The sequence below is a fragment of the Phyllostomus hastatus genome, unplaced genomic scaffold (genome assembly GCF_019186645.2).
Source record: "Phyllostomus hastatus isolate PE091 unplaced genomic scaffold, TTU_PhHast_1.1 phas_contig_86, whole genome shotgun sequence".
Taxonomy (NCBI): Eukaryota; Metazoa; Chordata; class Mammalia; order Chiroptera; family Phyllostomidae; genus Phyllostomus; species Phyllostomus hastatus.
The window spans coordinates 90183129-90244076 of NW_025333977.1; the positions used below are offsets into that span (position 1 = coordinate 90183129).

The window sequence follows — 60948 nt, forward strand, 5'->3', positions numbered from 1 at the left end:
AACAGATCTCAATGGCCTTGCTCCATTTGTCCCTTCCCCCAACCCACACCCTGGGTGGGGGGGATGGAGACATCTTAAAATCTCTTGGACACCTTGAGTTCTGGACCCCGTTTTAAATGCCCATTTGGGGTCCCCCTTCTTGGCTGCACCCTGTAACAGTAAGACTGTTGCATGGATGACTAGCTGGCTCATTTTTTCTGAGTCCATAGGCTTGATTTATTTCTTCAAAGAATCCTTTCCCAATCTCCTGTGCAGAGCAGGAGGGGGAGAAACCTGGGTGCCAGAGTCTTGGAGTTAGCTGGAAAAGGCAACTGCTGAATCCCCTTGATAATCACACAGTCGCCAGCTCTCCAAACAGGCTGCACCACACACCCACCTCGGTGCCTGGTATCTCCATGTCCAGGGTGTCTCTGGTTCAGTGTCTCAGGGGAACATATATATTGCCCCTGTGGAGACAGAGGAATGGTGACCTGACTGTAAAAGTTCAAAATAAAGACGGGTTGAGGGTCTAGCTGAGGTCAACACATGAGATTTTTAACCAGCCCCTCTCTTTCATGCTCCCATCTTAACCTCACCTTTCCCAATGCCTGATTCCTCCGATTGCTGATTCGTTCTGATGTTGCTCTCATGCTTAGGTTTGACCTACATCCACTCCACTGGACAACTGTAGTTCCTCCACCTGCTTTCTGTCTTCATGTGTTATGATTTGGGATTACAGAGACATTCTAGTTTTATTGAAAATAGTGACAGAGCTATTGTTTTCTTTGCTTTTGGAGTGTTGTTGAGAGAAAGGGGAAGAAATGTCTTTACCCCACCATTTAAATCCCTAAGTCTCTGTCTTGGTTTTTAATATAACTGATTATATGTTTTCGTTCCCTGTATCCTCTAAATTTTCTGTAATGAACATGTATTATTTTAATAGTAAGAAAGCACACACACAGTTACTGAGGCCTGGGACACCCAACCATGCATCTTCCTCCATCTCTTGCTAAGCTGCCTGGGCCCATAAAGCCCCCTTACCTCTCATATCTCCGCTTCCAGACACCATACAGCCACCTGTGTGGCCTCAAGCACCTGCCAGAAAGTACCACACCCTCCTTGTCAAGAAACACATCCCTAGCTTCCTCATCTCTGAGCCAGGGCTGGCTGTGGAACAGCCTTTGCCAACCGTGCAAGCTGCTTTGCATGGTATGGATCCCTTCGTGTGATCTGAATGGGCATGTCTCCAAAAACACAAGTTTTTATAAAAAGAGTTTTGCCATGGCACCATGGATTTCTTCCCCCTGATGCCATTCCAGTCAATTGGAGGTGGGCATTACTTGGGCCTTTTCTATGACTGCTTCCTACAGACATATCTAGTCCCCCTACTTGGACGTACATGAGTGGCCTTTGGGAAGCAGGCACACTGGGCCCTCAAACACTCGAACTCTACTGGCTCTACCAGGTCCAAGGGAATACAAGACCCCAAGATCTAACACACACCCTCAGGCCCCCACAAGGTCTGCAGCCATGGAACTAACAGGAACCCAGTGAGAAATCCCAAAGCTTCAGAAATACTCCTTGTCCCCTGAGCTTTCTGCCTGCACTCTTCCCGGCCTGAGGGCACTGCTCTTTCAGTTGTCCCAGTAAGCATGGGATTCCAGGACCTGGGGTCCAACAAAATACCCTTTTATTCCTCCTCTACCACGAGGATCACAGCCTGACCAACAAGTAGATTTTGCTTAGAATCCTGTGACCCAACCTATTAAGTCAGGAAATTGCTCTCTAAATTTAACATGTCCATCATTCTCATCCAAAACAGTAGTGCTGATTTGGTGGGCTGAGACTTTGAGGTGATCTTTATTTAATCTAGCAAAAACTGCATGGGGCTTCCTCCACCTCACAGGCTTACTCATTTCTTGTCAATTTTGGTGTTATTAAACTCAGCATTGTAAAAACCCCATAAAAAAACCCTCACCAATATTCCCCTGCTGGACTCATGCATTTCCTCTCTGGAACTGTTGCTTGGAAGAGCTGCTAAGAGAACAGACAGAAACCTTTCCTGCTGTGGGCACACCTTGCCCACAAGCAACAAACTGTGTTGCCGCTTGTGGATTTGTTTGCCCCTGATCTCTCTTCCAAACACAGTTGAGGGCAATGTGTGTGTTTGTATTCACAAATGGAAAGATATCCTCTACTGAAGTCAAACTCTGCTTGGGTCATTTCCTTCCCCCTGAGAAGACCATCTGCCACCCCAGTGCCTTACTCCGAATAGACCGCGCCAAGAGGAGCCCACGCGCATATGCACGAAGACAAAGTTCCATTTGGAGACTGGATATCATCTTTAATTAACAATGCCACAGCCCAACACCTTTTTGTTGCTGTAGCAGGCTGTGATTGTGTGTGTGTGTTCCTGAACAGGTGAGGGGCCAGCAGAGGCTCCCTAGCAGGTCTCAACCAACAGCTCTTTTGAGCAGCAGCTGGAAGACAGTCTCCATAGGGGCATGGAGGCTGGGCTCCTGCCTCCTTTTCTCCTGGGCCATCTTTAGTGCATTCTGAGGGCAAGGCTGAGGCGTATACCAGCCCAGACCGAAAGGCTTCTCGGCAATGATGAGTCTTTAGTCCTCAGTTCTCACTGCCTCTTGCCAGAGGTATGTCCCTGGGCAACGTACATACTGCTAGGCACAGGTAGACAACCTGGGCCGGCCTTGGTCCCTCTGTCACATTGGGGCAGCACCACAATGGCTCAGCCCTGCGCAAAGAGGCCAGAGCTTCTGGGGCCATTTGATTAATTTCTTTCAGAAAGAAACAGGATGTAGCTCAAGGCCTTCCCAGGGCCAGCCAGAGAGGGGCAGGCTCAGCCCATGATGGCCACACAACTGTCATTTCCAACCCCAACCTAAGACCCTGCCCTCCTGCCACCTCCACTCTCCAGCTGCTCACATGCCCAGGAGGTCCACAACCAGACACAGCAGGAGAGGTCAGCATGTGGTGAGTCGAAAGGAGGCCATAAGACACCTGGGCTGAGCTGGAACTGCAGCCATGTGCCGGCCTGAAGCCAGCCCTCTCTCCCATGGTCACTGCCAGCCAGAGCTCTCTGAAGCCAGATGGAACCCGGGCAAGGCAAGGCAAGGCAAGAGAGCAAGTTCTTGGCCTAGTGCAGGAGGAGAAAACCAAACTGGCTCCAAGGTCCCATTTCCAGCTACTCTGTGTCTGTGCCTCAGGAAGGCAAGGAGCCCAAGCCCCCAGGACGGCGGTATCAGCTGTTGGGGAGGCAGCGCTGTCCAGGTGCGGCCTCGGGCCGGAGGCCGTGTCTGCTCCGCGGGCTGGGGTAGTAGGCGGTGTACACGTTGGTCTGCTGTAGTGTGCAGAAGCCGGCTTTGCCGTCGGGGCTCAGGTTGTTCTTGTTCAGGGTCTGTGGGAGGAGGACGGGACAAAAGAAGGGGTGAAGGGACAGGTGAGGAAAGGGGGTGGCCAGGTCAAGGAGATCAGGAGCCAGTGAACAAAAGGACACTGTAACTGCTGACACAGGAATCTGTTCACAACACCTCTGCTCCCTCCCAAGTGCCCAGCCCAGTATGCCCGCCTTAGAGCCAGAACCACTGTACCCATCACCCTGTCCTCCGCTTCTACAGGTGGGTTCTCACCTTGAACTCCATGGGTATGTACTTCTCATTCTTCGGGGTGCCCCCGCCCTTGTAGTGCAGGTGGTTGGGGGTGGCAGGGTGGACGAGTGTGGACTCCTGGGACTGGCGCTGGCAGTGCTGGCAGGACAGGTACACTGCCAAGGTCAGCAGTCCAGAGCCCAGGAAGCAGGAGACACCCGTGGCTACCAGGTGGATGAGACTGAACCCTGGGGGGTGGAGGGGACAGAGAGGTAAGTGATAAGGGAAGGGCCACTGAGCAGAGGAGAGTCTTCCGACTGCCTCCCAGCAGGAGGCTCAGAGGTATAAAGAGCTTTGAGGCCAGAGCCAATGGAAACAGCAGGCTGGGCAGCCCTCACCAGGGACCTCTGTCACAGGACCACCTATGGCTTGTGTCAGGCAAGCAGAGGATGTGGACTGGGTGACTCTTCTTGAATACTCTCCTTGATGACTGCCTCCTAGTTGGGGGGCATGGATGAAATGGCCCAGAACCCCTTCACATGGTCTAAAGCAGCAGGAACCTCCACAAGGTTTGTCTGTCTGGAGCGGGAGGTGGAGGAGTTCCAGATTTCAAAGCAAGGTGGGCCTCCTCCTTAAAGAGGAGGGGTAGAAGGAGAGTGTCATAAGTGGGGAGGGCAGGTTCCTTTTACCTCCACAGCCGGTGGCCTCCTCCACGCTGGAGGCAGGCAGGATCACTGCAGGAAGAGAAGCAGAGCGGGTGTTGGGGCAGGGAGCAGATGACAGGGGTCCCTCGGGCTCAGTGTATCTCTGGGAGGAGAACCCCTGGGTCAGCACTGAGCTGTGGGATAGACCTGCGGGCCATGTGCCTCCCACCCTGCTGTGCCTTCCTGCACCCTACCCCACGATATATGCTTCAGAAGGGGAAGGAAATTGGGGACTCAGTGGGAAGCACTGGGCTGAAGCCTGCGGTTGGAAGGCCTACCAGGAATCTCGTTGTAAGGGCAGGGGCGGCTCTGGCTGCTGTTTCCGGCACAGGTGCTGGGCCCTGGGACCAGCTCCTCACAGTGCCGGCTGCGGGTCTGGACTCCATCCTTGGTGCATGCACTCCACTCAGACCACGGTGACCAGCCTTCTGTGGGTTGTGGGTTGGGACGAGGTTAACGGCCCAGCACCCCCGGTGAGGACTGGCGGGCTCCGTGGTGCTCCCCAGCCCACGCCAGACGTACTCAGTACCTGGGCAGGCCTGTGTGGCACACAGTGCCTCCTCTGTGTGCAGCCCCAGACAGATGTCCTCGCCTGAGGAGGGCGCGGGGCTGGTGCAGGAACGTGTGCGTTGATAGTGGCCGCCACCGCAGGAGGCTGAGCATGGGGACCAGGAGGTCCAGCAGGACCAGGCGCCTCGAGCTACAAGGGGATGGGGGCGTGTGAAGGGGGCTACAGGTGCTAGAAGGACCCTAGACAGTCTCCTGCCCCATCCCAGGCAAGGCCATGCCTGCCCTGGGCCACACAGGCCTCAACATCCACCCCATCCCACTCACAGAGCTCACAAAGCTCAGGGTTAGGAAGAGGCCCCTCCCTGTGGGGGTGGCAGGGAGAAATGGAGGCTGCAGAGGAGGCATCAAAAACTAACTCAAAACAAGCTCCTTATCAGGCTAGCCCACTTGAGGAGAGAAAAAAGTGATAGGAAGATGAGGAAAAGCTCTGCTCTTTGGGAGCAGCTGCTGAGTCCACGTTCAGGGCAACAAATTGTTCTGGGGCCCCGGCTTGTATCGATCCGGCTGGAAGAAGAGGTCACCTGAGCATGAGGTGTGGCCTGGGTAGGGCTGGGAGTCTCCCAGATGGGGGTTCCCTGCGGGGAGGTTTCCCTAGGCGGGGGTTTATCTGAACCAAGATTAATTAGCACAGCGTTACCTGGACAAGCCTGCGGATTGCAGTCCTGATACTCAGTGGCATCGCCCACACAGGGCAGGCCCCCGTTGCGGGGCTCCGGGTTCGTGCAGGTCCTCTTGCGGACGTGGAAGCCCAGCTCACAGTTCCGGGAGCAGGACGACCAAGGGCCCCAGGAGGCCCAGCCCCCGCTCACCATGTGCTGGGCGGTGCCCCCGCTGCGCAGGAGATCCTCCACCAGGGCTGCGGGTGGAAGGACGGGCCTCAGCAACAAGAGCTTCTCCAAACCGTGCGTTCTGCCCCCCCATCCGGAGCTCCTGCTCCCAGCCGCGCCGCGCCGCCCCGCCCCGCCCCCACTGCTCTGGACCTGGGAAGAAGGGTGGCCTGTGTGGTGCGCGCGGGGCTGTACCGTCTGTGTCACAGGTTCCCGAGCTGTCCGCTGGGCAGGTTCGGGTCTCGGTCCTTCTCCTCCCAAACTGCAGGCCGTGGGGGTCGGGCAGGGGCGCGCGGCATGTGAAGCGAAATCGCTGCTCCTGCCGTGCCCCGCCCTGAGTCACGTTCACCGGCAGCCACGGCGTCCATGGCGTGTTGCGCCGCACTTCAGGGCAGCCCTCGGGGTTGCACGTCTTGAATTCCTTGGGGATAGGAGCCGGGGTTGTTTCATAGCCTGCAGCTCCCAGGCCTGCCCTGAGGTCCATCTGGCCTGCCCTCCAGCTGGCTACAGGTCTCGAGTCCCAGTCCCCCCTGGACCCGCCCTGACCCTCACCACTCCGCAGCCTGGGCAGGAGTTGCCATTCTCGCAGGTTCGACGCCGTGATTGCACGCCGCCCCCACAGTTGCTGCTGCACTTACTCCAGGAGCCCCAGGATGCCCAGAAGATGGGTACCGGGCAAGGCGTGTTTTCGTTACAGAACCTGAGGAGTATGAAGGGAGAGGGTCACTCTAGGGAGCAGGCACCCCCTTCCCTAATAAGAGAGTAAGAGGTTGCTGGAAGTGCAAACTGGGAAGGGCTGGAGTCCCCTGGATCTCCTGCAGAGCTCCCCCTGCCCACACCCCTCCCTCCAAACTCTGGGACTTCAGGACCAACTTCTAGGTCTCAGAGGGCCCCAGCCACAGCCCAGCTCACCGCTCCTCCCGGCTCTTGCCCACGCAGATGCGGCCTCCGTGGCGGGGAGCAGGGTTGCTGCAACTTCGCTGGCGGACCTGGAACCCTATCCCACAGGTTGTGCTGCACAGGGCCCAGGAGGACCACGCGGTCCACGCCCCATTCCTGGCAGGGTCGGAGGGGACGGAGACAGATGACCTCTGAGCCCTACTTCTCTGATCTAGTCTACACTGAGCAGATGGATTTTGTTGTCAGCAAGTGCCAGATGGTGACAGAAAATATCAGCTCCTAACCAGGCCACCTCAGGCAAACTCATTCATTCATGTGTTCATTTGTCCATTCATTCATCAAACATGTCTTGAGAGCTTTCCTGCATATATTCAGCTGTGCTCAGGGATAAGGCTACAGACAGGACATAGACTCTACTCACAGGGGCAAAAGGATACATTCTCTAGAGAAGGCCCCAATTCGCTCTTCCAATCTGCAACCTGTGTTTCAGCCTTCTTGGCTGGCTGACCCTTGCACTCAAACGCATGCGCCCTCTCCTGTTCTACTCCTGCGCCTGCTTTGCTCCACCCTCGTACACCACTTACTCCTGTCTACTTAGACTCTAGTTTTCAAATTTTGACTCCACCACTGACTGGTTGTATAAGCCTGGGCAAGTCACTAAAACCTTCTGTGTGCTTCACCACACTCTCATCTCCAAAGTAAGAGTAATGATGATATTCCTGCCACCATGAGGTGGTTGTGACAGTTCAGTTAATGAATGCATACAGAGTTAAGTTATTTTAAGAGTGTCCAGAACTGTGGGTTAGTTGTTATAACCCTTTATGGAGCCCCCAGGTACGAGGCGGCGTGCAAGCCTTTCAGTATCTCCTGTAACCCTCCCAGTGACTCCTGGGGTGGGGAGTGTAGCCCTCACTTAGGGAAGCTCCAGGGGTTAGGTGGCTTGGTCAAGGCCACACCTCCAGACAGTGGCAACTCAGGGTTGGCACTAGGTCTGCCTGCCTTACCAGGCCATGCTGTCCCTTGTGTTTGGGACAATAAGGCTTATTAAGGCTAGATCTGTCCGGGAGGTGACTGCCATGTCTGTCCAGCCCTCTTTTTCACACAATATCAAGAGCCCCCACAAGGCAGAACTTCCCCCCCACCAGAGTGGAAACTCCCCCAGGGCTCATGTGTCCTGCCTCAGACTTTAGCTACCTGTCCTGTCCCTTGCACAGCCCTGAAGTGGTTTCTGTGCACTAGTGCAAACATCTGGCTGGGGATGCCCTGCTCCGGTTTAAGAAAGCAGCCAAGCAAGCCCTGTATCCCCGCATACCTGGAGCAGTTGGCGATGTGGATGGCTGGCCCCACGCAGTCTCGGCCCCCACAGCGAGGCTGCGGGGTGTCACAGGCTCGGGCCTGACACAAGCAAGAGCCTGAGTTGTCTCCATCTAAGTGCTCACATGGCTGCCATGTTGACCACGGGCCGAAGCCCCCATCCCGCGTCATGTTCCGCACCTGCAGGCACACATCGGAGGCCGGGTCCAGTCACGCAAGGCACAGGTCCTAGGACATGTGGGGATTCTGACAGGGAGTCACAATCTGAGTTGGGGGGAAAGGTCCTGGGGGTGTCTCAGAGGGGTTCTCACAGGACATGCTGTGATGTTCTGGGTCCAGAGGCTCATGTTGGAGCTGTCCTCGAGTGTGCTGCAACGTTGCTGCTTCCTGTCCCAGCCGCAGTACGGGTCCCGTGCCCCCAGGCATGCCCTGGCAGACAGAGGTCCTGAGACTCAGCCCACTGGTCTCCCAGCCTCACCTGCATCCCAGTAACACACCCGGCCACTCCCCTCTGGGCATCCCTTTCCATCCAGTTGCTCTCCACAGTAGTAAGTTCACTGAACACTTTGCTGTGTGCCAGGCATCACTGTAAGCACTTTAAATGCATGAAAGAACTTACACAACAAATAAGGAAGACATTGTTATCATCCCTGTGGAGTCTGCAGAGGAACTTTCCACTGGCCAAAGGAGCCAGGGAGGTCAAGGGCTAAAGGGATACTCAAAGTGGTTGGCCCTTTGGCTGTCTCCAGAATAGAATCCTCTTTTTCCCTTGAGGCTTCAGGGAGAGTCACCTGTCAGGTGAGTTCTTTATTTTTAGTGAATTCAATGAACCATGTAACCAGATGAGGGAAAAGAGGTTTTATGAGAGACCTTATGGAGAAGAGGGTGGGGCTCCCTCTTGTCATCAGTGGAGGTCAAAGAAGACAATGCTGTCCCTTGTTCCAGTGACCCATGACCTTGTATAAGGGAGGCCATGCTTGGGGGATCAGTAGGTGAGGGCCTTGCTGGACCCCAGGAAGCATACTCTGGCCTACCCAAGAATCCAGAATATTCTTGTGTTGCTCAAGAATCTGTCTCCACTTTATTCACTCGAGCGCAACCTGTGCACGTTGTACAGTGTAAGTGTGTTCAGGTTCTCATCTCGGACCAGTGATTTGATTCAGGGCTACTTCCTCAGTGGATGCATCAAACTGGGCGTCGTGGGACTAAATGCAATGCATGTGTAAACACAGTCCCGGCTCTCTGTGGTCTTGAGATTCTGCTCTCTTGCTGACGCTTGGACCAAACTGGCTGCCAGCAAAATCCAACCAGTCAGAACTCAGTGTAGCCCACTCCCGAGTGTGTCTTCCGCAGCTCTCAGGAACGGGCACCAAACTCCAGAGGCAGCTGATACTGCACTTTATAAGCAGCATGCATTACATTTTTAAAATGAGGAGGGGAGAACTAGCCATGACCAGTGATTATTAATAATAATAAATAAAATGTTACATATCAAAAACAAATGACGGCCAGTAGAGAAAATAAGTAAGAGTGGAAAATTTGAGTTAGCTTACACAGATAAAAGCAGAAGACTCGGGAGGAATGCAATTTGCCTCATGCCATTTCCCTCATCCCGGGCCCAGCCACTTCTAGAACAGAGGTTCCCAGTCTTGATTGCAAAGTAGAATCTCCTGGGGGTCTTTTAAAAAGCTTAAGCAAACAAAACAAAAACCCCAACTTTCTCTGGGCCTTTGGACCAGACTAGGCCAGGCACTGGAGTCTTCCAAGTGCTCCCCAGGTGATCCTAGTGAACAGCATGGCTGAGAACTGCTGTTTCAGGGCCACTTTAATCAACATTCCGAAGCCAAGACATAAAGTGCCTTGTATCTCAACCCCTGACAGAATAAGAGTGAGCAACCTAGAGTAGATGCTTGCCCCAGCCCTGCTCTCCCCCTGCCCCTTAATCAGCCTCAACCTCTCAGCCTCTCCTGAGAGGACCCCCTGGATCCCAGGACCCCCAGGACCCCCCTGCCCTGTCCTGCCCCTGGCCCTGGCTGCCTGAGGGCGCCTGCAGGGCTGCCCTGGGGCTAGTGTCTGAGCTCACTTGTCTGCATTTGCTGCAATTGCCAAATGCCACTCCAAAGCCACTCCAAGGCTCACAGAGCAGGGAACATTCTTAAGAAAATTAAAGCTCCAAGCAGGGAAGAGTTAAAGTGTGTCTCTGGCCATAGGATTGGGTGGCAGTTTAGAGTTTCTGTCATAAAAGCAGCTGTCAGACCAATAATGTATCACCATGTCTTTTTTACTGCAATGTCTCAAGCAGCCATTATAGAAGGGAACAGGTTCATTCCATGGGCTCACAGGCAGGACAGAGATGGATGGCCACAGCTGCAAGCAGGCAGTTTCCAGCAGCAGGCCGCAAGTCTCTAAATGGGAGCTGTCCAGCATAGCAACAGTGTCCCAGGAACTTGGGAGCAAGTGGCTGTTCTTTAAGATGGCAGCAGAGGTGGTCCAAGGCCCCCTGGCAGGGAGGGAGGTGAGGAGGAGACACTGGGAGCCTCCCTCCTGGGGGAGCTGGGGTGGAGGCCGACCCCCTCCAGTGCAGCCCGAACGACATGCTGGACGGAGGAAGGGGGTGGCTCATGCACAAACACCTGCTTGGTAGAGCCGAGTCAGCGTTCATTCCCTCTGCTCCTCCTCCTCTGAGCCCTGGCCTCTCTCTGGCCAGACTAGGGTTCTGGGCAGAGGAGGGGACCTAAAGGGACTCTGCTTACCCACCCCCATCCTCCTGCCAGCTTTGGAAGGCATAAGGGAAAAAGCATGAAATGTCTGCCCTGGGAAACACCCTGTGTCGACCCAGCCCGTAACACGCCAGCTCTGACAGACACATTGTGCGCTGTGTGAGAGACAGTGTGGTGGCTGCGTGGGTTTACTCTGGCCCTTTTGTTAACTGTGCAATAATGAAGCTTCACATTTTACATTTGTACATCCACCTATAGCTTTATGACAAGGTTTTTACTGTACACATAAATGGCTCTTATCCCAAACTCAGGAGCCCAGTAGGATAAAAGTTTTAGACTCCCGACTGACCTCTTTCTAACTGCTGTCCCACCAGGCCACGCTATGCAGCCGCCTCTCCCCACTCTGCAGCGCCACCCGGGTGGGGACGCATCCCGGCAGCACCTGTCTTCCTCTTGCTCCGCTGCAGACCCCATGGCTTCTTATCTGGCTAGAGCCACATCAGCTCGCGCTGGCCGACCATCTGCCCCACGACAGCGCTGCCTGCCACTGTCTGCCTGATTTTTGTAAAACACCCATTCACACTGTCTGTCACTCACCCCCCTGCTCAAAGACCATTTCAGTGCCCACAGCCACAGCATTCAAATCAAAATCCTCCCTTGGCATTCTCCGCTGGCCTCAGCCCACTTTCCAGTCTCATTCCTCACTCCTCTCCTGCACCAACCTCCTTCCAGGCCAAACCAAGAAGAATCGATCCTGCGTGGAAGGCCTCTTTATGCCTTGGGCTGGGTGTGGCCTCCTGGTGGAATATAAAAAATACTGGGACACTGAGTTTACCTTTAAGGACGTATCACCTCTTAAAGAGCAAGGCTTGTGTGAAGAGTTTGCTAACAGCAGGAGAGTTAGAGAACACAAGCTGTGGGGGGAATGCCGTCGGCAGGTAGCCTGTGATCACTGCCAGGCAGTGCTGTCTGCAGTGAAGGTCGTGGACTATAGACTCCTGAGGGCCCAAGGGGCCCCTAGATGAGTTTCTGGAGATAATAAAGGAATAAGGACACTAGCTACCGCTTATGATTCACTGGATAGGTGTTTCTATAGGTGTAAGAATTGGGAATATCATTCCCAATTCTTACAAGAACGTGGCCAAAATTTAGTATCGTTTGCTCCATTGCTCTCCCCCTGCCCTTGTTTTCCTGATGAAAAAGCTGAAGCTCAAATGGTTAAGTATGGAGCGGAGATGGAGCCCAGGTGTGCCCAGATCCAGCTTGCGAGTCCCTCCCACCACCTCCCCACCCCTTCCCACGTGTCGGACACAAGCCAAGGTTTCTGCCCCCACCACACATTCAGACCTCTGGGGAAAGTGAAGGTTTTCTAGGCTTATTTCATCTTGCCCAGCTCCTCTCTCAGTGACAGCCCTGCCGAGTGCTCTGCACACACTAGGGCTAAGCAAATGTTTGGTGGTTTGTTGATGGAGCCATGTGTTGGGGCTGAGGGGGGCTTGTGTGTCTGCCCACTGCCCTCTCCGCCCCCGCAGTGGGACTATCCAGACTCTTCCCCTGCCCTCCCAGCCTCTACCCGGCTCCCAGCGCGCACCACTGGGGTTGGAGGCAAATCCCTGGCAGCAGAAACTTTGTTTGTCTCCCAAATCTCACGGACAGATGGGCACAGCCAGAAGGTCTCTGTGTTGCAAAGGCCACAGGTGCCCGTGTGGGCTGTGGCTATGCCAGCTAAAGGCAGCTTTTGATTAGCTTAAAAATGAGAGGGTGCAGCTTGGGGAGGCTCACAGGGTCACACTCTGAGCTATATCTCCATTCGGCTGTGGGATAAGCTTTTGTTTCCCCCTTAAATGTCAGTGTCACTGTTGCCAAATTTGTGAATCCACTCAAAGCCAAGGTGTAGAGGACTGATCATGGAAGCAGTTGGGAAGGGTATGCAAGGGTCCACACGGTGCCTGACCTCCACTCCACCCAAGCAAGGCTGCTGTGCCTCTTCTAAGGAAGCAAGAGGAGCAAAAATGGGGGTGGGGTGGTGACTCAAAGTGGGGCCTGCAGTCTGCGCCCACCTCTCTGAAACAAATGCTGTGGTTTCAGAGATAAAGACCGCACTCTGAACAGAAGGGGCTGAGAAGAAATCGAGTGGGCTCTAACTACCGGCTGACCACAGGGATAGCAACCACCGTCACACCTGCAGGCAGCGGCAAATGGTTTATACCGATTATCCGAGATGTTATGAGAAGGAAACCAAGGTCCAGAGAGGTTAAGTCACTGACTGTCCAAAGGCATGTCGCTGGAGACTGTGCCAGGATGCTACCCCAGGTCCAACAGACTCCAAAGCGCCTCTCCCGAAGCACGATTGGCAGGGACAGGGGAGGCCCGCCCCTGGCACAGCTTACCCCTGGCTGCGGTAGGAGGCGCACCTCTCCAGCGGGATGCGCAGCACCCTGTCACTCAGCCCCACGAAGAGTGCGCGGGCGCTGTGCAGGATTCGCATGCTGAGCAGTGGCTCATGGTGTCCGGGGGGCAACACGTGCAGCTCTTCCAGGTAGCAGCCGCGGAGGCTGCGGCTTGTCGTGGACAATGCCTTCAGGATGGTGCCGGACTCTGGGAGGGTCAAACGAGGGTGGCCTTAAAGGCCCAGAAGAAACCTCTGGGCCCCAGCCCCTGGCTCCTCAACCTCCTCCCACTCCGAGCCCAGATCCGGGGTCGGGCTCACCCGTTCCGATGTAGAGCACATGGTAGAGCGTGTCTTGGGCCTGCACAAGGTCCACCACGAGGTGTGAGAAGCGCACACTGTCCTGGGTGACACAAGGCTCGGGAGTCACCGGCTGCACGGCCTCGCTCATCAGGAACAGGCGCTGTGCGTCCTGCAGGCTGCGCTCCGTCAGGTTCTCGTTGGGGCCCACCTCAGACAGGGTGCCGCACTGCGCGGGGAGGCGGGTCACAGGTGCCCAGCCGCTGGGGCTGCCCAAATCCCCTATGTCCCTCCTTCCTTATTGTAACCCAGGTGGTTACTGGCAGACTCTGATTCTTCGGTCCACACCCACCCACCCCCGCCCCGCCCCCAGTATTCCCACTGAGTCCCATGCACCCTGTTCCAGTAACAGATGCCTCTTTTTTGGGAAATAAGGGAAACTGGAGCTGGGAAGATGGGGCAGGCAAGAGCAGCCAGGGCTGGGGAAGAAGAGGGGGAGATACAAAGGGGACTGGATTATCTAAAAATGGATCATTTGAATGTGGATAATGAGTGTCCTGTGATCAGATGCTGCTGCTGTAGGTCACCCCCTTCACGTTGTGCCAAGCCCTGCCTTCCCTCTCCTGTGACTCTACCTGCTGAAGTTGCTATGCCTTTCAAACCAAAACTGGAAGGCAACTACCATTCATTGAGCACCTACTACATTCCAACCACCACACCAGGTATGCATTGACCCTCACACATATCTGTTATTGAAATTATCCCTACATGCCAAATAAAGAAAAGGTGACTCAAGGAGGCTGAGTGACATGCCCAAGGTCACACACAGAGAGAGGGCTAGATCCAGATTAGTGTTGTTGGACTGCAAAGTCTGAAGTTCTTTCCCTGGTCCATTCTGGCCCTGGGCAGGAAGTCTCATGGATGTGAAAGTAGCTTATGCCCCATGGCTCTTCCCCCTTCTCCATCACAGCCCTGAGGGTGGTGCTCCTACTACCCAGGGCACCCAGTGCCCTCACCGCTCCTAGCATTCAGAGGCCCTCTGAGCATTGGCACACACCCTGTAGACTACAAGCAGATTCCAGCTAAAATCCCCAAATTCTAGCCACACAGCTCATTCATGCTGTCCTGGTCCCCTACACGGAGTACAGCTGAGGTCTCACTTCCCCACTTCCCTGGAGGTAGGGCTACATTTACAGATGGCTCAGGGCATGTTCCCTTGCTGGGTGTCCCACCCCCTCGACCTTTCTCATTCCACAGTCTTAGAGGTCACCGCCCTTTTAGGGGACCACTGTAGACCGACCCCTCAGATGGGTGCAGACCAGCAGGGACAGATTCGGGAACCAGCTTGTGGCTAGTAGTCCAGTGAAAGGCAGTGTGTGCAGAGAGGGAAGAGAGGAGAAGTTGTACCTGGAAATTGGGGATGGGGTTGGCAATGGGGAGCCAGGCAGCCCTGGGGTTCTCCTGGTAGCGAAACGGGCCATTGAAAGCCTGGGAGATGGCACTGAGGTTGAAGGCGCAGACGGCAGAAGCGGCGATGCTGTTTCTGAAAGGCGAGAGAGGGTAGGATGCCGCGCTGCCCCCCACCCCTGCCGCAGGTCTGAGTGCCCTCCTTGAACCCCACAGCCTGCTCTCAGGGCACCTCCCAGCACTGCTCCAAGGCTGATTAAACACCTGTGAGGGAGGAAGCCCCGTGGGAATGAAAGACCCACTGATGAGAGGCACTGGGGGGTTCCTCTGTGCTACTTTCTCACCCCCTCCCTTCTCCTGTGGGAAGGTCAAACAAAGTCGGTGTCTTCGAACATTTCATCCATAGCCACTGTAGGAAACACATTTTAGACCACAACTCAGTATGGCATGCACACTTATCTGCAATGAATTTTTATGAAACAAGAATAACCCTTGTTAAATACATGATACTCTGATATTTCTATTCTAGTCTATTCTGTTTTATTTATTTCATTTTACTTTTTAAAAAACGTGGGTTACCAAACTGCTGATACACTGCAGACCACAATGCCCTGAGCCAGACGGCCTCCAAGACCCCTTTCAGTCACAGTCCGAGTCTCTGAGTCTGATGTGAACAGTTCAGAGATGATACCGCTATACCACATTTCCAGTTCTGTTCTGTGCATTTAGCCCCTCTCCCCAGTGTGCGCATTCCTGCCTGCTCTTGGCCCCATCGTCTCCTCTGGGTGTTGCACTGTCCTCCTGGCTGGCCTCCCTGCAGCCTGCCTCATCTCCTCTAATCGGTTCTCCACACAGCAGCCAGAGGTGTGTTTCAAAATGTACAAAATGTACCTCCAAGCTAGTCTCTGGCTTGCTTCAAGCCCTTCTCTAACTGACTGCTCTTAGGATAAAGATCAAAACCTGTAAAGCAGTCTACAAGGCCTGCAGGGCATAATCCTCCCCATCCCAGCCCTTCCACCCCTTCTCCTGTCTTTCTCCTCCTCACCCTCCAGGCTCCTGCTACACTGCTCTGGCTCCATTCCTCAAACGTTTCTTCCTACCCAAAAGCTTTGCAAGTGTTGCTCCCTTGGGCTAGACTGCTCCTCTCCCGGAGTTAATTCTTATTTATCCTTGTGGATGTCACTTCCTACAGGAAGTCTTCCCAGATCACCACCCCTCCATACCTTTAGAGGTTTCCCTGTGCACCACCCTTTCCCTTTGTAGCATTTATCACAATTAAAATTATGTAATAACCACCCTCTCTAGAATGTAAGCTCCTTAAGGGAAGAGACTGGCCTGCTCTTGCTACCTGGTATCCCCCCTCCACCCCCAACCCACCCAATAAGCACTTGGCATGGAGAAGGCACACAAAGCAAACTATTTGCAATCTACACTAATGCCATCGTTTCTTCTTGATGCTGCTCCAGTGGCTCCTGTCCTTTGTTCCCCTTCTGGTGCTGATTGCCAGGCTGGTCACTAAGGCCTGGCTGTCAGCTCCTGACCTGTGTGGGCTGTGCTGCATTCTGTCCCTCTGGCCATTCCTGCTTCCCAGGTTTACTCTCAGCCCTGGGCAGCCCCTCAGACTGTCCTCCCCATAGCTACCCTGGCCCTCATCCAATGCCTGCTAGGTGGGGCCCAAGGTACACAAGCACCTCTATGGCTCATGTGTTTCTGATGTTCTTACAAAGAACCCTGTGCAGCATCCTGTACAACAAATGCTTTCCTTGGTCTCTGCCACCCATTCAGTATTCTCTGTGTGAAAATCACCTAACTGGGTCAGCCTCGACATAGCGGGGGTGGGGGGGTGGGGGGTAGGAGGAGGGCTCAGGATCTTTGTGGGGGCTGCCCTTTCTTACACCTGGGAAACTAGGGGCTCTGACTCCCAGCCTGTGCTTGCCGGTGCAGTCAGGACTGCCAGAAGACTCTGCTGGTTAGGTTAGCAGGGCCATGGAATCCTGAGGTTGGAAGGGACTGGAAAGAACCCCTCTGAACCTCCCCAAGAGGCTGCTGCCAGACCCTTCCGGAGATGCCATCCCCTATTCGAGGCAACTATGTCACTTTCCTCACCAGCAAATTCTTCTTCAGGAAGCTGCAATCCAGCTCCTTTCATTCTTCGTATCTGGCCTAGGCCTGCCCTTCACAGCAATACAGAATAAATGCTGACGGCTGCAGAGGCCGCATGCCACAAAATCCCAGATGTCCCGGTGCAGAAGACACAACAATCCCCCTTGTACAGGAAAAGAAACGAGACTCAGAGAGGGTCCTCCCTGAGCCCACCAGCCTGCACGACCAGATCAGAGCGTCTCCCCAGCATCACCGGCAAAGGGCAGCAGAGGGCGGGGACTCACACGTTGGTGGTGAAGACCCCGTAGATGAGGTCCTGCTCCGGCAGGTGGAAGGCACTCTGCAGCTCGTTGTAGTAGAAGGGGACCTCGCCCGGGCGGGAGCAGTTGAGCCGGGCCTTCATGAACGTGGTCCAGGTGTCCTCCAGCAGGAAGCGGCCCCCCACGTCGTTCTTGCACACCCGGGCCACCCGGGAGTACACGGCGCGCCCGCAGTCGTGCTCCACCGCGTTCTCCCGCAGGAAGAAGTATGCGAACAGCCCGATATCATAGGCCGCCACGAAGTTTGGCTCTGGGGGCAGAAGAGGAGCAAGGGGCGGGCCAGGCCAGCAGGGAGGAAGGGGTCAGAGTGGGGAGGACTCGACTACTTCCGTTTCCCCAGACAAGCATCCTGACAGCCCTCCACCAGCTTGGTGACCCAGGGGCTCTAACCGACCCAGTTCCCACCTCCAATGCACAGCGCAGTTATAATAATAGTTAACATGAATTACTATAAGCACTCCCTGCACGCCAGGCACTACAAGAGTATTTACATGGATCAGCCATTTGACCTTCTGAACAACCTGTGAGGTCAGCACTGCGGTTAGCCCCGCATTAAGATGAGAGCACTGTGGCACAGAAAGGTCCGTACTTGCTCAAGGCCTCCTGTCCAGTTGGTGGAGAAGCAGGATTCAACTCCAACAGGCAGGAACCTCATACTGTCCCCTCCCCATCTCTTCTTCCCCATAACCATTCCCCCAAATTAGTTGCTAAATCTCTTTTTCCCCTCATAGTTTGTCCTCCGTCTGTCCTGGGTACTCAGGACATCTGTGATTTCAGCCACAGTCCATCTTCTTGGCCAACACACCCCCCACTCTGGGTCTCTTGATGAAGCAAGTATGAGCCCTTTGAGAGCTTGGGCAGGAAGGAGGATTGGTGGGGGTCAGGCTGGGCTGGAGCGTCAGAACTAGGGGAACCCCGCCACTGGGGCTGTGCCTCCTCACCATTGAGCCACTTGGAGTTATACTGGGCAGTGCGAAGGGGCGGCCCACTGCCCAGGCTTCGGTAGATGGCAGGGTCCCGACCTGAGAAGTCGATGACTGTGGCCGCGTAGAGCTCTCCCTGGGAGGAGATGACGGCTGTGGAGTTGTGGCGAGGGTCGTAGGGGCACCGGGCCACACCATTGATCTTCTCCATCGTCCGGCTGAGGTTCCCCACCTGGGAATGACAGGGAGATGGGGTGCTTTTCCATGAGATCCAGGTGTTTTTCCATCTTGGAGTTTTATTTTCTTCTGGGCCCCTGGTTTTTGTGGGCCTCTCCCTCCCGGGCTTCTCCTCGGTGCCCGCCCACAGTCCCCGTGAGGGGGCAGCCCTCATGGAAGGGGAGGCTGGGCCAGGAGCTCCACCTGCCCCTGGCCCATGTGTGGTAAGGTAGACTGATCAAATTCGGGAGGCCTAGTCAAATTTGAATTGCGATGCACAGTAAATAATTTTTTTAGTGTGTTAGGTTGGCCAAAAAGTCTGTTTAGTTTTTGCTGTAAAATAAAAGACACATTTTTCATTCTCGCCAACAACATTATTGATTTGGATGTTTTGAGTATGTCAGCTACCTCCTGCTATTGGCTTCTAGTGGGTAGAGGCCAGAAGTGCTGCTAAGCATCTTCCAGTGCACAAGACAGCCCCACAGCAAAGAACTATTGGACCAAAATGTCAATAGTACCAAGGAGCTTTACAAACTACTTTTGACATATTTCATCAGTCACAGCACCTTCTCCACACACTGCACAAATCGTTTTTTGTGTTTCTACTTTTCTTAAAATAAATAAATCATAATATGCTGAGAATGTTGCATATTTTCTTCCATCTTTAATATTAAAATGGCTGCACAAAAATTCATCAATTTTGATAAGTTTTTAAAAAATGCATGCTGATATGACCGCTATCACAATAAACTCTAATATAATTGTGTCAAATGAAGTTAAAGACAAATAAGCGCTAATAGAGCCATCTTACAGAAAAAACTAAAAGAACTTTTTGGCCAACCTAATATGTCCCAAATCTTGCATGGAATGTACTTATGTTAAAATGTCATTTGTTGTTTATTGGAAACTAAATCTAACTGGGCATCCTTTCTTGTTTTGGGGTTTGTTTTGTGATCCTTGTTTGCTGAATTTGGCAGCCCCCCTGCAAGGCTGTGTGTGTGGGCAGCAGAACCTCCTGGTGCCCCTTTCCGCCTGCTGCGCCCCAAGCGGCCGCACCTGTCTGCTGGAGCACACTGGGGAGAAGGCATTGGTCCCACACACGAGCACTTTCCGGCCAGTGACGGTCAGGACTCGCACGTAGTTCTGACACTCCTCCTGAAGCGAGAAGGGGAGTGGTAAAGGGGCTGGCTCTCCAGACACAGCACTGGTGTCTTTCCTTCACACGGCTTCATCACAGACATTTCAAAGCTCTCCCCTGTGTTCCACCTGCACCCTGCTCCGAAGTTCGGGTGGCAGCCGTGGACATCCCCTGACCCCACAGCTCCCTCCCAGGCCATCTTGCTGCTCACTGCCCACAAAGAGGCTCAGGGCTGAGCCTGACCTGCACAGTAGCCCCAGCTCATCCAAGCTGGGCCTCCAAGCCGGCGGCTCTGTGCCCACAACATGCCCGTCCATCCCAGAAACCACAAGCCTCCTGCTGGCTCACAGCCAGGACCCCAGACCACCAAGGCCACATACCTCAGTCTTCCCTTTGCTTTGGCAGGAGCGGCGCGTGTCCTCATTGGAGGCCCACTCGGTAGCCTGTGGGAGGAGCACACAGACATCACACAGCTGTGCTACTCACCGCCCGGGCAGGCAGCTGTCGGGGTCTGGAGGGGACAGGAAGCTGGGAAAGGGTCAGGGACAGCCTGCAGGGTCAGAGTGCCTCTCACTACACCCATGTGGACCTGGAGGACTGCCAAATCTCCTTACCCAGAGATCTTTAAGGAGTGGATGTCCCCTCAGCCCCACGCCATCCCCACCTGCCTGGGTCAGGGGAGGCTGGGGGAACAGCTCTCTCATGCTGCATCCCCACGCGGCTCTGTCCTGGGCCCTCCCGGTCCTTCCTCCTCGGGTCAGCCAGGGACCACTCAGTCCCGAGTAGAAATCAGGAAATGTGCCTCCGTGATGCACCAGATGTCCCTCCAATGCATGGGAGGCAAGAAAGGCTAGATTTTGCAAAACTTGGAGGCCAAGATCTACTTAATTCTCCCACTACAACCCTGCTAAGTGTTTGCTGTTGTTGTTAGGTGAAGAAACTCAGGCTCTGTGTGACTTGCTGCTGGTATGCGGTAGGGCGGGGATTGGAACCCACATTTCTGATTCAAGGGCTCTGTGTGTGTTTTTCTTTATTCCACCCTCTCAAGGACCCGGGGCATCCCCTTTCCTAATGGCTCCCCCTCGCCACCCTCTCCAGCTCCTCATTGTCGCTTCCTGTCCTGTTTCCCCTGTAGCTTCACGCACACTCTGTTGTGGAGTGATGTGCTCGGGGACACAACTTTTGCTCAGAGACCCAGAGGACACTGTTATGTTCCCAAGTGTTCATGGCACTAGGAGAGGGCTGTTCCTGTTCCCCTCCGTCTGTTCTGCCTCTGCTCTCTGACAGTCCCTCCCAGCCTCTGAAAGAGTAGCTGGAGGAAGCTGTGACACCCTTGAGGTCCAGGCAATGGCAACAGCCCTGGTGTGAGGCTCATTAGATATTTCTGGGTCACATGTATAAACATGAACTGCCTACCTGCCCTGGGAGAGGGAGCCCTGAGCAAGCAGCTCTCCCATCCAACACAGGAAAAACAAAATACCTGCTTTCAAGTTCTAACAAAGCTCCTTGTAGCTGTGAAGCCACTGCCAGCAGAGCCCTGCCCGGGGTGTGAGAGGGGAAGAAGGGTGCGGGGCTGGAGGGCAGGGCTGCTCTTTGCCTTCCAGACTGTGGCCGCCCACAGCCCCACCACGGTTGCTGTGTGGGACGGGGTGGGGGGCTGACTTCTGCAGACCCTGGATCAGGAGCAGGGTGGCGAGTTTATCATGCCTCCATCAGACCCGTGGGCAGGCTGGGCTCATTGCGCCATGCCAGGCCTGGGGCTCAGGCCTCTGCTCCCAGACCCTGGGGAATGGCAAATGGCTCCTGGCCTCCAGCCACATTGCTGTGGTATTCATTTGGACAGAGACAATGGGGCCACTGTCATACTCAGGGCCCTCTCAGCTTTGGACAGAAGATGGCTGCAGGTGAACAGGGTGGGCAAAGGGCCTTGCTGGGGCCTGGGGTCCCTGAGCATAGGGGCGAGTTCAAGGGGTCAGCTGTGTTCTTAAGAGGGCGGGAAGCCCACTGGGTGGGGGGAGCAGGTGTGTACAATCAAATGGAGTTAAAGTCGCGCCGAGCTGAGCCTGGAACAAGCACCGCACCAGGGACCTGACGCAGCCTCTCTCTTCGATCCTCCCCACAGCCAGGGGCACATGCAGCCTTCTGCCCATTTTACAGGCGAGCAAAGCCAACGGCAGAGAAGCTGGACAATATGCTCGAGGCCACAAAGCTAGTAAGCGACACACCCGAGACGCAAATGCAGACAACCGACACCAGAGCTCGTCCTGCAGTCTCTCACAGCAACCAGGTTTCTCAAACTAAAAGCTGGAACATATGGCCTGAAAAGAATATGTGTACATCTGTCGTGAAAACAGCACAGAATGGGCTTGAGTCTTTTTTTAAATTTTATTTAAAAATTTATTTTTGTTAAGGTAATGATGCAGAGTTGAAAAATTATTTAAAAAAACCCAAGTAACCTACTCCTCCCCCATGCCAACTCCATTTCCCAATAACAACTACTACTCCAACTGTTTCTCTGTGCCCATGTTTTTAAATTAGATTTCTCAGAAACACACGTCCATCCCAGACTTCGCCTCCTGACTTCCCCTCATGGAGGTGAGGATTCTTCCCGCTCACCTGCCCCCATTCTCTCCCACCTCAAAGCACACACTCATTCCCTTTCCCCATCTTCCCGCTATAATTATGTAATATTAGTCATTTAATCTTGTAATAGTTAATATTTTAAATTAACAATCAACGTGAAGTATTTACATTATTATGAATATGTAGAATTGTTCACTACTACCAATAATGCCTTAGATTACACCCTCAATTGTACTATGAACCACTGAGAAAGAATATATGCTGCCAAACTCTTTTATTACTTGAATTTTTTAATGTAAACTTATTGACAGTGCTCTTGTTTAGACATTTTTAATCATCTATCAGTTTTGTGCATACAAAAAAGAAAAACTGAAGCAAAATTAAATATCTTGAAACTGCCTTTGAATTCATAGTTAATCTTCTGAATCACTCCTCTATTCAGCTGCCAGTGCTCATTCCTGCTGCTGTTGTTTGTGTGCTTGTTTTAGCACGTGGTTCTCTGGACCACCCAGGGTTCAGGGACAGCACTTTTGACAGAGTGTTCCACTCTGTTCTCCAGCACCTCCTTCCAAGCTGCTGCAAGTCTGGATGCTGGCACTTTCTTGATCTTATCGGAAGGTGTCCACAGAAGGTCTTCTGACAAACCAGGACTCCTATCCCTTCCTCATATAATCCTAAAATGGTTTGTAGACTCAAGTGTCAGTTGAGTGGTGTTGTGGAATCAGAACACGAGAATAATGACCAAGTTCAAGCGCAGGCAGTGACAGCTCCATAGGACTGCAGTCTGGCCAACAGTGACCGTGCAATGCCTTCAACCGGAAGATGTGGTCTGATTTCAGACTCTTTAAAAATGTAAAAACACGTGCATCTGAGAATCAAGGAAATTGGCTATTCTGATGAGGTTTCCTTTCCTTTTTTTTTAATTGAGTTTATTGGGGTGACATTGGTCAATAAGATTATATAGGCTTCAGGTATACCATTCCATAATACCTCATCTGTATATTGCACTGTGTGTTCACCACCCCGAGTCAAATGCCCTTCCTTCACCTTTTACCCCTCCTTTACCCTCTTCTCCCTCCCTCCACCCCTCTATCCCTCTGGTAGTCACCATACTGTTGTCTGTGCCTATGACTTTTTTTTTTTGCTTAATCCCTCCACCTTTTCCACTCACCCTCTGATCTCCCTCCCCTCTGACAGCTGTTCTCTGTATCTGTGTGTCTTTTTCTATTGTTTGTTAGTTTATTCTGTTCATTAGATTCCATATACAGGTGAAATCATGTGGTACTTATCTTTCTCTGACTGGCTTATTTCACTTAACATAATGTTCTCCAAGTTCATGCTGTTGCAAAAGGTTGGATTTCCTCCTTTTTTATAAGGCCAAGTAACTATTTCATCCACTCATCTACTGATGGACACTTGGCTGCTTCCCTATCTTGGTGATTGTAAATAACGCTGCAGTGAATATAGTGGCACTTACGTTCTGTCATGGTGTTTCGGGTTTCTTCAGATATATTCCCATAAGTGGAATCGCTGAGTCAAAAGGTAGTTCCATTTTTAATTTTTTGAAGGAGGTTCCCTTTCTTGACCAACTTTTCATTTTTCCTGAATTGAATAATTGTCTTGATTTTTGCTTGTTTTGTAATTCAAATTATTAATTTTCCCCAAATGCCCAACAGGCATTACAAATCCTTCTTGATATTGTTTGCTAATTGCACCAGCAAATGGTTCAGATTATCTATGAGCTCCCACCCTCTTCTTCCTGACCCAGGATGGGCTGACAGCTTCCTCTTGCCTGTGAACCTGGACTTACCTTCCCTCCTTTTCTGTCCGCTGAATCCCATGTTTCCCTCTTTCCTGATTTACATGCTTATTTTGCTAGAACTCATTGCTGGTATCTTCCTAAGCAAAGGAATATAGTACATTGATTGTTAAAAATTCTTGCATGTCTAATTCAGTCTATCTTCATAGATTGATAGTTTTGTTATAGAATTTTAGGCTGAAAATAATTTTTCACTCAGAATTTTAAAGGCATTTATTCCTCCACTGGCTTCTGGATTCCAGGGCTCTATCAGAGGTCTGCTGTAACCCTCACTCCCAGTCTTCGGTAGAGACCATTTCCTTTAGGCTCTAGGAGCTTTCGGCATCTTCTCTGTAATAGCCAAGCCTGAATTTCACACTGAGTTGCCTCAGTGCATGTCTCTTTTGGGGACTCAGAGAGCTCTTCCAGTGTGAAGACCCATCCTCCATTTTGAAAATTTTCTTGTTATTTTGTATGTAATTTCTTCCTCATTTTTTTCTCCATTCTCTCTTTTTGAATCTTGTTAATCCAGCCCACTGTCGGCCCTTGTGCACTGACCATCTAGTTTTCTGTTATTTCTCACCTGTTTTTCATTTCTTTTGTTGTTGTTGTTCTAATTTCTGGGAGATTTTCTTCAACTTTACTGCCTCAATTCAAATTTTATTTCTACAATCACATTATGAATTTCCATATTTTTAATTTATTGTTTTATAAACAAAATATATTTTTATATCTTGGCAGAGTCACTCTTTTTCTACTTAATTTTTAAATGTTTTATTTCTTGCATTGGTCCTACTTTTTACAGCTTTCTTCGTCTGTTTGCTTGTTTGTTTTGATCTTTCTGTTTCACTTTATAGGCTTTCCTCAAATGTCTGGTGGTTTTTGGCTATTTGTTTATATTTAAAAGTCAATCAGTTCCGGCCAACATGGAGGCATAGGTAGATACACTTTGCCTCCTTGCACAACCAAAAGAAGGACAACAGCAAATTTAAAAACAAAAAATGACCAGAACCGCCAGAAAATTGAACTGTATGGAAGTCTGACAGCCAAGGAATTAAAGAAGAAACATTCACCCAGAGTGGTAAGAGGGATGGAGATGAGCAGCCAGAGCAGAGAGGACTGGAAGGTGGTGGCTGGAGGACTGGGCGAGGCAGCGGCTGGTGAACTGGGCAGTTCCACATTTACATGAAGATAAACAGGGAGGAACAACTAGGGAGCGAGACAGACAGTGCCACCCAGGGTTCCAGTGCAGAGAAATAAAGCCTTGAAACCTCTGGCTGAAAAAACCTGGGGGGTTGTGGCAGTGGGAGAAACTCTTAGACTTACAAGAGCATTCGCTGGAGAGACCCACAGGTTTCTAGAATGTACACAAACCAACCCACCCAGGAATCAGCACCAGAAGGGCCCAATTTGCTTGTGGGTAGTGGAGGACGTGACTGAAAGCTGGCTGAGAGCTGAGTAAGCAGCATTGTTCCTTCTTAGACCTCTCACCTATGTACAGGTCCACAATGCTGTGATGTTGGTTGCCTGGCCCTGGCAAATACCTAAGGCTCTGCCCTTTACAATGTAACAGGTGTGCCAAGACAAAGAAATATGGCCCAAATGAAAGAACAGATCAAAACTCCAAAAATAAAACTAAGCAATGAAAAGATAGCCAACCTATCAGATGCAGAGTTCAAAGCACTGGTAATCAGGATGCTCACAGAAATGACTCAGTATGGTCTCAAAATACAAGAAGTGAAGGCTATGAAAAGTGAAATAAAGAAAAATATACATGGAGCCAACAGTGAAGGGAAGAAAACTGGAACTCAAATCAATGATTTGGAGCAGAAGGAAGAAATAAACATTCAACCAGAACAGAATGAAGAAACAAGAATTCAAAAAAATAAGGAGAGGCTTAGGAGCCTCATGGGATAACTTTAAACATTCCAACATCCAAATCATAGGGGTGCAGAAGGAAAAGAGGAAGAGCCAGAAATTGAAAACTTCCTTGAAAAAATAATGAAGGAGAACTTCCCCAATCTTGCAAAGGAAATAAACTCCCAGGAAGTCCAGGAAGCTCTGAGAGTCCCAAAGAAGTTGGACCCAAGGAAGCACACACCAAGGCACATCACAATCACATTACCCAAGATTAAAGATAAGAAGAGAGCTCTAGCTGGTGTGGTTCAGTGGATTGAATACTGGCCTGCAAACCAAAAGGTCACAGGTTCGATGCCTAGTCAGGGCACATGCCTGGGTTGTGGGCCAGTTCCCCAGTAGAGGGCATGTGAGAGGCAACCACACACTGATGTTTCTCTCCCTGTCTCTCTCCCTCCCTTCCCCTCTGCCTAAAAATAAATTCTTAGAATAAAAGATAAGGAGAGAAATCTTAAAACCAGCAAGAGAAAAGGAGACAGTTGCCTACAAAGGAGTGCCCATAAGACTATCAGCTGATTTCTCAAAAGAAACCTTATAGGCAAGAAGGGGCTGGAAAGAAGTCTTCCAAGTCATGAAAGGCAAGGACTTACATCCAAGATTACTCTATCCAGCAAAGCTATCATTTAGAATGGAAGGACAGACAAAGTGCAGATAAGGTCAAGTTTAAGGAGTTCATCATCACCAAGCCCTTATTATATGAAATGTTAAAGGGACTTATCTAAGAAAAAGGAGATCATCAAAAATAAGAACAGTAAAATGATAACAAACTCACAACTATCAACAACTAAACCTAAAAACAACAAAAACAAAAACTAAGTAAACAACTAGAACAGGAACAGAATCACAGAAATGGAGATCACATGGAGGGTTATCAGTGAGGTGGGGGACAGGGAGAACGGGGGAAGAGGTACAGGGAATAAGAAGCATAAATGGTAGGTACAAAATAGACAGGGGGAGGTTAAGAATAGTATAGGAAATGGAGAAACTGAAGAACTTTTATGTACAACCCGTGAACATGAATTAAGGTGGTGAATGCTGGTTGGAGGGGTGGTGCAGAGCAGAGGGGAATAAAGAGGAGAAAAAAATGGGACAACTGTAATAGCATAATCAATCCAATATACAAAGAAATAAATCACTATTTGCCACTGAAAGGAACCAAGTCTTCTTAGAGAAAAGACTGATTCCAGGTCTGCGTTTAGGAAATGTACAAGGTGCGCCTGAAACATTTCCTTACACATAGCGAGGATGCAATCAAAGCCATTGTTCACGCCAAAGGACCCAACCTGAAGCAGTCCCCTACTGGCAGAAGATGGGGTAGCCATGAAAGATAACTGCAATGGGTAGATCACAATATTTAAAGGCATGAACTGTAATAACAAAAAAAGAATAAAATTAATTGATATCCACTGACAAATACTAACAAACCAGCTGATTATTTGAAAATGGATAAATAAAGACAAAGTATCAACCATGTGCTTTTCCTATATGACTGTATCATTGAGGAACCTTTTAGTAGAGGAAGAGAAGGTTCTCTTTGCAGAAGTGGTCCAGCAGTACATTATAACACCTTAAGAATTCATGGATCCAGGAAGCAATCATCAATAGCTGCTAACATAAGAAAAAAAAGAGAAAATCAGATACCATTCTAAAAAAAAGTATTCAACAGCATCTATAAAGTAATATTTCTGGAATCTACATGGAGTAAAGTCTTTAGATCTAACAATCAATTTACAGATGACACAGAGAATTGGGGAAGGTGTTAAGCTATACCACTTGGACTGCAATCAGCAAATCCAGACTGTGGGAGCTATCTGTAGCACACAACCAGGCTTACCCAATGAATGAACTGGGCAGAGAGAAAGAAGAGAAACAGTGTTCTAGCCTCAAACCCCACTATGTCCTCCTCACCTTCCCTGGAGGGTCTAAATTTAGAGTCTCGCTCATTGGGTCTCTAGAGAAAGAGTCTTCATCTCTCTTTGTCAGGGGAGGGGTAAAATGGAGGAAGGGGTAGTTGTGCGGGATGGGACAGGAGATCTGGGTTCCAACCTTTCAATTTAGAGCATTTCAGCCATTTTCCCCTTTTAGGCTTGCACCTCAGCCTCACTCCACAATATCTGACACCCATTTCTGAGCCTCCCGGGCATGGGTGTGTTCCTCTGCCATAGCCCGCCTGAAACTGTCCTGCTCTGTCAAATCAGTTGTGATTTCTCCATCTGCTCTTCAGCTCCCCAGAATGTGTTTAATCTGTTGTCCACTGACATCATTTTTGTTCTGTCCTTGTGCATCTGTGCCTTTTAAATTTTTTCACTGCCCTTTGGTGGAATTTTTGAAGAAGTCAAGATAGACACGTATGACCAACCTGCCACACACAATGCTTTATTCTAGGACAGTGACTGCATGGTTTTCAGCTCTGGGAGAAGGCAGGTGAGACACTAGAAAATGAGTCATCTCCTTGTAGACTCAGCAACTCCCCTGGACACCAGCAGCAATGGTCGAACATTAAAACATCTTCTGAGCATTAAGTCCACCACAGTTCAGCAGAGTTTAGACTTCAAACAACTCTAGAGCTGCCGGACTAGCTCGGAGAATGTAGGGATAACCAGCAGAGAGCTCAGATCAGCTGCACCGCCTGCCCAGGCCCAGACAAAGCCTCAGATGCTTTCTCTTCCGCATGTGCATGTCAGTCCCCATTTCTGCCCTCGCAGGGCATCGGGCAGCTCAGGATCAGAAACCCATTGCAACTAGACCTCCAGCCACGTCATCCGCCAGTTGCTCATCAGCTGCCAATGGTCAAATCCAGCTTAGCTCATCATAAGGCAGCACCCTGCCCCCTGACACTGTTGACCATTTGCCACCTTTTCTTCCCCAAAGCCAGTTTATTAAGTTACACTGATAAATAACCATCACAGGTGAGCTGACTTGATTTTGAGTCCCCTCCACATGTGTACACTCTCTGCCCCTCCCCCCATCTCCCCTCCAGTCAGTCAGTGCTTGGAGAACCAGGAGACTGAGTATTTCGATTTCCCTTAAGGAACAGTAGTTTACGTAAACTGTTTAATAAGGGTTAGGTACTCAGAAGTCCTTTTAATGGACACTGGGTTGCACGAAGTATTTGCATATAGATTTTTCTTTAAGGGATATTAATTATTTAAACCATCGATGAAGCACTGAGTTTTAAGTTTGGTTAAATCGTACCCCGGGGCCACAGGGGAGGATGGGGCTGTAATGGAGTTACTTTACAGCCATCCTACCCTCAGGCTGGGTGGAGAGGAAAGCCAGTGGGGTTGGGGGTGGGGCTCTGCCTCCTCCTGACAGGGGAGCGGCAGAGCGGTAGGCTCATTTTTAGCACTGTTTTCTGTGAGCCACTTGTGATAGCAGATGTCGAGGACTGACAGTTTATAAGCAGGGACCGGAAGCCTCAGATATGGCAATGGAAGAATGCACACCGAAGTCAGGCTTTTATGATCAGAAGTCCTTTTATGAGGACCAGAGGCTGAGGTCTACTGCAAGCCCATTGGAGGGAATCCTGGACAGCCCCCTCCCACTTCCCTCTCACTCTCTCTGCTCAGCCCGCTAGGGCAGGCACAGGGACATGCAGTGTGTGTTTTTTTTTTTCTCTCCTTTGTTTCAACGCAAAGAGATAGTCTGAACTCCAGAGACCAGGCCCCAAAGAGACAACATGAAAACGTGGTAAAACAAATTCCTGGTGTGCTGGTGGCTGATTTGCAGTCCTTCAGAGAACTCCGTGACGCTGAGCCCCTGGCCCAAGCTCGAGCTGGGCGGCTCCTCTAAGATATCTTCCCATGGCTGAGATCTGCACGGAGTTGGAGGAACCAAACGCCAGGCCTTGTTGTCAAGCGGGAGAGTCCTAACATCTGGTAAGGCGGAGACCCAGAAACGAGGGCCAGCTGTCAAGGACACCTGGGCACGCCAAACCAGTTGGGAAGCATCCACAGAAAAGGCCTTCTTGACATCCTAGAGCAGTGGCTCCTAAATTCGGCTGCACAGGGAATCACCAGAGAGTTTTTAAAAATCCCAGGGCCTGGCTAGACCCCAGACCGATTAAGTCTGAATAGCTGAGGCTGGGACTCGGGTATCAGTGTTTTTATAGCTCCTTGGCGATCCCAGTGGGCAGCCTGGGAGAAGCACTCTGCCCAGAGTCAGGCCAGCTCTGTTCCCGCCCTGACCCGTGCAGGCCAGAGGCCTGGATGGCACCACTGTGGGCCAAGTCTTCCTAAGCCCTTCAGGGCTGCCAGCTTCCCTGACCCCAGGGGTCACCTTCCTGCCAAAGATAGTGGGCCTGTGCTCCCTAGTGCTGTCTGGTGCTGGACCTTATGTGATTGCCACCTAAAGACCTCTTCCTCTCCCTTCACTCCCTCCCCACTCTGCTGCCTGAGTGCGGCTCTCCCCAGGGCTCGCCTGGACCATTGCAGCTGTCTCCTAAGTGGCTCCTCCACTAATGCATTTTCTGCAGCTGGGCCAGGCCATCAAAATACCAAATCTCTTCATGCTACTTCTCTGCTTAACACACTTCAAAGAGCCCCCAATGCCTTCAAAGTAAAATATGAACCTCTCTGCTCAGCAATGAAGACCCTCTGCAATGCGGCCTCTCCCTCCCCGGGCCTCAGCTCCCACCCTAACCCATCCATACTCTGTGACCCCACCACACCGGGCCCTCAGTGCTTGCCACTATTTCCCATGTCCGTGTCTCCTCTGCAGCTGCCTGGCACACCCCCACCCTTCAAGCTCCAGCTCAAGGGCAGCTCTCTGGGAAGGCTTTGCAGACCCCATTGGGCTCCTCGTGCCTCTGGCCCACCACCACCCCTGACACAGAGCCCTCCCTGCGGCCTTCCCAAAGCATTCATTTTGCACACCTATCTCTCTTCCCCCTTTAGCTGCATTACCCCTCCCAGGAGAACTTCCTTTGCAGATCATGGGAACCAAACAAAAAGCTGCCACCTGAGCTCAGGGAAGCGCCCCACTGGACCCACTTCCTCCCAGCCGCTGTGAATTGCCTCCACACCAGCTTCCCCCAGACCCTGACCTCCTGGGTCTGACATCTTCACGTCATGTTCTGTGGACACCACGAGAAAACTGGGCTCTGGCTGGGCTGCTTGCGACTGAGCTGGCAGGCCGTGGGATGCTGCCTCTGGGGCCTCCTCTGCCTTGCTCCAGCCCAGGCTCCGGGATCCCACCCAGGAAAGGGGATCATTTATGGTCTCCCACATGCTTGTTCCTTGAGGCAAGGGATGGAGCCTGACTCACCTTTGGATCTTAAGTGCCTGGTTTCCTGCCTAGGACTGGACCTGGGCTTTAGCAGGTATTCAGTCATGTTTATGGGGGGTGGTTAGACAGGTGGGTAGGCGAGTTGGCGGGTCAGGGTATGGACAGAAGGGTAGACAGATCAATAAGTGGGTGGATGGCATCTCCTTTCAAATTGTTCGAGTTTCTCCTCATGGGCACACCTTTCCTGCCCACTTAAACCTCCCCTCTGGAAGCCAGCTGCAATGGCCCTGGGGTGCAGACCCAGGAGAAGCTAGAAGAAGGTAGACCAGAATGTCACACCAGTTCACCAAGGACAACTCACCTTCCCCAACAGGCCTTGCGGTGAAACTGCGCACCCAACAGCCCAGTGTCTGACTAGCACTCGTACCGCTCTCTAGTTTGTTATGTGTATCCCTCGTCATCTTTGCCGGTGAGACCTACAGGCTGGAGACTCTGCTCGTCTCACTGCCCCTCTGCCCTTGGCTCAGTTCGGATACACAATGGGTGCTCAATGAACACTTGGTGGCTGGGGGAGCAGCGAGCCTCCCAGACACAAGGACGGGGGCTCCCCCCTCACTGAAGAAGAGATGGCCTTCCTCTCTCTAGAATGTTCAGCCTCTGCAGAGATGGTGCGGCAACTGTTTCTCAATCTGAGATAAACATTCTGGATCAAGAAGTCCCATTAAAGTACCGCCCAGAGCACTTAGGGAATTGTGCTTGGGGAGTCCTTCTTGGCAGCAGATAATAAATAAATTACAGCTTAGTGGAAATGCTGAGTGAGAAGGGGATCACTCACTCAGGCCAGCCTAAGAAAGGAACCAGGGACACCCTGTCCCTTGAGACCCAAACTCAGAGACCCTCCTGTGGATTTAGGCGCTGGACTTAGAATGCCCAGCCACTCCAATTTTCCCAGTACTGTCCTGGTTTTAGCACTGAAGTCCTGCGTCCTGAGGCTGTGCAGTCCCAGGCAAGCAGGTCGTTGGTCACCCTAGCTCTGGTGCTCTTTTCCTCCCCTCCTGGGCAGCTCCTTCGCACAATGAGGAAGAGCATCCTGTGTGTGTGTCCATGTTTATGTGACCTCACCCTCACACCCAAATGTCTTCCCAGCAGTGACCTCCATAGAAGTGAGAGTCCGTGGCCAGTGAAAGGAGCCTGGGGCTCCTCTTTCCAACCTCGGGGATTCAACTTTCAAGCTGCGCTCCTTGCGCTGCCCCAACCGAGCTCCCCAATACCAGGGAAATTATGGGGAAGAGAAGGGAAGCAAAGGTACCTGAAGGAGGGAGACATTGGCAAGGCTGAGTCTGAAGAGGTAGTTCCTGTGAAAACAGAAATGGAAATCGTAAGTTCAGCTGGTTTTGCAGGCAGGTCCCTAGCAAGCAGCTGGCTCCTGCCCCCCGGGGCGCCAGGACTGGGTGCCAATTGCAGAGGGTTTTCGGTAAGCTGACCCCCAAGGAGAGCTTTGCCTCACTTAGCTCATTAAATCTCCACTGCAGCCCTAGGAGCAGAGTGAAAAAATTCCATTTCACAGATGAAGAAACAGGCTGGAAAATGGCCCATGGAGGAGTTAAAACTCAGAGTTGTCTATGCCTAAAGCCCAGGCTTCTGGCCATCCTGGCAGGTCCAGGGAGGAACCGTCACCACTTTCCCAACCGTGGGCCTGTTTCTGTTAAACTTGAAGCCTCCTGGAGCTCTTAAAGGGACCCAGACAGGCCATCTTCCTTCTTCTCTCACCCACCTCCCTGACTCACTCCCCTCCTCAGGCAGGCTGGCCATCTTTCCTGGCCCCACACCACAGGCCCCAGGAATTCTGTCTGCTCCCTCAGGCCCTGCAGTCCTTTCTGCCGTCAGTGACTCTGGAGCTGACTTTTCCACAGCTACCTCCCTGGACCACCCTGTCCCTTCTTGCCCAAATCGTCCCCTCTGCTCCTTCGTGATTCCTCTACCCCATAGTCTAGCCAGCACAAGGATATGAGACTCAAATTCCTTAAACACCATTTTCATTATATTAGCCTGCTGTTCAAGCCCTGGCCAGGTAGCTCAGCTGGTTTGACATCATCCTGACATGCCAAGGTTTGTGGGTTCAATCCTGGTCAGGGTGTGTACAAGAATCAACCAATGAATGCAGAAATAAGTGGAACAACAAATCAATATTTCTCTCTCTCTCAAATCACTATTTTAACAAAACTTAAGGAAACTTATGTCCACACAAAAACCCACAGTTTATTCATAATTGCCAAAACTTAGAAGCAGCCAAGATGTCTTTTAGTAGGTGACTAGATAAATAATCTGCGGTCCATCCAGACAGAGGAATATTATTGAGTGCTAAAAGGAAATGAGCTATGCAGCCATAAAAAGGCGTAGAAGGACCTCAAGTGCATATTGCCAAGTGAAAGAAGTCCATCTGAAGAGACTACGTACTGTATGATTCCAATTATATGACATTCTGGAACACCCACAACCATGAGACAGCGAAAGGATCCATGGTCGCTCAGGGGTGGAGGCGGGCAGGGAGTGGACGAACAGGCAGAGCACAGAGGGTTTTCAGGGCAGTAACCCTGCTCTGTGTGGCACCGTAATAATGGGTATATGTCATTACACATCAATCCAAATACATAGGGCGTATACCACCAACAGCGAACCATAACATGCTCTGTAGACTTGGGGAGATAATGATGTATTGATGTAGGTTCATCCGTTGTAACAAATGTGCCGCTCCAGGGGGGGAGATTTCACATGTTGGGCAGGGGCTATATGGGAATTTTCTCTGCCTTCCTATTAATTTAGCTGGGAACCAAAACTGCTCTAAAAAGTTAGTCTTAATTTAAAGCAAACCTTTAAATAGTAACAATGATGACATGCTACCACTACTATTAGCTCCCCATCAAACACTCATAGTGTCGGGTGCTGCAGAAATTGCACTTGCGCATGGGTGCGAGGGGAGCAGGACCCCTGGTCAGAGTGCCTTGTGACGGTCATTGGGGTTCACAGAGTGGAGCCTGCAGCAGAGACAGGGAGAACTCCAGTTGCTAGAGGCCATCTGAGCACCTCAGTGTCTGCCTCTGTACAGTGGGTATGCCTGTCTTTCCCCTTTCACAGTGCGGTGGAGAGAGGGGAATGGTGCACGTTAAAATGCTTTATTAATATCAAGCAGATGTAAAATTTTGGTTTTCCCTAAGAGTTTTCTTTCCTTCTTACATCTTCCTTTGGTTATTCCTCTTTTCATTCCTGAGGCTTTTAGAAATAATTGCTTTAGAAAGTTCTGGCCTACCTCAGCTAAGCTGAGAAGAGAAATGAGGGGAAAGGTTGTGGTGTGAGCCAGAATGAGGAGGGCCCCTGCCAGATGAGGCCCGGGCCCTGAAGGAGATACCTCCAGCTGGGGACTCCTCTTCTCCAGTTCTGGCTCCTGGCCCAGGCCCCACTCAGCTGCTACACTGTCCTGGCAGGCCTCACCAGGTGACCTTGGCTCCAGGCTCCTGCTGTCCCTCCTTAGTCCCCTGCCCGGAAGAGCTTCCCCACCCCCACCCTACTGGCCGGGGGACTGACGGCTCTGCCCCAGCTGTCTGCTCAGGTAACACAGGCATCTGGTCACAGCTTTAAAGAATTAGGGGAAACATTGCATCACTTTTTTTTCCCCATTTTTATCCCATCAGAAATCATTCATCACAACATCACAGTCTGCTCTTCTGGGAGGTGAGAACAGAGAGAAAACTCTGTAGCCTGGCCCACCCTGAGTCCCTTAGGAAACAAGGCAGGGGTGTAAATGAACAAAAAATGTCCATCGCCTGAAATCCGGAGGCCCAGGGGACCAGAAAGAAGGAGGAAACCTGACAGGCAGAGGAGGAGGAAGAAACATGACCTAGAGAAAGGGGGAGAAGGAAGAAGCTGAGGACCCACTCTGTTTGCTGCGAGAGGTACCAGGGGCCAAGTCCGGGGATATTCTCCATGTTCCGCAAGAGCAGAGCCGGGCTCAAGGACCCAGGCAAAGGATTGTGTCCACCGTGTGGGGGAAGCCCTGGATCGGGTCAGGAAGAGCCAGTGTGACCACAGGCAGGGGACCTGGCCTTCTGAGCATCGGTTTCCTGGTCCACACAACGGGGCTACTCACAGAACCCAGCTCCTGGGATTATGGGGAAGGTTGGATAATTTATCGCGTGTCTGGATGATGACACGCTCTATATGCCTCACCGCATACAGGGCGTGCAGAAGGGTGCTGAGCACAAGGCAGGCGCAGTGGGAAGGGAAGCTTTTAAAACGTTTCCACCAGGTTCAGAGCCAGACATCAGGGTTTTTAAAGTGTGCAGGCAAAATGGCTGGAGTCTGAATACGGTGAGAGGGTCTTACTAATGGCAGCCTTGTGACTGTGATGTCGCACTATCGTTGCACAAGATGTTACTGTTAAGGGAGACTGAGTGGAAGGTATATGGGTCTCTGTGTTATTTCTTACAAATGCGTGTAAGTCACATTAATCTTAAAATAAAAAATAAGAATTATTCTCTTAGCAGGGAAATTACGTTCACACCCTGGCAGACTAGTATAGGCACAGATCACCCCTGGGAGGACACACGAGCTCACCGCGGGCGCGGCTCTGAGGAGGGGCCCTGCTTCTCACTGTATACTATCGCACTTTGTACGCTCTGAATGTTACACCAGAACACATGTCGTGATGCAATGTAATTAGTTAACTTAAAAGTAAAAAGTAAAAGTAAAATGCTTTCAGCCCAGTGTCGCCACAGCCCTGAGAGGTTGGCCGCACAGAGACTGTAACCCAGACCTGAGGCTCGAAAGTGAAGATCACCCAGGCCGAGAATGCAGCTCATCTGCTCCTGGTCCAGAGCTCTGTCCTTGACTAGCCTCCTGGTCATCATGTGATAATAAGGGGGTGGGGACACTCGGGAAAGCCCAGAGGCCAAGGATGGTCAGCTACCTAGTGTGCCCTGGGGGTGCCCAACCTGGTGATCACCACCGCCCCCCACCCAGACCGGCAGCATCAGGACCTCTGGGGCAGAGAGCACCTGAGAAGCACCACTGCAGTAGCAGGCGGCGACACGGGCTGGCAGACCAAATTCTAGCCCTGGGTTGGGAGACCTGGGTTGTAGTCCCCATAACTGTCAACATCTGGCTAGGTTACCTTCAGAAGGTCACCACCCCCTCTTCAGGGCTGTCTCCACCTCTTCATGTTTAAATCAAAGGCAGTGGGGTTGGAGCAGTGCTTTTCAAACCTGAGTGAGCATCAGACTCACCTGGAGGGGCTGCCGAGATACAGGTTGCCGGGCCCGCCCCCAGAGTTTCTGATTCAGCAGGTCTGGGATGGAGCCCAAGGACTTGCATGTCTAACAAGTTCCTGGGTACTGCTTGTGTGGCTGGTCCACTCTTTGAGACCCACTGGAATCGACCACCTCCAAACCCCTGTCCCTATCAGAGCTGATGGTCTATGATTTTGTGAGAATTATTTCCTCCCATTCCATTCCAAAAGTCTCCACAAGCCCTCTCTAGAGTGTCTTACCCTTCGGATACTGGACCTGGGCAGTGGGACTAAAGGAGGCCAGGTAACGGGGAAGCAAGGTCCTGCATAAAAGAAGCACAGGGCCTGTGTCCACATGTCCCAAGTGCAGGTGGCAAATTGGCCAGCAGGGGGCTCCTGGGCACCTTCTCTGCCCAGAGCTCCCGGGGACAACACCAGCTAGCTGGTCCTGGCAGCGTGGCAGGGACAGGGTGCAGGAGGTGGCCTGCAGGCAGGTATTCCTGCTCTCAACCACTGCCAGCCACCGAGGTACGTGGATTGCTGAGATCTGGAGATCTAGATCCCAACCCCAAATACTTCCTTCTTCGAGAGACAGACATTCCGACACAGAGAGGGAGAGCTGGGCAGAGAGCATCGGGGCCCAGGACGCAGGGATGCCCACAGTAGGCTCATCCCAAATCCCAAATAGTGTTTCCTCCACCCACTTCTAAGCACCCGCACTCCCGGCCCCAACCCTCCTGCCCTTCCTTACCTGGCTCCCACGATGAGCTGGTTCCGGGAGGGATCCAGAGCAAGTTGGGAGAAATCTCGCACTCCAGGGTAGGTGAAGTTAGAGACCCAGGGCTTCAGGTCTGGGGGAGCGAGAGCAAACATTCAGTCACCATTGGACCAGGGGCTCCCAGCTGCCCAAGCATTGGACCGGAGAATGGAAGGGCTGAGGTCAGGGTAGAGTTAGGGCGCCACGAGGCGCCAGGAGACCTGTGAGCACCAGCTGGGGGTGGGCACTGGGGGTGCTGTCACTGTTCCTGCTGTGTTCCCTAGCTCAGAAAAGGGCTCCACCTGCCCCCCAGCTGCACAAAGGGAGACTTGTAATCACCTTGATTCCCTCAGTCCCTCACCAGCTGCATCAAACCCTCTAGCAAATCCTGACTGTATACATGCAACTGTCTGTCTCTGAAATCCATCCGTCTTGTGCTCTGCACCCCATCCCCAATCCAAGCCACGAGCATCTCTTGCTTGAGCTGGTGCCAGCAGCCTCCTGACTGGCCCGGCTTCCACTCCTGCCCTTCCAGTCCATTATGCACAAGGCAACAACAGAGAATTATCTTTCTAAAATGTAAATCTGGTTGCATCACTCTCCAGCTTGGAGACCTTTAAAACTCCCAGTTCCGCCCTGGCCAGGTAGCTCAGTCGGTTGGAGTGTCATCCCATACACCAAAAAAGGGTGTGGGTTTGATCTCCAATCAGGGCACATATCTACGTTGAGGGTTTGGTCTCTGGTTGGGGCACATACAGGAGGCAACCAATCAATGTTTCTCTCTCATATCGAGGTTTCTATCTCTCAAATCAATAAACATATCCTCAGGTGAGAATTAAAACAAAACGGAACCAAAAAGGCTCCCATTTGCTCAGAGAAAAGGTCCCAACTCCTGTGAAGGCCTTCAAGTTATGGCCCCCCTGTCCTCCCAAGTCAGATGCCTGGCACGCTCAGTACTTAGTGACCCAAGGAAAGAGCAATACTGCACCTTCACATCCTCCTTACGCTCTCCAACCCAGCCACACGACGCTAGAACACCATGCACTTCTCCAGATCTATCCCACCAGAGCCCACACGCTGTTGCACTTCTGTTCTCCCTCAGTGGAACGATTCCTGTTCACCCCACCCCCACCCCCTCCAAGAAACCTTCCCTGATTCCCCAGGCCAGAGTGAGGGGCTCCCAAGGACCTCTAATGCACTGCCATCGCTGCCCCCATCTCTCTGAGTGTCCACCCCAGGGGTTTGTCCTGGGGGACAGGGAAGGTCTTGCTTCTCAGATGTCCAGGCCCCTCCCAGCACCTGGCTGAGTTTGAATGAACGTGTGAATAAGCCTCAGCTCCTCCTGTACTAGAAGAATCAGGTTATCAGACAAGGGTCCACAGATGGCGGGTGGTCAGTGTCCATCCCTGTGTCCAAGGAAAGGTCTTCCCAGCCAAGGCCAAAATCTTTCATGGGCATTGAGTGGGCAGACAGGAGACTGTGCAGCCCTCTGGATGGACGGGCAGTGGTGTGGGGAGGGTACACCTGGGGAAGGGTGCTCAGCTGACTCTTTCCCTCTCATGAAGACCAGTTTCTCCCGCCTTGGTGCACGGACCCTTAATGGCTCCCCCTCACCCCTGCCTCATGGATGGGAGGGAACTGCCCAGTGAGGAGGCAGAGGAACATTCAGGCTGATGGGGTAAAGGGGGAGGTTGTGAGGCCCTGTGCTTCCTCCCCACAGTGCATTAGCAACAGGCTCACAGGAGGCCCAAAGGAGCATGTATGTGTGTGTGATCCAGGGGAAATAAATCATCGCTCATTATCCCTCCACTACAGACTAAAAGCAGCCCTTCATTTCTGCACGACAGGCAAACACTTAATCGCTCACTGGAGAACTGGAGGTTTTGCAAGTTGGATGTTTTTCAGAAAATTGTAACACGCAAAATTAAAAAAAGAAGAAGAAGAAAGAAATTCTGCAACAAAGCAAAGCTAACCCCTTGGGTTTGCCTCTGCCCCCAGCAGGTGACTACGGGTTGGTAACAACTGTGAGGTAGTTGCAATGACATTTGTGCAACATAAGTATAAGGAGTAAATCTGGAGTCAGGTGTGCTGGGTTTTTAGCTGACCTCAGGGCCACTCTCAGAAGAGGATAAGGGTCCTCTTCCTCCAGGAAGCTTTCCTGGATTATTACCTGTCCAACCAATCTTATTTTGTTCTGCATTCTCTCTACCCTTTCTGTTCCATTCACATTGTATGCTTTGTCACTCTGAATGTGCTCAAGTGTGTTTTCTCTGGGGGGAGGTGTGTGGAGGGCTTGCCTGTCTCCATCAGACTGGGTTCTTCCCAACAGTAGCCACTGGGTCACACTTTAATTTTCTCTTCCCTTTCGACAGAAGTATTCTGGATGTGGACAGCCAAATAGGGGAAGAGGTGGCATGACCGGTCTGCAGCAAACCAGGAGAAACTCCGTCCAGGGACTTCTCAGCTCAGTCTTTGCTCAGGTGGGTCCTTGGGCAGGAGGGAGGAGGGAGAGGAACAGGGCAGGAGCCAGGCTGACAATGGGGAGGAGGTGGGTCAAGGGAGTGGAGGGTGGAGGCCCCTTGCAGCTGCTGTCCCTTTCTCCTAACGCAGAAGAGACCAGCATGGGCAAAGGGGAAAGGGAGAGAAGGGAGAGATGTGCAGCCCAGTGATCCTGGGGGAAGCTTCTTGGGAAGGCAGCCAGCTTCCTCTGATTAAACAGCCAAGGAGGACCGGAGGGAAGGCTGTCTTTAAAACACCAAGCACGTTCTTGAGCGCCGTGTGCACCGAAGGCTTTGGACAGTGTCTTTAAGAGAAAAATGACATTCTCCGTGATGCGCCTGTGATTTTAATTATGTATAGTCAATTCAATTACCCACTTTGTGGATTAACCACTGCCGGTGTTAACTCCATATTGGCTGCTCCCTACTGCCTGGAAAGGCCATGCTGTGGCCAAAGGACTAACACGCAGGCCAAAGAAAGACACATGTGGGTCCCCTTAAAATAAACCCAGAGCAGAACATTTAATCTCATGAAACAGGAAAATGTCAGATTCTGCAACTGCCAGCTCCTCTAGGGCATTTAGGGGTTATTCACAGATCAGTCAGAGGCCAGGGGAGAAAGAAATGCATAACTGTGGGGCTGGGAACCTCCAGGCTGGTCAGAAGTAAAGCGCAACATAAGAGGGGGTCCTGGAAGCTGTGGGGTCGGTGCTGGGCTGGATTATGGCAACTTCTCCAGAACACAGTGTCACTCGGAAGACAGTCCATCACCTGGCATGCACTGAGTCCCTAGCGTGTACTCAGCCACGCGAAAGGATGTGGGGGTCTGCAGGACTGACTGGTCCTGGTCTGGGACCAACCACCACACTGGGGAGCCCAGGGAGCGACATTTAAGGAACAATACAATTCTTGAGTGTTCAAACAAAAACCCTCAAAAACTCTTATTCACCTCTGAGGCCCCGCAGGGTGCAGCTCTGTGGCTGGCATCAAGCAAGACCTGATAAAAAATTTAGTGAATGGATAGGAAAACCCAAAGCTGTCAGAAGGGGAAAGGAGGTAAATCGGTTTAGGCCAGGAGGGCTGGGGAGGAAAGCCACTCTCCGGGACCCACAGCCTAAGATGACAGACCATCTCCTCTTGCCCAGATGTAAGGGAATTCCTCAGCAACACTGTGTGTACCCCGTGTGTCAACCTGAGCCTCATTCCTTCCTTCTGAAAGGGGTGTGGCGTGGTGGCAAGTCAAGTCATTTACACATGAAGATCAAAAGTGGTGCCAGGGAAGCCAGGCACCGAAGGGGCCCATCTCCCACATCTCTACCGCCCCCGCTCCCACCCTTTTGCTCCAACACAGACCAGCCGGGCTGGGGGGTAGGGATTCCCCTGCTCCCATCCCATCGCCCTGCTCCCAGAATCAGCCTGGCCAGCAGTGCCCCTGTTGAAGCCCGGAGAAGAGATGTTTCATTAGGAGCTGCCACAGGAGCCCCCAGTGTGAGGACAGCCCTCCGCCCTCAGAACCCAGCTCCTCCTGTCCCCCACTTAGTCCTTCCCCTCCCTCACTGACAGCCACCAGCAGCACTTCAGGGGCCATCAGAAGTCTGAGGGAGTGCGCGCTTGCTTGTTCTGTAGGCTTAAAGACACTGCTAATTTACTGTAATCCACTTAAGCCTTCAAAGACTGGATCCCAGCTCAAACAAGACAGCACAGAGAAAACAGCTGGAACCAACCCCCGCCCCCACCCCCACCCAGCACTGGAGACACCAGCAGCCGCAGCTTGGAATCCCACCCTTCTAAACGCTCCCAGACTCCCACCTCACAGCCCCAACTCCTGTTCATACGGGCCCCTGGCCCCCAAATCCCACGCCAGCCTCAGACTCATGGATTTACTTTCCCACTCGAGTCTCCGTCTTGCCCGGCTGTGTGGAACGTGGGGTCTGCGTCAGGAGGCTCTGACGAGTCTCTCCAACACTCTGTACCTCGACCGCCCACTTGTAAAAGGAGGCGATAGCCTCGCCCTGCCCCCTGCCAGGGTCACTGTGAAGGGGAAACAGGCTTAAGAACTGGTGACCCCTGAGACTACCTCAGTGTGAGCTTCCATGAGGCGGTGAGTCCGAAGTGCCCATGTGGTGATAACACAAACAGGGACCCCCACTGGTTCACGGCGCGTGGGAGACCATCCAGGGAGCTCCAGTCCTGGCGTTTTGCTTTGTTTTTAGAGTCTCATCAAATGTGTACATGAATTTTAGAAATTCTCACTGAGGACTGATGACCAGCTGTTCACAAATCTCTATTTGAGAAACGCTTTAACTGCACCCTGGTGTGCCCTCCCTTGACAGACAGAAGGAATTATTAGTCATCAGGACCCCTTTCCCTGGGGGCTCCCAGGACCCCAAGGACGGGCATCCCTGCAGCGGTCTTAGAGCAGGAGGAATCTTCACAGAGATCACTAGTGAAGTCCTTCATTCTCCCCCCGGGGATGCCACGACATACAGCTCATGCTTCCAGAAGAGCTAGAGCTGAGTTGACCAACCAACCCTCAGCCAGCCTGCACAGAGTGGGCATACCTGGTTCCCTAGTGAAGAAATCCCAGAGAAAGGCTCCCAGGTAAACAGGAGGGAAGAGCCTGAATAAACTGTCTGGAGACTAAAATCATACCCTACAAAAAAATGATTATCCCAGGACTTCCAGCAGCTAGAGGGACCCTGCTGAGGTTAGACCTAAGCCCTTCAGGACAGGGTCGCCACAGAAAGAACTGAGTGGGAAGGGGGTCTCACCTGCAAAGGCCACGGTGGGGTGTTCCCTTAGGGCACACAGCTGCTGCTCGCTGCTGGGGTCACTGGCGACATCCTGGGAGCTGGAGAGGTGGACCAGCAGCAGTGTGAGGCTGGGCGGCAACAGAGTGGCAGCCAGCAGTCCCAGGAGCACCATGGTGGGCCCCTCTGGGGTCCCAGCTCCCGGAGGCAGGCAGGGGGAGGACCTGCAACACAAGCAATGAATCTCACCATGGGCTCCCTTGGCAATGTCCACTTCTCCCAAGTTCATGGTTGTTGGCGGCCCCAGGTTTTGGCTTTTGTTTAAGTAATGTTATATTTTATTTATGTTAGTTAGAGTTTATTCTGCCCCAGTAATGCAAAGTTATGGATCATATTTTGAAAGCTAATTTTCCTTGGAATGGTATTCTACACAAAACTGGCAAATTACAGAGCTTTTTCTACTAGGATCCCAAATGGCTTAAATTTCTTTGTAATGATAAAGGTGGTATCTTAGGGATTTTAATAAATAGAGCTAGGACAAATGAATAGCCAGTTGTAAGAAGATAAATTTGTATCTATAACTCATACCTTACACTAGGAAAAATTCCAACTGGATACAAGATTAAATGCTAAGAATAAAACCAACAAAATACTAGAAGAAAAGGTAGGCAATAATCTTTATAACCCTGAGGTGGAGGACAATGACTCAAATTCCAGAAGCTATTAAAGAAAAGATTGACAGATCTAACTACATAAAAATCACAAACTTCCGCAGGTCCCCCCAAAAGAAAACAACATCAAGCAAAGCTGAAAAGCAAATAACAAAATGAAAAGAAATATTTGTGCCCTGGCTGGTGTGGCTCAGTGGATTGAGCACCAGCCTGTGAACCAAAGGGCTGCCAGTCCGATTCCCAGTCAGGGCACATGCCTGGGTTGTGTCTGGGTTCCCAGCAGGGGATGCGTGGGAGGCAACCACACACTGATGTTTCTCTCCCTACTTCCCTCCTTTCCCCTATCTCTAAAAATAAATAAATAAAACCTTTAAAAAATATTTGCAATTCATATCACAGACAAGAGGCCAATATTTCTACTATGTAAATAACTACTGGGAATCAAGAAGAAAAAACATCAACAATCTGGTGGAAAAGGAATATAATTGTGAACCAGGCTTAAACATGTAAATGACACTTAATCTCACTCATGATAAGAACAGTGCGAACTAACACTCAGACTGAGATACTTCTGCCCACCTGTCAGTTTAGCAAAAGTCCGAGTTAGACGACACACTTTGGGAAAGGAGGCACCCCATTCGCTGCGGGCGGGTGGGCGGAGTGGCACAACCGTCCACCCACGGAGGGGAATCGACAATGTCTGGCAAAACGACAGCGGCGGCTCCGCTCTGACCCGATTTCTGGGAGTCTAGGCCAGTGCCAGTCAGGGCGGTCCACGGGCCTGTGTCCATCCATAACGTGCGAGGACTCCGTGGTGAGATAAATGCAGTGACTCGAGAGTGTTTACAGCCTTTCCAGTAATCTGACAGAGTCATTTTTGTGTCTATTGGATCCAATAACAGAATATTTGGGCTTGTATATTTAGCAGCTGTTTTTTTCAATTCACTTCTCTAGGGATTCACTTTTATTAAATTTTACATAATCATCCACCTGCAACAGACTGTAAATTGAAAAGTAAAACCTGTTCCTTCATCACAGATAATTGGGAAACAAAATAGACCACAGAGGCACCGGCCCCTGCGCAAGTCCCTGCGTGCACGAGAGTGTTCTTGCAGCAACGTTCGAAACAGGAGGAGATAGGAAACAACCAAATACCCAGCAACCAGAGACTGCTTAAATACGCTACGGTAGACTTTGTAATAAAATCCCATGCAGCTCTAGAGAAGAAATCAGGATTTTCACTAGATTTTGATATGGAGAAATCTCCAGGGACAGTAAATGAAAAAGGGAAGATATACAGTAGTATAATAGCATGCTGCCTTTTGTGTGAAAAAGAGGGTAGAGATAAGAAAATATGTTTATTTATCTTACCATTAACACACACTAGAAAAAGAAAGCTAACTAAAAAAAAATAAAATTACCTACAAAAGTAGCAAAATAGTGACCCAGGCTTCTCTATATATACCTTTTTATATTATCTTCATTTTTGAATGATGAATATGTTTAATACTACCTAGTCCATAAACCTTTTTAAAAGCTTTTTTAAAAACTTTTTTGGTTCCCTAAGACTTCTAACACGGACGGCCCCACAGGCCCGGGTGGCCGACCACACCCTCTGGTCAGCTCCGACCCTCTGCCAGAGGCCCGCCACTGCTCTCCGTGCGTGCGTCTGCCTCAGGTCCCGCACAGGTCTCCGAGTGACCTTCTTGGGTGACCTTCTTGGGCTCGCGTTCCTCCTCTGTGAAATGAAAGGCTGAGCTAGCTCAGGGAGTTTCCCGGCATGGGGTGGGGGAACCAATCAGAATCACCTCCCCTGGGGGTGCAGGCCTGGAGCCACCAGGTGAGTGAGCCCAAAGGTGATACTGCCAGCCTCCCCAGGGCTGCAGGCCCTGGGTTCCATCCCTCTCTAAGACCCTTTGCTCCTAACCCCTCCTCTCTCTTCCCTTCCTACTGCAACTACCTTACCCCAGGTCTGGAAAATCACAATAGGATAGCTTTCTTCCAGGCCTAAGTTTTCCCACATGTGTGTGAAATGCAACAATGCCTGTCCTGCCATTGCTGTAAGGCTTCACGGAAATTCTCCCCTGACCACACAATGTGTGTGCCCAGCAGAGCCCCCTTCTCCCTTACTTTGCCCATCCTGCACCCACAGGGTCACAGTTCCTAGAGCACTTCCTTGATTCCTTCATCCTAGAGCCTGCCCATCCCTCTCAGCAGAGACCCTCTGGGAGGGGGTTTGGCCGGAACTTACTCCCTGGAGTGATTTTTCACACTCACTCACTGAGTTATTCCTCAGTGCTAAGCTGGGTCCTTCCTGCTGCCTGGGGTTGGCACTGCTGCCCCTGGCCAACCCTCTGGAGCAAGTCCACCTGGGTTCAAATCCCAGCTCTTCTCTTTACAAGCTGTGTCTCTGGGAAAAAATACTTAACTTCTCCCTGACTTAATTTCCTCAAACTGGGAGTGAGAATAGCAAAATCAACTCCCTCAGCAGACATAAGTCTTAAAGGAATTACTGTCTTTTAAAGGCCTGGAACGGAGCCTGGCAGACAGTGAGCATCCATTAGTGAGAACTATTCTGATGCCCTGGGCAGCAGGGTGGGGGTGGGGGGACTGGGGGATTTCCTTTTGCCCTTTGACACCTGTGCTGGATGCCTTCCCTCTGTCCCTCCACTCTCTCTCCTCCTTCCAGCTCCTGCCTGAGCTGCATCCAGGGACCCCTTCCCTCTGTTCGGCCAATGGTGTGGGGAGGGCTCTGGCAGAAGATGGGAGAAAGGAGGGAGGGAGGGTGGAGGCAGTAGAGTGAGCTCTGGTCCAAGCTTCTCTGCCTCCAGGTTTCAGCAATCCCTCCCTCCCTCCCCCCTCCTTCTCTCCTCCCTCCCTCCCTCCCTCCCTCCCTCCTCTCTCAGGCCAGGGGCACCACCCGACTGTGAACACTCCCTGTGGTTCCCAAATCCCTTCCCTTTGTATATAGTTTCTGTATTAAACTGCCCTCCATTTCCCAATTTGTGCCATCTGTTTTCTTGGGTTACCACATCTAATTGGTGATATATTTTTTTATGACTTTACTGGGCTTTTCCTCTCTCTGCTGCTCAGGACATCTAAGGTGTTAGAACAACTGCTCTCCCCTCATTATTCCCTACCCTTCTCCTGTCCCCTGCTCCCTTCCCAGGCCCCCCCCCCTGCCCACCCACCCCCCTGCCCCCCAGGGTCTGACTGCCATCCTCACAGCCCCCAGGCCTCCGCTCCGCTCAGCTCCACGTGGCCAGATCCTGAGCTCTGGGGCCTGAAGTAAGAGCACCTCCAGGGCCTCCTCCCCTTCTCCAGACCCAGGCCTTCCAGTGCCTAGTTTCCACGGCAGAAGTTCCACTCACTTAGGATCTGTACATAAACACATCTTCTAACTTCCTCTTGAATCAACAATTGCTAGATTCATATCATTTCCTCCACATGGGCTCCAGCACAGTGTGTCTGCTGTTTGAGGAGAAGGGAACAGGCATGTGAATGGGGAGGAGAGCACTGAAGTTGGGACCTGGGTGCCGGTCTCCTCCACTCAGGTGAAGGAGGAGGAAGAGGAAGAGAAAGCCAGAGCAGCAGATGGACGTGCACACCACACGCAGACTGGAGAGTTCCCCAGAGACAGACACTCTGGACACTCACTAATCAGGGAGGAGACAGGATGGGCCTTTTTTCAGACAAGCATTTCAAGTCTTAGGAGTGTGAAGGTAGGCCAAGGGGTTGACTTAGGAATCCCACAGGGGCTCACACACAGGCCTGTTTTGTCATCACCTTCGAGGACCTCCTTTGCCCTTGGCAAGGAAGCCAGTAGACCCAAGGAAGGGTGCAAAGGAGGGACCAAAGGATCTGGGCTGGAGCATGAGGTGCTGATGGTCAGGGCAGGGCTCAGCAAGGCAGGACTCTACAAGTGCCACACTGAAGAACAGAGAAGAGTGGTCAACCCCCACATCACTCAGAGCATTACAGGGTCTGACCTTTTGAGCAAACTTCTAGATAATTGGTGAAATGGGGGAGAGACTTCCCAATTCCCCAGAATCCCCCATCTTTGGAAATGACCTCCCTTCCATCCACAGGTCAAAGGGGTAGCCGCCGCCCGCCCCCCCACCCCATGTATATACCTGTCCCCATCCAATCCTAGCTGCTTGCACCAAGGGGAGTCATGTGGTTAAAACAGACCAATCAGATGCTCTCCATTGGCAATTTGGGTGTATAACATCTCCCGCCACCAGGGTCAAGTCAGTCTTTCTGGAGGAATCTGGAACATGTAATGTGGGCCAAGTGGGGTGACATTCTTCCACCTGTCACATGGGCTGAGGAGAAGGGCAAAGAAAATCTGGACAGAGGCCAGTGACAAGAGAAAGCAAGCAGAAATGCCCTGGGATGCTGACAGTCTCCCAGTTTCCAATTGTAGCCCTTTCCTGAGATCTGAGTACATGCTACTTCTATAACCCACCCCAGATCCAAGTAATAAAATTTACCTTGTTTTTGTTAAGTCAGCCAGAGCTGTGTCAGACCAGGAGCCACCTACACAGTGTTGCCTCCTCATGTCCATTCCTGCCTCTCTCCTTCCTGAAGGAGCCTCAGCATTCGTGTGGGGTAGGGGCAGTGAACTCTGCTGAAGCCATTCCTAGCCTTCAGATAGGGGTGGTGAGGAAGAGGCGGGAGGAAGTTATTGGTGGGGCTTTGGGGAAATGTTCTAAGAGCACGTCTCTTCTTTCTGGCCCAACTACAGGTAGGATGGGTGGTGCTGCATTATTCTCCACTGCTGTAAGTGACTGTCAGCCAAGTGATAAGGTTTGTGGTGCAGAATGGCAGGTGGAACTTGTGATGTTGGTGACAGAACCAGCTGTGGTCTCCTACCTCTGGACTTCTTTTCCATGTCTGACCATCACAGCTCTGGGCCTGTTCCCTTGCCCGCACAGTGGGGAAAATAGTGACACCCACCTCACAGAGTTCTTATGAAGGTTAAATGAGTAATCTTGTCTAACGGGTTTAGAACAGCACTTGACACAAAGTAGGCATTCTATAAGCATTGGCTATACTTACTATCATTATTATTATTAGAAATAGTTCACTACTAATTTGTTCACACTCTTGTTTTTCAGGTCTCGGTTATCATTAGCCAGGTACCATTCGTATCCCATGCAGTTTGGTTTCTTATACTCACAATCAGTACCCCTAAGACTGGCAAGAATTTCTACTTTAATATGTTTCTCTGATCTGACATTAAAATAATCCCAGAATTCCCCTTTTGGCAGTGCACAGCAGAAGCCTGTCACTCTTCCTGAGGTTTGTAGAGTTCCATGGGAAGTCCTGAGCTTGGGAGGCTGCCAGGCCTGCATGCAAATCTGTTTTATCACCTGCACAGTAAGGTTAATAATAGTCCCTCGTCTTAGGGAGAATGCTTGTAATGCACCCAGAAGCAAGTCTGGCACAGAGTAGGCCCTTTATGAATACATTTGCATAAATCTATTCATATACATAAAATACTCAACTAGTTACCTAAGTGTTTCTCCCAGATTCGTCATTCATTCATTTATACAAAACTTCACTGAGCATTTACTGCATGCCTACTATGTTCTGGGCCCTGTATAGATAGGAGAAGTGAGGGAGGGGAGATGCCCATATGACAAAAGTATAGTCCCTGCCTTCATGGAGCTTATAGTCCGATAGAGGAGAGGAGACATTTCCCCAAGGAACACTGTATTACAAGTCAGAGACAGTGCCTGCCTGAGGCTTGGGGGTCTGGATGGATAAGGGGGCACAGAAAGCCTGTCCTTCGCCCTGGCTCAGGGCTGCTTGTCACTGGCTCTGCAGCAGGGTGTTTGCTCTAGGAGTTGGAAGAAGGGAGGCACAGCAGCAGCTGACTCCTGCTATTTTGGGAAACCCCCAGTGATAAGGAAAGCATTTTCCCAAATCATCGGCCAGAGCTTCTAATGCCGTCTCTCTCACTGCTGCCCCAGTTCCCTGTAGTCCTTGACGTGGGGTCACTCTAATGGTGCCTGGAGGCATGTGAATGCACGTGCATGTATGCGTGAGAATGCACACCCACGCAGGCAGCCCCTTGAGGATGCCTTCTCTGGGCCTTCTACAGGGCTCTCTTTCCCAGCACAGAGAGTGGGAGGATTAGCTAAGGCTGTGGGAGGGGATGAAGTTGCTGAGCAAGAGAGAGAAGGGCCAACGGCCAGGGCCAGAGCTGTCGAAGGCCCACGGTTATAGAGGATCCTCTGCTCTTCTCTCTGAGACAAAGGATGAGGAAGACAGGAGTGGAGAGACAGTGTGCGTGTGTGTGTGACCTGAGTCCCCCACAGAGCCCACACTGGCCTCCCAACAAGCCCCCCCTGCACAACTGTGCCTTCCCCTGCCTGCCAGAGAGCCAGCCTCCCTACTGTGGGAGAGGCTGCACTGCCACACTGAGGACCATCAATCCTTCATCATTCTGTTCAGTACAAGGACGAATAAGGGAGTCTCAGCCTCCCTGCCGGTTCTGGTGCTACAAAGGAGACGGCAGCATGGCCACGTGAGCAAGGAGCAGACCACGAGGGGGTCTGAAGAGAGGTGCCAGTGGCCCTGGGCAAGAGAAGTGAGAGGAACGCCGATAGGCTGGAGGTCTAAGAGGCCTCATGAAGAAGGCAGAACTCACACAGGACCTGGAAGGAAAGAAGTGGGGACTTCCCCAGGCATCGGGACAAGAGTGCTCCGGGCAGAGGGAACAGCAAACTGCACAGGCAGACTTGGCCCTGGATCATCCTCACATAATCAATTCAATGAGGCTGCAGACATGAGCAGAGGGAGATGAGTCTGGAAAGAAAGACCAAGGCCAAATCATGGGCGACTTTAGCGCCAACCTGGAGCATCAGGGGGGGATTCTTCTGCTGAAAAGGAGAACCCGTTGATGGCTTAAGGCAGTGGGAGGACATGGTCAGCTCTGGGTTTCCATTAGCCACATACCATTCGTATCCCATGCAGTTTGGTTTCTTATACTCACAACCAGTACTCCTAAGACTGGCAAGAATTTCTACTTTAATATGTTTCTCTGATCTGACATTAAAATAATCCCAGAATGCCTCTTCTGGCAGTGCACAGCAGAAGCCTGTCACTCTTCCTGAGGTTTGTAGAGTTCCATGGGAAGTCCTGAGCTTGGGAGGCTGCCAGGCCTGCATGCAAATCTGTTTTATCACCTACACAGTAAGATTAATAATAGTCCCTCGTCTTAGGGAGAATGCTTGTAATGCACCCAGAAGTAAGAGCTTGGGGAAGACAGGTGGCAGTGGACAGTGGGAGGGGTGGGTTGGAGCCAACCAGCTCTATCTGCAGGGCAACTCTAGGAACTAGAATTGATTGGGTGCCTCTTCCCCCAAGAGAACCCAGCCCCACACCCAGAGCATGGCTGGGTCTCAGTCCCTACTTGCACCTGGCGGGGGAGGGGGGGACACCACCCCAACTGCAGAAGGTGGCCCTGGATAGAAGTAGGGAGAAAATGGAAGACCAGGTAGGAGAGCCAAAGCCCCAAATTACTGCAGCAAGGAGGGCTCCTCCAGAGCAACCAGGGACTTTGCTTCTAATTGATAATCAGAAGACAGAAGACCACCTATGAACCTAAAAGATGACAGCTTGAATAAACACGGATGCTGTGCATTGAGAATGTGCCAGGTGCTATGCTAAGCTCTTCCCCTGCAAGATCTCATGACAATTCGGCAAAAAAGCTAAGAATTGCCTTGTGATCACCACTCTCAGTTGATAGGGAGAAACGGAGGTTAGTGGGGCTGAGCAGCACACCCAAGGTCCAGGAGCCTGCCACAGAAGCCCATGCTCCGGCCCAGCGCTACACAGGCCGCCTTCCCTGCAGGAGAATGGCCCCGCCCTCCTGGCACCTTCCGCAGCCCTGGCTCCAGGAACTCTCCAAGCAGCCTTAGAAGCTTAATTTGGTTTCCTGAGTTGGCTTCCTGACCAGGGAGAGCGCTTTCTAACTATAAATTATTAAACTGACTTCCTGCTACAAATTAGCCTCCAGTGAGTTTGGGATACGGGAGCCAGTTTTTCTAGGTCCTGAGCAGCTCTGGAGAACGAAATTCCATGGGCAGCCGATGGACAGGGAAAAGTCCCCAGGCCGGAGCAGGCTGCCCAGACCACTGCCTGGGAGACTCCCCCAGCCCAGGCCCCACAGCTGGGAGCCAGTGTGGGTGCAGAGAACGAGAGGCTTCCTTTTGTCCCCACCTCAAGCTTGGCCCTTGAGCCCTTGAGGACCTTGGGGAATGGGGCTCCGTGGTCCTCCTTCCCAGGTCCCCTCCCTTCTAGCTTCCATTCAAAGTCTCCCCTTGGCTGCCTGCCTGGGAAGGAAGGAGAAAAATAGAAGGAAAAGAAAAGAAGAGGAAATAGCGGGGAAACCAGGAGCAGGAAAGAATGTATTCTGCCTGTCGTTTGGTGGGAGGGGGAGGCATGGGGGGTGTCCCTCACTCTCATATCCCCACCCAGAGCCAGAATGCCATCTTCCCACCCACCCATCACTCACTACTTGGGGGGCAAAGTTTAGCCAAGCTCAGCACAAAGATAAAATTGAGATGCAGATTCCTTCCCATTGCTCTGAATAGAGCAGATTGGATACGGATTTTCCCCTTTTCTTCCCATTTAGACCATCTGGGCCACTGGGGCCCAGGGGGAAGGTTGGGACCAGGTGGGGGAAGGGGACAGAGGCTCCAAAAGCCTGCCCAGCACTTCTCAGCTCTGGAACCTGGGGTGAGGGTGCGGATGCCTCCTCCACCCCATGTCCTTTCCCAGTAGCAAGTTCGTTCCTTCCCTGTCTTTGCTCTCTGCTCTCAGGTCTGGGCTGGGCCAGATGAGGCTGTGCTGGGTTCTCCTCTCCTTTGTCTATTTCCTAGAAAACTAAATGTTGTGTGTATTTGTCCCATCAGTGTTTAGTGGTGCTTCCTGAAGTCCCACCCACATCCCCTTAACTGCAATTAAAAGAAAAAAATGTGATCACAAAGGGCTTAATAAGATGAGCTCTTGAAGATCATTTGGTTCAAGCCTGTGTTTGACAGGTGAGAAAATGAGGCTGGGGAGGAGGACTGAGCAGGGAGCTGGTGGGGGAACTGCGACTGAGTGACACACAACAAAACGACAATAACACAACGTCCTCGTGTATCAGGCAGGGTTCTGCGCTCTGCATATCATGCCATTTAATCCTCACAATGACCTTGTGAGGCAAGTGCTGTCATCACCCCCATTTTATGGGTGGGGAAACTGAGGTACAGACCAGGCAAGTAACTTGCATCCGGTCAAAAGGGTAGAAGCCAGCTCGGACCCCAGGCAGACCTGCCCCATGCACGGTCCAAATGCACCTCGCAGGAGCATGGCATTATTGCACAGAGACTCGGGAGGGAGCACAGGCGTGGGAGCGTCTGGCCGGGACCAGCAGGCTGCTCCGGCAATCATTCGCAGATGGTGGAACTTCTGAAAGCACGGCCCACACCCGTCCAGTGTTTATAAGCACAGAGTCCAGACTTGTTCCTATGAACAGCGTAGGTCAACACAAGGTCAGAACCGAAAAGAACAATAGAAAGGGAATGTTCACATCACTTGGGAAAATGAGCAAGTGGAAACCTCACGAGGGTAACTTTGCAGGAGACGACACGCATGTGGACAGAGATGACCAAATGCATGAGGAAGAGAACCTTAGAGGGAGAAGCCGTGGGTTGGCGCCGGGTCGCTCACTGCCCCACAGGGGTAAAGCAGCGGCGGTAAGGTAGGCAGACAGCACGTTTGGGTGTGGCTGGCACAGATAAGTATTTCGAATGGTGGTGGTATGATGAAGAGTAGGAATTTTTTTCTGTTTTCCAAACATCCTATGATATTTGATTATTTTGCAATGAAAAAGAAAACAAAGGAGACTCGCCTACTTTAATTGCTGGAATTAATGCTAAGGATGTTGCCAAACATAAATCAAGCTTATCTAGTCATTAGAACAGCCTCCCTTTTCTCCTCCCCACAGGCAAGCTCTCTCTGTGGGAACAGTCTGCTATCAGATCCTCAGTTGCTATATAAAATGGAACTGCATTTAAAAACATCCCTACAGCTCCAAAACAGACGGCAAACCCAGCTGAGGCCCGGGCTTTCTTGGGGTTTCAGTGACAGGCTCACTTACTCAGCATAAACCTTTGTGTGAGGGCCTGTTTCCCCTCAGTCTCCTGAACATGGCTCCTCAACACTGGAGAGCTAGTTCTGCTGTTGGTCAAAGGGCTTCTAAGGGAAGGAAGGTGCTGTTGGCTGCAGGGCAGGGTGAATGTCCTTGATGCCACAGACCTGTACACTTAAAAAGGGTTAAAATGGGTCGGTGGGAACGTGACAGCCACTATGTGAAGCAGTATGGTGGTTCCAAAAAAGTTTTTAAATATGCCACCTTGGCCGGGTAGTTCAGTTGGTTACAGTGTCATCCCCGATGTGCCAAGGTTCTGGTTCAATCCCCGCTCAGGTCACGTACAAGAATCAACCAATGAATGCATGAATAAGTGGGACAACAAATCAACCTCCTTCCTTTCTCATTCTCTCTCTCTCTCTCCTTCTCTCTCTCTCTCCCCCTCCCTCCTTCCATCCCTTCCTCCCCCTTCCACTGTCTCTAAAATCAATAAATAAAAATTAAAAAAATAAAATTACTATATGACCCAGCGATTACCTCTAGGTATAGACCCAAAAGAATCCAAAACAGGGACTTTAAAGGAAACGTGCACCTCTGTGCTCACAGCAGCATGACTCACGACAGTCCAAAGAGGGAAGCAGCCCAAGTGTCCGCCCATGGAAGAATGGGTGCGCAAACTGTAGCCTATCCATACAGCGGAATATTACTCGACCTTAACAAGGAAGGAAAGCCTGACTTGTGCTACAACAAGGATGAGCCTTGAAGACATTATGCTGAGTAAATAAAGCTAGACACAAAAGGACAAGTATTGCATGATCCCACTCACCGGAGGGACTTAAAACAGTCAGATTCGTAGAGACAGAAAGTGGAACGGTGGCTGCCTGGAGCTGGGCAGGGAGCACGGAGAGTCGTTATTTAACGTGGACGGAGTTTCTGTCTGAGAAGATGCACAGAGCTCTGGAGATGGGTGACGGTGCCAGCTGCACAGCCATGTGAGTGTGCTCAACACTACCGAGTCTCACACTTAAAAATGGTTACGATGGAAATTTTATGTTCTGTGTATGCTATTAAGTTTTTTTAAAAGAGCTCCTAAAATCCACTGGGCTGTGCAGGACCAGAAGTTGTGTGGCTGACGCCCGTGGCGAGGGGACCTTTCCCACTCTTTCTGCAGAGTGGCACCCCCTGCCTGACCCACCCGTCCCCCAGGGCACGCTTACCCCGACCAGGGAGCGAACCGAGCCCGCCACCATATTCATGCCCTGCTGCTGCTGAAACAGTCTCCGCAGGCCGAGGGCCTTCGAACAGCACGTTTATTCTCTTACAGTTCCGCAGGCTGGAGAGACCACACGGGCCTCAGTGGGCTAAAATCAAAGTGTCGGCAGGACGGGAGGTTCTGGGGGAGGATTTATTTCCTTGCCTTCCCAGCTCGTAGAGGCGGCGCACCTTCCACCCCCAGGGCCGGCAACACTGCCTCTCTCTAACCGTTCTCGCACAGTCACATCCCCCTCTATCCCAGCCGAGAAAGGCTCTCTGCTTTTAGGCACCTGTGTGATTACACCGGACCCACCCAAATAACCCAGGATCATGACTGTCAAGGCTCTTAACTGAATCACACCGGCAACATCCCTTCTGCCACGTAAGGGAACATATTCGTGGGTTCCAGGGATGAGGAGGTGGACGTCTTTCGTGAGCCATCTTCCGCCTACCACACCCACGCTCCACACTCCCACCCACGTTCTCACGTGGGAACGTTTCTGGCATGAAGACTAATGTGAGCCTGAGTTTTGGAAGAAGGAAGCGCAGTAGCCAGTAGGTCAGGACCGCACCATCTCGGGGAGGAAAAAGGAAGCTATAGCTGAGAAGACGGGCAGGGAGCATGACGTGTGAGCTGGTGGTTGTGGGGAGAGGGGACCAGAGATGGGGTGACCACACGCACAGGGAAGGAAGGGAGCAGCGCGTCCCATGGGAAAGAGGGCGCTCACGACGCGGGGGCAGAGGGTGGGGAAGACCTCACAGGTGAGGCGCACTCGAACAAAGAAATTCATGAGCATTGGCACAAAAGTTTTACCAAAGGGCTCTTATTATTCACTTCCCAAAAGGACTTCCCTAAGTGTTGTTCAAGTAATGAGTTTCACTGTGTTCTTAAAATAGGATTTACACCCAATTTCTCAGCAACACGTAAAAGCAGGCTTGTAAATCTATTGAAACGAAGTGCGACCAGCAACATCTGCCGCCTTCTGTGCTGGTGGTGCCAGCGGGAGCGAGAAGGAGGCCCTGGTGGGGATGACGGCTCAGCCTGGAGCCTGCGCCCCAGGAAAGCCACCCGTTCGGTGCTCCCGACGACCTTTCCTCATTCACATGGGCACTCGGCACCCGCCGAGGCTGGAGAGGTGAGGGAAAGGAAACACCAGGTGGCGGCTGGCCCCAGGCCCTCTCTCCCCAGGGCTCCACTCCTTCTGCCTTTCCTTAGAGAGGAGAGATTTTTCAGGGTGGTGGGGACTGCGAGCCTGTGTGCATCCCAGAAGCTGTGCCCCTCCGACGTGCAGGCAGCACTCAGGGCTTACCTAGGGGTCATTTCTGGAATGATACCGAAACTTTCAATTAAGGACAAAGCCTGTCATTCTGTCGTTATCAGAAAAAAAAAAAAAGAATCCAAATGACCCAAAACAGGTAGAATTGCCATGGTATAAATAATTGATTTCATGTCTCTTTTGGGAGCCAGGGAGCACAGGGCTCCAGGAGGAATCAGGGTTTTGGCCTCATTTCCCTCCTTCTCTCGGCTACGGGGCCTGCTGGAAATCCTCCCTGGGACTCAGAACAGATAATATAAAGGAAGGCGCCATAACAATTTTGGACACGATGCATATTTCTCTGCCATTATGCTGCGAGGTTTTGTCCTAACCTCTCAGTTCACCCTGACTTTCATGTTTGGTTCCTTCTCCCAAATATGTGGTTCTCTAAGGATCAATTTGAAATTCCCTCTTCTCTCCCTCTGACTGCTCCTGGGGTGGTCTCAGCACCCACAAGGGTTTCCATCTCCACCCCAGCTCCCCAGATCCCCAGGCCCCTCTGGACCCCAGACTGCACGGCCATCTCCACCTCACTGTCACTGTCGCCCAGACCTGTCCTCCACAGGCTGCCCGGAACACGTGTCCTCCCTCTCCCTTAACCTGCCCCTCCCGCGTCCCCGTTTCCATCATCGGTGGGACTGCGATCCCCGGCACCCCGACTCACATGGCGGCATTCGCAGACTGCCCTCCGCCTCATCTCCAACCACTGTTGAGTCCTGGCGCTTGTACCGCTACCATGGATCCCAACCCAGAGGTCCTCAGGGCTGCGGTGACACAGGAGCTGAGTGTGCAGGGAGGGGCGGGAGGGTGGGAGGACGTGTACGCGTTTGGACTTGAGAGCTGTGACTCAGCTCTCCTCTTCACCTCCTCTGGATGTGGGCCCGGACCTGTCCATTTTTAAAGAAAGTGTATATATCTGATTTATGTGACATTCCCTTATTTTTAAACGCTGGCAATGACTTGCATTTTTTGAAATCCCTACTTATGCCAAACAAAACATGTCTGTTTGTGACCTCAGAGCTCAGCCTCCCTCCCTCTCCTGTTCCCAATGCCAGTGTGTCAGCACAGCCACGCTCCCTCCTGGACGAGAAACCCTCTGCCGCTCAGGGCCCCTCTGCTGCTCAGGGCTGCCTCCCCGTCTTCCCCTGCTGGTCTCAGTCCCCACTGAACCAGCGCCAGACTCTTCAGCTTCAGATCCCGGTCCTCCAGCGGGGGAGAGAACGGTGAGGGTGAAGGAGACAGAAGAGATGGCTGATGCCACTCAGGGTGACAAAGCTATTAATTAACAGAGTTAAACATCTGGTGTCTAATTAACACCCTCCCTAATCTCTCTTCCTCCGTCCTGTTTCCCTTTCCCAGCAGGGCTCCTTGGTGGGTGAAGCAGGAGCCGAAATGGGACTGGGGTTCCTGGCTGGAGGCAGGGAGGAGGAGGAGGAGAGGGGCAGTGAGGTCCTCAAGTGCCGAAAGGAAGAGAACGGGTTAGGAGGAAGCAGGTTCATGGTTCGGGAAGAAAGACCCAGACTCATCCAGAAGTTTCTTGGGCAGGAGCTTGTGCCTAGGATTGAACATGTAAATCCACAGCTCTCCTCACGGCAACACTGTTGATTGCCTCCCTGGAATTCATTCTCCCATTGGACTCAATGACACCCGCCCGGCTGCACAGAGTGGCCCAGGTGACGTGCTTTCCCGACCTCTCAGGCAGTTAGGGATGCTCATGTGCGTCGTTCTGGCCAATGAGGAGTGAACAGAAGCCTGCCGCAGACCCTAGGATGGTGCTGCTTTCCTTTTAAGAGAACAGACTCGGCTGGCACCCCTTCCTTCCTTTCTCCTCCCTGCCTCCCAGAGGAATGTGATGTCTGGAATGACAGCAGCCATTCTGACACTGTGAGACAAGAGGCATGTGCGTGCAGCCGAGAGGATAGCAGACTATCTTGCCCCTGTTGAGCCAGTGTGCAAAGATCTCAGCAGCCGCAACCGCCTCCAGACTCTTGTTAAGTGATTAAAGAAATCCCTATGTTTAGTTCTTGCAGGTGATGTTTTCTGTTACCTGCACCCTTAGTGATACACTCCTCTAAACCTTCTTCCCTCCAGGGAGGTAAGCTGACCACTCATTTAATTAGTGTCCAGTGGAGTCGAGAGCAGACACTGCTGCTCAGAGCACTTCCCAGCCCAGACTGCCCAGGGCCTGGAACTGGGGACTGGAAAGCAGACCACAGCGCGGGCTTGTCTGCATTAAATGGTGAGCCGTCTCCTCACTGCCTCCCCAGCGACAAGCACAGAGCCTGCCAAGTAGCGGGAACTCAGATGACACATGGTGTGTGAATGAATACATGAATGGGTGGATGAGCTACTGCTTGGCACAGGTGTCCCAGTGACAACCAGCTGGCAGGAAGGGACTCCTAACAGCTAGCTTGAATCGAGCTGATTCAAGACCCATGCTGGTGCAACGGGCAGTCTGTGACCCCTCTGCCTCCCAAAAGCACCCCACCCCGGGTCCCACCTGCCCTCTTATCTAGAATTGGATCAAACCTTCTTGTTTGCTACATATCTGCCTCCTTGTTTGGACTGAAAGCCCCTTAAGCAGATGCCACAGTCCTTTTTAATCCCCCAGAAGCCATCAGTGTCTCAAGCCCTGAAGGTAGTTGATAAATGCTTTCATTTGAGGTTGATGCTTTGGAGGGTGCTGAGAAGTTGATGAAATACAGGGTAGCTCAGAAAAGAGCCACCCCAAAAAGAAGAGTCCCCAGACATCTGCCCAAATTTTTACCATTAGACCTGGACCATTTTGACAAGACAGGCACCTTAAGGAATACACTTAACCACTTGGAGCAATAGTTTGTACAATGGGAATAATAATAATAAAACCCCTTTCATTGTGCCCTTGGGAGAATCAAATCAGCATGAAAGTACATTGTAAGAATGTTTATTAAAACAGGTCTTTAAATTAGTCTTGGAAGAATTATCCCATTAATTACTCACTTTTGAATGTGACCTGGCAGCTTAGGACGGAGAAGAACCTTAGACCTACCCTTCCCCACCACTTCACAAAGGACCTCTACACCATCTTCAGAAGTGTGTGAGGAGCTTCCTCAGCTGAATTAACGTGGCAAGCTGTTCTCGAGAAAGAGGAGAGGACCACGTGCGGGAGGCACAGCTGCAGCAGGTGTCCCGGTGCCCTGCCCAGACCCCCACGCCTGGGAGGAGCCCCCACTTCTCCTCCCACAGCAACCATCTCCAGAGACTGGCTCTGGGCCCCGGGCAGCCTCCTGACCCTCACCCTGGCCCACAGGCAGGTGCCGACCGAGGCAGGGGTGTACTTCACGCCCCCCTCTTGCCCTCTCAGGTGTCTCACATGGGCACTCCTGGTCGGGTCAGCCACTCTCACAGCAACCTCAGCTGGGGCTCTGCTTCTAGGGAATCTAAGACATGCCCTGAGGAGGCCTTTGCAGAGGACAGCTGACACGAAGCTGGGGTCAGAATTGGAGTGCACACCTCTCAGTTAGCCCGGGGCTCTGCCCCTCACCCTGGTGCAAAGTGCGAGGAGGTGGGGCAGGCCCAGCCCTCCACCCCTCCTGGGACGGAGCCTTGACCAGACCTGGTGCCTGCACCTCCCTCCTCGTGCTGTCCGGATCTCCTCAACACCCTGCCCTCTCTCCAAGGCCTCATGACATTTCCCTGGGAAGCTGGAAACCCAAAAATCAATCGGTCTCCTTGTCACAAGATTATTAGGATGGGTTCCTGGAACGTTTCAGTGCACAAACTCAGTGTTAGTACAGAAAGGGCCTTAGGAGGTAGTGTAAGTCCCCTTCACAGTTTAATTTGGATTCTACTTCTGCATCCACGCCCTCCCTGCTCATGGTAATTGTCATAATTATGGTCTGCTTTATCCTCCTCTAAATTGTTAAGACAGCTGGACAGAGTCGGAAATGCATGGATGCTAATCCCCCACCCCAGGCCCATTTTCAGGATTAGCCTCCCTAGAAGCAATGAATTTGAGTCAGAAGGAGCGTGGTCTTGGGGGCGACGGAGCAGCAGGGTGGGGTGGAAGCTGAAAGGGCCCGAGAGGCCCAGCCCCAGGTACTGTGTCCTAGACCGGCAGGGGAAGGAAGCTCTTTGCACATCGTGTGCCCCACCCCACCCCTCATACCAACACAATTGGAAATATTTCTTTATGAGAAAAAAATGGAGAAAACCGGTACATTTGGAACTTCCTGAGGTTAGACATGTGAGGTCATCCAGTCCATTCCCCCAGGTTCCAGGCAAGACAGCCCTTCCCCAGTGCAGGGCAGCTAGGTTTGGGGAGGGGATGAGGTCACTTCCTGTCCGCACCGCTTAGTGACCTTATCAGCGTCTGGTGCCCCTCACGGTGAGGACATTCTTGCATTGTTTCTGCTCCATGAAGCAACATTTATCAATGGCCCTAATAAATGCCACGGGTCCCAAGTACTGCACAGGACACTGTACCACTTTGAGGAGCTCCCCTTTTGAGAATTCCATGGTCTTCTGCTCATATATTAATACTCACCTCTGATCCCATTTGCCTCACCAATGACCCCCAACTCGCCGAATCCCAATACTAGGTCTTCCAGTGGAAATACATGGCTTCTGCTCCGGAATAATTACATCTAAGCTTTACTGTGTTGTTAATTGTATGACAGATAGTGTGTTAATTGTTTCACAAATGTTGATTCATTTTATCCTTACCAAATGCCCATAACATGGGTTTCATTGCCTGTGGACAGGTGAGAACACTGAGAGGCTGGGTTGCTTGCCCAGAGCCACACAGGAAGCAGCCCAGCCAAGGTCGAACCTCGGGTCTGTTCAGTGCCAAAGCCCAGGCCCTGGGCTAGCCTGCTCCCACCTCCACACAGGGCTGCTGCAGAGCCAGGTTCTCCCAGGAGGGAAGGCAGGGGCAGGGGGCTGGGGGCACCCAGCTGTGGGGTGTGTGGGGTGCACAGCAGGCGAGCTTCCCAGGTCTCCTCTTCACCCTGTCCCCAAGGCTGAGTCCAGCTCAGTTCCGCTCCCTCCTCTCAGCGCTTTCTTCCTACCTCAGTTCTGAGCCAAGTTCTAGATCCATTTTCTTTATCTCTCCTGGCTGGGAGTGCTTCGGCCATCAAGGCCTCAGATCAGGCTCTTCAAGGAAAACTCTCAGCTCCACCCCCACCCTGCTCCACAACCCCCCTCTCCCCAGCCGTCCTCCCTCTGCCTTCCTGCCTTCCAGGAGCCTGCCTGTATTTATATTTCTGGGCTGAGGGAGTCCTCCGTGCTCCACTGAGCTGCTTGCTGCTACGGGAGCTGGAGCCACTGGCCCCTTCTGTCCCCCCATGTTAGC

The 60948-nt window shown here is 51.8% G+C and overlaps 1 protein-coding gene across 2 annotated transcripts; it reads right to left on the reverse strand.

The window, feature by feature from the left end:
* Window positions 1-2315: 2315 nt before the first annotated feature.
* SEMA5B (semaphorin 5B) lies at window positions 2316-56407 on the reverse strand. 2 transcript variants are annotated; one of them, XM_045851872.1, is made up of 22 exons: window positions 56281-56407; window positions 42247-42449; window positions 36972-37071; window positions 32249-32294; window positions 19796-19858; window positions 19334-19432; window positions 18080-18293; window positions 17103-17388; window positions 14716-14851; window positions 13330-13537; window positions 13010-13217; window positions 8211-8328; window positions 7898-8079; window positions 6598-6741; window positions 6238-6385; window positions 5881-6106; window positions 5496-5714; window positions 4818-4988; window positions 4567-4716; window positions 4274-4318; window positions 3627-3832; window positions 2316-3394 (listed from the first exon to the last, which is right to left on the reverse strand). In XM_045851872.1, coding segments are annotated over exons 1-22 (3330 nt in total). In that variant the 5' UTR covers window positions 56283-56407; the 3' UTR covers window positions 2316-3238. The 2 variants fall into 2 exon arrangements, with proteins under 2 accessions (XP_045707828.1, XP_045707829.1); XM_045851873.1 differs by lacking the exon at window positions 4274-4318.
* Between the last annotated feature and the right edge of the window lie 4541 nt (window positions 56408-60948).

Coding starts and splice junctions, on each gene's coding strand:
- SEMA5B (XM_045851872.1), bottom strand. Junction 18,294..19,333: donor CAGTGTGCTCCAGCAGACAG/GTGCGGCCGCTT, acceptor TGTCATTCCCAG/GTGGGGAACCTCAGCCGGAC. Junction 13,538..14,715: donor ACCCCATCCCCAATTTCCAG/GTACAACTTCTC, acceptor CTCCCCGCGCAG/TGCGGCACCCTGTCTGAGGT.